Genomic DNA, 63,140 nt, shown 5'->3' on the forward strand with positions numbered 1-63,140 from the left:
AATTATTTTCTTAGGAAACATCGAATACAAAACAAGCATGCTTTCTAATTCAGTACCATGTAGGAACTCATCATAGTAAAAATTCAGGCAGGAAAAATGCAGAGTAGATGCTGTAGGCTACGCCCTTCAGAGCACTGTGGTTCTGACAAGCCAGTGTTAAAACAAATGCCTCTTTTTGGGTACTTGTAAAGTTTTATTTTGGTGGATCTATTCATATACACAGAGTTAAACTGAGAATTGACTGAGGTCATGCTGCTTGTCACTCTGAAGGATGAAAAGCTGAAGACACCAGAGCAAATATGTATATATGGATTTGTGGCTTATCATCATTTTTGTTTCAGTTGTATAGTTGTCAAATCACTGCATTTTTTATTGTATGATGTTAAATAGGAGAGAGAGGAAAAAACCTTAAATTGCTGGTGCTGAAACATTTCTGGAACTGTGCAGGAATTTACATACACACAGATATGCTGTGTGGCTTTTTTAATTATTTAGAAAGTGACTTGATTTCTCTTTGTATGTGAGTATTAACATGCGTGGTTCTGATAACAGCAATAATGGTTTATTAGAAATTGTAGGCTTTGATTTGAAAGATAGAACAGCAGTAAGGGCAGGTTTTTTGTTTGTTTTTTTTCCCCTATCGGAGTGTTTTAAGATCTAGAAGACTAAGTGCTGCATTGCAAGACTATAACATGTTAAAAAGTATTTATAGATGAGTATTTTTATTTATGTAAATGTAAGGCAATGAGATTGGCTGAAATGCAGACTTGGGTGAATTTTAAAGTTCTTGAGCAAAGTACCTGAGGACGGACAGGTATCATCTGGATACTTGCTGATCCAGAGTGAAGACATTGGTGACTGGTTTGCTGGAGCAGTTTCCCCTATTTCCCAGTTTTCCAGCATCGTTTTTTATTAACTGGTGAGTAGAAATCCATGAGCTTACACTGCAGGACACAATTATTTTTGCACCCACTACTTTCATCTCCAGGTTTTCATCATCTTAAAGATTAAATTGTGTTCTTAAAAGTATCTGTGGAATGGACAAGTAATGTAATATTTCATGGGAATGTATCCCCATGAGTGAATCTGTATGTATCAAATGCATACATCTTGTGACCTTATGTTATGAATAAAATTTTGGCATTATTCATATAAATAAAGAGCGTGGCATTTCCTTACTGTGATGATTTATAATCAATATACATTTTAATAACTTTTTATACTTTTGGTTGGTTTTATGAGAATATGAATGTATTCAACAGATAAGTTTTAAAGATGCATTTTAAGTCTTCTACTTTCATCTTTAATTTTATAACTTGTCATAAGATACAATATGAAGAATTTTAACTAAACATTGATTCCAATGTATTTGAATATTTAATTCATAAAATGTTATTTCAATTTCCTATAAATATGCTACCCTCAGCAAAACGCAGTGTTACTAATTAGAAAGCTGAGTTTTATAGGCTGTGTGGTTCATATGTGAGGTAACTTATATTGCTACTTAGGCTTACATTTAATAAACCTCAGCTAGGAAAATTGTTTAAGTATCAAAGAAAAGATAATAAATAAAATAGAGGCATAGAATATTAATGTGAACTCTGCCTTTATTTTTTTAAAGCATTCAAAGTTAAATAGTGGTGGTCTGTTAACAATCTTGGGCTATTTGGCAAGTCTTTAAACTTACTCAATAATCAAAACATAAAAGGACAGTGGAAACTTTTTACAATAAAAGAAAAAAAGGAGTTGAGTACAGAAACCAAACAAATTATTCTCTGCTTTTTCTTGGTAAGGAGGTGAACTTTATAGGAAGGGCAGCAAGCTCTGAGTTAGGGTTGCTTTTTCCTGTCTTTGTTATAAATTACATCTGTCTGTGTAGAATCCTCTCCAGTTACTTCGTACTTTGTGGCTACGGGGGAGGCATGCGGGTGCATGGGGGATGGAGCCGAGAAAGATAGATTAGGGGGAGCCTTCTTTTTTAGTTTTTTTTCCTTCTTATAAACTGGCACTTTACATTAATCTGCCTTGCTTTACTGAACATACAGATAGATAAAATTCCCGAGATCCCAGCTGTGTAAAAGAACATTAACAAAACAGCTGTTTTCTTCAACATATGTATTTATTTGTTATTTGTAACATATGAGGCTTTTGGAAGACTTCTGGCACCACTTAGATTCAGAGTAATCAATCAGAATGTTTTCATTTGGGTTCAAATGGGGGAAGACATTTGGCAAAGAGACAGACTTTATCCAAAGCAATGCCTGATTTTTTCACAAAGGGCAAATACACTGCAACATCATCAGAGGGCACCAGAAATATGAAAAGAAACTGCCAAATGGTTCAGGAGAGAGAGCCATATGCCTTGGCTAAGAGTTCTCCTCCTGTCCTTTCCTTGTACCTGCTGAGCACCTGAAGAGAAAATGTAAACCTGAGCATAGTCATGAGTCTGAGCAGAGGTAACCCATGTGCAGCTATGCAGAGAAGAGTCAGAGGGGCCACAAGCAGTGAAAGGGACCATGACCAAGTTCCTCTATTGTCATTTGAAACTGAAACAGGACTCACAAATAGGTTGCTAATGACAGGGGAGAGAGAGATGTTTTGACATTCTGTTCTTCTTCTGCAATAGGGGCTGATGACCAGCTCCAGCCCACCGAGTTTCACTGTCTCTTGTTCCACTGTTTTAGAAAACAGGTTCTTAATGATAACTGTAATCAGCATTAACTTAACCTCATGTTTTGGAGGTCTCCCACCAATCCACTGTTTTCTTATAGAAGCTAAGACATTACTATGTACCTCCAGCTACTGCACTCAGTAAAACAGCATTGGACAGGTAGACTACTGTATGTCCTCAGGGTGTCTTGGAAAGACAGCAGCTGGAGTCTTTAAGAGTGTTTTACGATTAAGAGTATGATCGGGAGCATTTTATGCTTTGGCTTCCCATTGCATTGTTGGAAATTCAGTAGCCAAGTAACCTTGAGTATCCTCTTGACTAACCTAAAACAGCTGAGGAGGAATGCTTAACTGTTTATACCTGGTTTTTGCATTCCCTTACTTATAGAAATGGGCAGCATCTGTAGCTGATATTAATCACAGAATGTCCCGGGTTGGAAGGGATCTCAAGGATCATGAATTTCCAACCCCTCTGCCACATGTAGGGCCACCAACCTCCCCATTTAATTCTAGACCAGGTTTCTCAAGTCCCCATCCAACCTGGCCTTGAACACCTCCAGGGACGGGGCATCCACAACCTCTCTGGGCAGCCTGTTCCAGCACCTCACCAGTCTCTCTGTAAAGAACTTCCCCATGACATCCAACCTAAATCTTCCCTCCCTCAACTTCAAACCATTTCCCCTTGTCCTGCTGTTATCTACCCTTTCAAAGAGTTGATTCCCCTCCTGTTTGTAGGCTCCCTTTAGGTACTGAAAGGCTGCAATGAGGTCACCCCGCAGCCTTCTTTTCTCCAGGCTGAACAAGCCCAGCTCCCTCAGCCTGTCTTCATAAGGCAGGTGCTCCAGTCCCCTGATCATGGCTTTCCTCTGGACCCGCTCCAACAGCTGTCTGTCTTTCTTGTACTGGGGGGTCTAGGCCTGGACACAGTACTCCAGATGGGGCCTCACAAGAGCAGAGTAGAGAGGAACGATCACCTCTCTGTCCCTGTTGGCCACCCCTCTTCTGATGGAGACATCAGAAGAAGCTAAGGTGGTATCTCTATTAATTTACTTTTCTTTAATTATTTATTTTTCACACTGATTTAACCCTCAAAATCCGTCTTAGATTACAGAGCCTATGCAAGATCTTGCAGAGGTTCTTCAGAGCTATGCTACATGTGATGCTGAATCCAGGGTAAAATCCCCCAAAAAAATGGATGATGTTTTCAGCTGAAATGTTAACATTTTTGTTCTCTTTTTTTATTTATTTATTTTTTATTTTTTCCTGATAAATGGTCCTTCTGATCTTTTTGATTTCTTCTATGGGAAGGTCTAGCCATATTATAAAAACATCTTTCAGAAAATATTGTTACTACTTTCAAAACAGAGGGCATCTTGCAAGTATTGCATGCTAATGCTCTATTTTCTTCAAGTTAGAATCTGCGTACTTGATAAAACTTTTATTGTCGGTCTGTTCTATTAAGCTAACACTACACAAGTAACAATATCTTCTTTGCAATTGCTCAGTAGTTTATTTTGACATTATATATCAGATTTGGCTTGTGAAAACAGTCTAAGGCAATGGCATAGATTCTAAGTGATAAAGATGAATGTTGCATGCTTCATTTACAGCAGGGCTTTCCAAATATGGTCTCAGAGTTGTGAAAACATCCTGCGCTTGAGAAGGCTTGAATTTTGACATTATCAAGGCTGTGGAGGAAGTTTCAGACACTAACAGTCAGGAATTCGGGTCTATATCCTTTAGATTCACTGAATGTTGTGTGATGTGAATAAAGATACCTTGCAACCAATTGCAATGTCTGTAAACTCTATGTATTGCTCTTGTTTTAATAAAATTGAGGAATGATAGGAGTGTTCCGTAGAATTTATTATGGTTTGAATATCTGCCTAACATTCTCTCAGAGTTTTTCTTTGTGTTCATTTTGTATTCATGGCATCCATTTATCATTTTCATCGCTATCTGTTGTACATTTAGGACTCGTAATGATTTTCTTTTGTTCTAAGGAAGATACTTTGCCAGCTTTTTGTGCTCTCCAGGAGTTAGGACGAAGCTGAAGATTTACATTTGGAGAAATGTTAAATTACCTGTAACGATCATATTTCAAATGAGTACTTAAAGATTTTACCCTCACTTAAGCTTGTTGCTGGAGACTTTTATCAATTTTAGCATTACTGTTATCCCTCTAGGCATAGGTTAAAAGCAACTAATAGCTAGAGGCTAGGTTGCTGACTTGTCTTTTCCTTTCTTTGTTCTTTGTTCTTTTTTCTTTTCTTTAATTCCTACCAGTTTTGCATTGTGGTGAGCCCCATGGGATTTCTAAAAACATCTTTATGTTTCTGTCTATTTTGAGAATGACTCTTTGGGTCTATTGATGAAGTGCAGTCATATTTGTTTCTGTTTAATCAGATGTTGTTTGAGAAATCAAGAAATTGTCGGGATAGAAGTAGAGGGGCAAATGTGGCTCGCTTTGCCAGTGCAAAGGTTTTATCTTTTGTCCCTCCCTGCTGTGCTTGCAAATATAGCTCTCTGAATTACAGAATGTTAGAGTAATATCCTTCTGTTTGGAACCCTGGCAAAGCAAAGCACAAGAAAATAAGAGAATTTAAAGACAAGATTTCAGCCTTATCTCCATGCTTCCTATCTGCAGCTGGTTTGACTTCAGTTCCTGCTGTTGTTATTCATACTGGGTTTATTGCAGTATATTTAATTGAGTCTCTTTCTTCTGATCAATCCTCAGTTAAATGGGTAAATAATAATAAAAAAAGAGGGTACATAATCAAATTACTATAAGTAATTGGTCAGTCCAAGCATTACCGGAACTTTGCAATGAGCGGAAAAAACAGGGCTTTGGTATCAGTCAGTAAAGGCCAAGCCTTTAAAACTGACAAGGAAAACACATTGCTACATAGGCACGTTTTCTGTGAATTTAAATTACAAATTATTATATATAATCAAAATCAGAGCAACTGAAAAACCAAAAAACCATACAGCGTGGATAGACTTTGTTAATTTTGGGTACAAATGACAGACATTAGACAAGCTTACAAGTCTGACAGAGTAGGAGAATCTTAATATGTGACAAGTTCAAGATAAAATGAGAACTTGTCTTGTGGATTATTGCTTTCTCTCACAGTGGAGAGAACATTACACAAACTAGTAAGGAGGAAACCATATGCATTACAATAAAATGTAGAAGTCTGTGTTAAAGAAGCTTACTTAAGAATTAGGAAAGTTTAAAGACTGTACATTGAACAGCCAGGAAGATATGGTGTATTAAATAGGGAACTGTAGGTCGCTCTGGGAATGGGGAATTAGATGCTAGAATTTTTCTGTGCTGGATTGCCAGTACAGTTACCACTTCGCAGACTAACACAAATTGGTCTTGTTGCACTGTCTCAAGGGTAAACAATTGCAAAGAAAACCTGCTTTTCTCCTTCGCACTTATCTGTTAGAGTACAACTGAATTTAGATGCAAAAGTAATTGCTTAATCAGGTGCCAATAACTGCAATATATACAGAAACATAGAAATTGGCTTTTAAAATTGTTGTTTTCCTCTTTCTCTTCCTGCCAAATCTAACTGGGGAAGAATGGGTGAAGAGAAAAAGAGATAGCATGAATGTTAACTAAACTTTGCTCTATGATATTTAGTTGTATAAAAGGCCCTCTTTGTAGAATGTTAGAGTATTCCATGCATCAAGTCCAAGAGGATCAATATAGCTGGAGAAATAAAGAAAGGTTCTCACGAAGAGTACCCAAATTTTGCCCAATGCTGTAATAAGCAGTAGTGGTGCTGCGAGTACATTGCAGCTTCATTTTTAGTTGGGGGTTTGATTAACTTTTTCAAATCAGCTCCCAGTTAAGACCCAATTTATGTCATTGCATTAAAGATCGCATAGAGACTCCAGTGCGATTATAACATTGACTTGAACTCTGTCTTCAAGTAACAGTAACTTCTGCTCAGCAGACATTTTGAATGTGAAAAGTAAAGGAATTGTTGAGAGGAGAATTTTGGATAAATTCATCATGTGACACATATGAGAAGGTTTTTAATGCCTATGCTTCTTTAACTGCTCTCTGGTATAAATTCTGAGTATACTATTATGATTTACAATCCAATTTGTATATCTTAAATTCACAGCGCCCCGAGTGATTTCAGGGCCCCCAATGCGATTGTATCCAAAAAGGGCACTACGTCAACCTAGTGTATTGATAGCAAAATTGGTCCTCAAGCTGTAGGTGATTAAATGGGAAAGCATCCTTGCAAATTTGCAAACATCCCATGTTTACAGTTGTATAAAATTCTGCTATAGCTTTGTGGTATGTGTATGTGTGAATAAAGCAAAAAGTGCTGCATTTAGTTCATCTTTATGGCTTATTCCTTAGTAAAGAGTTCATATTCAAAATGTTTTAACTGAATTTGGTTAGTATTTCAGTAGTAAATTAAGGAATTGCTTAGTTTTCAACATAAGGGAGGACTGCTACAGTATTTCTGCAACATAACAGGAATTATATTTGTTAATATACTTCAGAAGCATTTAAATTCTAATCACACAGACAAAAGGAAATTTCAAGTAATGGAAGTAAATTTAAATTGCACAACAGTAAAGACTTCCATACCTTTGAAAATATTTTAATGCTGGCTTTTTTCCTCCTTGCTTTGATTATCCGTGATCACAACAGCAGAATTCTATTGCTGTTGCCATAATTTTGAAAGCATAACTGTGTTAACATGAAATTTGCATATATAAGTATATTTGCCAACTTCTTTTCATTTTTTTCATTTCCTTTCTACTTCTGTTCTGGGAGATGCTGTTGATCAGTGCACTGGCTGAAATAAAATGCAGCATCATTGTAGGAGCGAATGGAGTCATGCAGGCAACTTTTGCAGAAAAAAAATGTAAGCTTTTTTTTTTTACCAGAGTGAAGAAAATTAGATTTCCATCTCCTAAAGCCTATCTCCTGGACTTCTGAGATCCTTTCATATGCTAGCCAGCATTCATTAGCCATGTGCTGTCAAGCATCTCACACACACTGTGTAAGAGAGAGATTTTTATGCAGTGTAAACTTTACCAGCTTTGCAAACATTGAACATTATTCTGGATTGGGCCTTACAAGCTAAGCTTTATTTAGTCTGATACATATAGCTCGGCACCTCCTGCAAGCTGGTCTTGGCTGATTGAAAACTATAATATATGACATGAAGTGAGCATGGAAGGGAAGAAGATTCTGTCCATGGAAGCATTTTCCTACCATTCTCCAGCTTGATGCCCTCCAGCCATGAGCTTTCCACCTCTTTAGCATCACCTGCTTATGGTAAAACTGAGAATGGGGAACATACTGCCACTGTGACCAAAAATACAATTCCCAGATTTTATCTATTGCTGCATTTAACCTCTGTACTTTTAGCCATATGCACAGCAGGAGAAAAGGGGATATGCTTTAACAGTTTGTCAAATAGTAAGCGGTGCAAGAAATCATGCTATCAGTTGGAGGTAAACAAAAAGGCCACATATATTTAATTTTTAATAAATTTTGAGTTATGCTGTTCCTTTAATTACATTAATCAGGCAGGCTCCAACACTGCAAGCCTTAGGGCTTGAAGTGCAATTTCAGTACTTTGTAATAAATTTGCCTAAGTTTGGAAATAGATGAAATGGCTTAATATTAAACATTTGCTTGATTTAAATTTTACTAACCCATGCACTGTATAATTCATATTTTTTCCAGAGCAATGTACTGCCACAGCAGAATGATCATAATAGAAATTATAAGTGTTCCTTTTGAACACAGGTTTGGCTTATAAACTGGACAAATAAAGGAGCCGGGAGCGTCAAGGGAATGCTAAAGACCTACAGAGCCTTTCACTTCAAGGTCGTTGGTTCAAGTACACATCACTAAAGACAGAAAGTTAGCCTCTGATTTGTCCTTCATAATAGACATGAATTTAGTTTGTCACTTGAGACAAGGAAAGGGTACAATGACTTTAATAACATGAAAAGAGGTAATGCAGAGGTCCAAAAAAGAGGAGGAAATAGGAGAAACAAAAATTACCAGGCAGCCATCTTCCCTGATGTGAGATCCTAAGGGCCATATTCATACTTTGATCTGGAAAGTTTAAAAAAGCTGTAGGCACCTTATATAGTCTCATAAAATCATAGATTGGCTTAGGGTGGAAGGGATCTTGAAGGTCACCGTGTTGCAACCCCTGCCACCCAGCTGGGCTGGTTGCCACCCAGCAGAACAGGCTGCCCAGGGCCCCATCCAACCCGGCCTTGAATGCCTCCAGGGATGGAGCATCCACAGCTTCTCTGCGCAGCTTGTGCCAGTGCAAGTCTCATTTGATTTCATAAGCTTGATTGAATTGACCTAGGTTAATACTGGGTCAGGAGCGATCCTAGGAAAATTCAGGTAGAAAACTGTTTGATAATGAAGTAACTAATTAACCTGGTTTGATGATGCTAGGGCACTACTCTACCAGCTCTTTGAAAGAATATCCAAAACTGATATCCTGACCACTTATCTTTATCTCCAGCATATAAATCACAAAACAGAAAACTGTGAGCAATGGTGTCCTCCCAAGTGCCTTCCAAATTAGTAATTGCAGCCTGTCAGTGTTAATTCCTCAGCAGATTTAATCAAATGAGGTACTCATTTGATCAGTTGTGTGGAGATACTACTCTTTGAGACTTCTTTAAAGAAGTGATTGCTTTTCAGTGATGTGTTTCCTTTATGTGAGACTCTAAGATTAGATGTGTCAAGAGGAAGGAGTGTATTTTACATGGTGGTGATTTTTATTAGCCATTTCATATTTAGTTGTCAAAATGAAGTCAATTACTTCTGTATTGTAAAAAGTGCATCATTTTTCACTTTCATTTTGAGAACAATTGAAAGTTAAAGCTATTCCACAGCTGCCTTTTCTCTTCCTTTTGTCCTAGTTGTTGCTGTTACAGTTTGTTTTGCCATCAGGGCTGAGATTGGACCTAGAATGCCCAAAAAAATAAACAAAATTTGAAAGTGTTACATAAGTGTTTTTATTAATAAGCACTCTTTAAAAACAGTTTACCAATAAGAAAGGAGAAAGTGAGAGAACAGAGAGAGAGAAAGAAACTCTGCTTCTAAATAATTGGAGATACAAAGGAGTTTATGGATAAAATATAGGTATAAGCAACCTGGCTTAGATTTTTTTTTCTTTTGCCCTTTAGCCCTGTTGTTTGTATACTTAAAACTTTTATATCTTTGAAAGAGATTTAAGTCACAGTTTTTGTTTTTGTTTTTTTTATAAATATATGTGTTCACTAAGAATATTTAGTCATTTTATTTTTAATGTAGGCTTTACTTTTTATTCTCAACACCTGTCTGAACCAGAAAGCATTTTTTGAAGAACTCTTCTCTGAGCTATTGAATTAATCTACAAGTAATACAGCAGTTGTTAATTTGTAGGTGGTTTCAATGAACTGTAATGGGGAAATGCGACAAGAAGATTTGGTAATAAAATTTTATGAATTATATTATGCTGTAAATAAGTACATGATGCTTAATAAAAGGAGCTCTGGAACTTTCCTCAATTTTCAATGCAATTACCTTAGCCTGTGTTTGTTTTTATGACAAAAATGTAGTTCAAAGTATTTCGTTGAATAAGCGAGTTGCCTTTTTGAGTTAATATGGCAAGAGCTTATTTATAAGAAATAATACATTTCAGGCTCTACTTATTCACACATTTCAAAAACCTACTATTTCTTTTCATGAAAGATGACATCTAAATTCACATCATAACTTCATATTTGGCAGTGACAATTTAAGAGATACTTGGGGTCAAAAAAATGAAGGAGTTGAAGGTCAAAAATAATATATTTTTGCTGTAGTCCATAGGAAAATGTGTATAGTAAATGCTCTTCCTGAAAGAAATCATTGTATTTAATTATTTTGCATCTTGCGTTTTTCTTCTCCAAATTCAAATACAAAACTCTCTTGATATAAAAACCAAATAGGTTTTCAAACTTGTTTTCATTTCTGTAGAAAAAATGACACATGGCTTCAAGCAGTTTTGAAAGTATTCTTCTGTCACAAGTTATGGCAATCTGCAATATTTGGTTGCAGGGTTTTTAGAGTTTGGGGGGGGAAAAAAAAGGATCCAACAAAACTTTTACATTTCAAAATATTATTGCATCAGCTTTATTGGTAAGAACTGAAATTGTTCAAATGACCTCAGTAAAACAATTTGGACTACAATTCCCGGAATGCTCATGAAGCTGACATGCCTGCATGTTCCTAAAAAGTCATAATCCATCATTCTGATGCTAGATCGATGGATTATGACTTTGTGATGTCAAGATCTGTGAATTAAGGCTTTTTTGAGTACAGCCTGCTATCCAATTATTGCCTCTATTCGTATATTATAAATCATTATTCCTTCACCAGGTAGTCAGCAGTTTCTATTTCCTAACATTTCAGAGCCTTCTTTTTTTAGCCATTGTTGCACCCTCATTGAGCAATCAAAAATGGAGAGTGCTGACCTGAAAAATAAAGCTTCTATCACAGCAAATTGTGGAGAGAACAACATTCATTTCTAATTCTTGTAGTTTCTATTGAAATAAAGGGAATTAGAATAGATTGAAACAAATCCCATCTTCTTCCAGCACAAATGAGCAACGTGATAAATTGGCACAAATGTTGTTGGCATGTATTGACTTCATTTTTAAGCGCTTATGCCTGAGTTTCGCACAAATGATGTTTGTTTTTCTGATAAGTTGCAGGATTTTTTTAATATGAAGATAGATCAGCTTCTGATTTAAAGCTGAAATTTGCCAGCATGCTACCTTAAACGATCGTGTCTATTAGGCACTGTTAAACTTCAGTTCCTTTGAATGAATTATTTATAGAATAATAAACTTGCTTCTAATGCAACGAAGTATATGATAAAAGCAGAATATGCTTTACTGTAACCAGTTTAGGTGTGTCAAATCAAAACGCTCTTTAAAAACAACTTTATTAAAAGATATTCAGAAAAAGAAGAGCTATTTTAGGACCTCTCATGAACCCAAGAGAAGTCATTAAATGAAATGTAATCATGCCGTGTTGGAGAGTTATTTCAAAAGATTTCTCCAGCTAAGGGAATTTAGGTTTAAGTCTGTATGGGGATGGAAAAAAATCAATAGTATGATCTTGTTGTTTTTTACTTCATTTTGCTCTACTGATGGTTCTTCATTAGGATGCAGTTTTCACACTAGGTGGCTGTGCATAAAGTGCGTCCAGTCAGTACATTGCTAGCTGAATTGTTGTCAAAAAAGATGGTAATCGATGGAAGGGAGGTTGGTATAATGACTGTGGTAGAATTAGTCTTTTAATAACTACTTGTTCTAGTCCTCTGTCTGTCAGATAAGAGCTGTCACAGCACTGTCTTGTGCCTCAGTTTCACCTTTATTTAAACAATCACACGGATTCTAAAATCTGTCTCCCAAGGACGATTTCAATGTCACTTTTCTGAAAAACAGATTTGCCTATCTTTTGTTGCCTGTTGCTATTCACTCTGTTTTGCAAGTCAAGGGTGATATCTGAAACTACATGAGAAAGTTAATGCAGTATTTTGCCTGTCTTGCTATCCAGGAGCTGAGGTAGTGCTTTAATATGATGTAGTTCAGTTCTTCTTAAAGAAAGATGTTGTCTTGGCATTTTTATCTCATTCCTTGTTATTTATTTATGGAGCTCTGGGTGTTAATGGCATCCTTGCTCTCGTGTACTTTTTCCTTTTCTCTCTTTTACACTTCCAGATTTGTTTGGTAAGTCTTCCAGGCTGCTGAGGAGTGTAAAAGAGATTTGTTAGCCTGCTGGGAGAATCAAAAGGCTTTGGTTTTGTTTTAGATGATATCCAACAGGACACAGCCTTAGAGCCCAGTTCTACTGGTGGGAAGTCCACCAAACCTCCTTCTGTCTTCCATGAAAGTAGACTCCAACCCATTTTCAAATTTCCTGTTAAGTGCAGTTGCCCACTAGGTGGAGACATAATATGTTGTACATCAGTGGATATGCAGATGGTAATCAAATCCACCAGCTGCTGCCTGCTCTTCCTGGGCACCTTGCCAATTCACTGGCAGTATGTTGACTGGGAAGCAGACAGTGACACACTTTGATCGAAAAGCTTGTATGATGATTTTTTTGTTGTAATATTATTGTTTTTTAAAAAATGATAAAAGAGATCAAGATGTGTATCTTGATCAAAGGGTATTGCTGTCTGCTTCCCCATCAGCAGCTTCTAATTTATAGAAATCAGATTGTGTGGAAAGCAATCAGCAAAGATTTGAGGTCTTTCTTCTTCTCACTGCCAGGAGATGCTGACAAGTGAGAAAATTAAAATCGGAGGTGGGGAGAGAACTAGTAAAACACTGGTTGAAATATAATTATTTTAAATCAACAATTTTAATAATTTTAAGGCTTAAAAAATCCACTTGAAGTGCTTCAATTGGCTGTTGGCTATCACTTGTGTTACAAGCGCACTGTGGAGTCTTTCAATGATGGAGGATGTTGCTTTGAGACTAATTTACCATTTAGACAGATATTTCTGCAAAGCTAGTTGTTATCAAGTAAAAAGAACCTGTCTGTATTTTGGGGGCCAAGTTTTTAAGAAGTATCTCCTATCAGCTTTATTTCTTCCACATGGAGCTGTGCATCCAGCAAGATTTATTAGGGTGTCTGAATGATTTAATGAATACCTGCAAAGAACACTTAAACCAGTCAGTGCTTTAAATATGGAGTCAGATTTTGCAGAATCAGAGGACTTATTCTGAAATTTGTCTATTATGTTGGGCAAGTAGGGTGTCGGGTTTTTTTTTTCTTTTTTTAAAGTCATGTTAATGATTCCTGCTTTAAAGGCCATTTTGTTGTGATTATGTTCTTTGCTTTACCTTCCCCCCGCCCACCCCAGCCCTTCTAAACTTAAACGACAATTAGCAATTACAGATATATAAGCATATATGCACACAAAGATGGATTGTGTCAGTTGTTGAAAGTATGCACAGGTAAATATTTCTGGCCAACATAAAACCACAAACCTGGGAGCAGTGGTGAGAGTTGCATTACATTATGCCAAATATAAGAATCAAAATAATCATATAGCAGGAGGAGATAGATAGGATACGTGACATTTTGTATAGATGGAACAAGTGATTGTCAAAGGGAAGCAGTCCGACATTGATAAGGAAGTGATCAGGGACCATGTCCAGGAGTCTCCAAGAGTGCTATCTTTGTTGTGATCTTTGGGTTATGAATTCTTTTGGAAAAGTTAGTTAAAATCTTGGTTCAGTAGAAATAAGCACTGATGGAGGACGTGCTGGACCTTCTGCTGCTTCACGGCAGTTGTGCGGAGAATAAATTTGAGACTAGAATAATGAATGTTCAGCATTGCACTCTGCTCCCAGAGTGGTAACAATGAATCCATTTGGCCAATCTGCCCTGTGCACTGAACAAGTCTCTGCACATTGAATAGGTCTCTCCTACACAGGACCGGTTTAGATCCATGTCTCTATATACCCCCTTGTCTCTACTGCCAGCTGAGTTTTGCCAGCTCTTAGTGATTTTTCCACCCTCTCTTCAACTTTTCTGCATGGCACTCCAGACACGTGGTGTCCCTGATGTTCCTCCAGAGGTTAGACCAAAAGAGGGCACTTCCAGAGTGGGCAGTGTCAATTTTCTGGATAGTGCTGGATGTTCTTAGGAGAAGGTGCTGCTGTTTGGCACTGGCTACCTTTGAGTTCTTACAATGCTGCTGTGATACTTAGGGAAGCTGCCAGGGAAAAGGTGTGGCTAAAATGAATAGATAAATAAAGCCTTTGACATCATTGCATCATTTCCTTTTCCATATTAAAATCTGACCATCACAGCTGTATCATTCTTGTCTCGGGCATACGGTATTCAGACTTTGTGATCACAGCTTCTGCACCTGTTCTTGTAGAATAGTTTGAAAGGACTAAATACAAGGGAGGAGAGAAAAACACATAGAGTGCAGTTGAACTCAGTACCCTTCATATTCATGTATGGGGCCATTTGGAAATTCTTGCACTGTTTTTTGAATATCGTGATAATGCTGACAAAAAAAAAGTTCAAGCTCCTTTACTATATTAAACATGGTGTAATTAAATATATTACTAAAGCAAAGTGTAATTGGTGTAAATGAACGTTTTTCCCCTTATATAACTGTAGGCAGCACTCCTACTCAGGTGAGCCTTAAACTTTGCAGAGTGTTTGACATATAACTGATACAGAAATGTTGGTATTTGGTAACTGGAATGATATGAATGTTAGGTAGCATGTAAGTATGCCAGTAACAAATTCTTTGACTGATATTTGCTTAGAAATCCATGTAGGTCAACAAATAGTGCTGAAAAACATTTAAATGCCACATTCTCTGTAAGTGACTCAAGAATTTCTGTTCAGTGCTAATTCAAAGTTCTAAATGTTTCCATGCAATCCGGGCTTGTGTTAAAATTCTGTATGCTTGTGGAAATCCCCTTTGAGCAAATCTCAGATTTATATTGGGTTTGTTACCTTTGTTTGTGCTAATTTTCTAGAATATGAAGTTAAATCAGAGTTTATAAGGAATAAGGAGTTAAGTGAGTGGTATACATTTTGTTCTTCAGAGAGAAATTATTTTGCTTAAACAAATGTTGATATGTCTACATTTGATTATATGATTTGCTATGAGCTTCCTAACAAGTCAAAGCAGAACGAGATTTATATGCTTTTTCACCAGAAACTATTTCATGCCCCAACAGAAATGACTCCTTTTCTCAGAAACCTTCCAAGTTGAAGTGGGAGGAGATAGATTGTAAGGAGATGCTACCTACTCAAAAACAACCTCACATTATCCAAGGTGTGGTTGGCTTTGGCAGCTAACCAAGGGGAAACGTAATAGTTTTCATATCACCCACCAAGCCAAGCTATGCTGAAATAATGCTTTGTTTAACTCTTGTGTTGACCGGACTAACCCTGCCTGTATTCACAGCTGCATTTTCAGTGAATATGAATGACAATATTATGTATAAGATAGAGTTAAAACTAACCCCAACTTTCAAGTTGAGATCCAGTATAAACAGCGTTATGAGAATGTACTGCAGTAAGGAGAGCCTGTTTACAATGGAGTATGAAATTTAAGTATGGTATAAGGAAGTAATGATATGTTTTGACTAAAAGACTGGCTAGAATACTTCAGATTCAAGTTATGTAGAAATGCAGTTGTAATACTGATAGCTTTGATGTGTTTTTGTCTGCATACTGATGAAATATTCTAGTGTTACAATAGGCTACTTTCACATAGAGGTAACCAAAAGCTGCCTAACTCTGAAATTCAAAAGAAAAATTGGCTTACTTCTGCACTCCCAAATTGGAAAACGTATGTTAATAACTTAATTTGGATGATAAAAACATGAAAAATAAGTGCTTAAAATACTGTCTAGTCAATTTTCTGATAAAGTAAATTTGTTTTCCCATTTGTGATTAAAATGACCTACAGTAAGATTTTTTTTTTAACTAGGTGTTAATTAAAAATATGGAAATGGATTTGAAAAACATTGCAGTTCACAGTGGAAGAATTACCATAACTGATTTGTTCTCACAGTTGTGCCTGTTTTGAGATGTTTTTAAGATGTCTGAGTTACCGGTTCTTTCTCTGCATGGTTGTTTCCAAAGCAAAATGTGATTCCAATAAAAACAGTAATTGAATTTACAGTCCACAGGAAAAATTGTTGTTTTAACAGAAACTTACACATTCAGGCAAAGACTTCATGGTTTAGATCTGATAATAAACAATACAAGCTCACCATTTTATGTGGCTGTCTTAAAAAGTTTTCTAATGTAGCATATTTTTTAAAAAATCTATATTCTAGTTTTTAAATTATATAAGCAATTTTTTTTACTGTTAGCTTGGAATCAATATTGTTTAGGTAAAAATTTTTTAATGCAACCTTTTAGATGTTAGAGCAGCTTTTTCTGTACAATCAGCTCAGAGTCAATCAATACAATGGAGCCTATTCACACAATGCACCTGATGTCTGGGAGGAGGGTAAGGAGAGCTGGCCTTGTCCTTCGGTGTGAGGGTGCAGAGCATGGGGCACTTGTGTGGGAGGCCTGTCCCCAACATGTCTTGTATGGAGCCAGTGCCGTTTGCGGAGCAATGGCTAGGAAGAGAGGGCTGTTCAAGAGCAGCTGTGGAGAAAGGCAGGAGGTGGGACCTCTGTCCAACTTGAGGCAGTGAGTACACTTTGCAGAAAAATATTCTTAGGGCTGACAGAAAGCACTGTGGAGCTGTAAGAGTTGGTGGTACTGTTGCTGCATGTGGTAATAGCGCTGCATGTAGGAAGTAACACCCCACAAAAACAGCACAGGATATGGCCAAGAGCTGCCTGACTTTTGCCATAGGCACTTAGGACTGAAGAGGTAGTGCTGTTGGTTCCTACTGAGTTCCTACAGCACTCCATTCAGCAGGAAAAGGAACACCTCCCAGCTATGGGCAAATAGGGGTGCCCTAGTGAAGAGCCTGGTGTTGCCATATTATCAGTGGGAAATGTAACAGGCTCCCCTTGCTGTGGTTCAAGGCAGGTGTATTAAGCAATTATTAGGCTTTTAATCTATCTTAGTGTCTCTGATTTTCCTTCAGGAGATGCTCAGTGCTGACGATGGGAGTTGATAAAGCACCTAGAGAGGGTGTGAGGAATACCATTTCTCTAAACATTTTAATTCCTTTAACCCACTTTGTTGCCAAAGGCAAATACTCTGTCACAAATAGGTTTTCTTTGAGCATGAGACTGCAGCAAGTCTTCATCTCCCAGAAGGAGATACCAAAATGCACCTGGTCGAATATGCTTTCGCTTTTTTATTATTATATTTTCAGTATTCATGTCAGATCTTTCCTGATTAAATGATTTGGAAAAAGGGATGCGCAACAAGGAAATGTGAATCTCTGGCCTAATCAGTTGTGTGCCACCATACACCCTCTGTATGCTAGTTGTGCATTAAGTTCAAAAGAATGTACTTTTACTTTTTTTCTCAAGTGATCACGTGACTAATTACAAAGCAAACAAATGAACAACAAAAGAACAAAACAACAAGAACCTCCCCCCCCAGATTTGTTTTTCTGATATTTGTACTGTGGCTACTGTGGAAAAGGCTCTTGATATACATACATGTAAATATATATTTTTTATTTCTCATTTTTTTTTAAATTAAGGCTTTAGGTCTCCACTGAATAAAGCAATACAGCCACAGTGGGAGCTGGCTGCAATTTCCTTGTTGGGTGCTCTTGAAGTGGAAAGGTGGGGCTGGCACTTTAAAGAGTCCTGATGTACTTTTAGGGACTAAAAAAAATCCTTCATACTTTCTCAAAATCTGTATGCACTGCTTTCAAAGGATTTTGTTAACCTCGGGCATTTAAAATGGTGAGCAAGATTCCCAAAAATCAGGAGACTTGCTTAAAAATAATTTTTGTTTGGTTCCTTTTGCTTACAGTCTAGTTTTTGAGCTTTCAAGATTTATGTTTTTCATCTTTCCTCTGCAACCGTAAAAGCTAGACATGAACTTTATTTTTAAATGAAAGTTGAGATTCTCTTGTAATCCCTTGACTCTAGGAGATTTGGCAATGCTAAATGCAATCTGAATTTAGAGTGACCATTCCAAGGTGAATCATTTAGTGATGTGCCCTCAGTGTGAAAGCCAAGTGGGGTATTTTTTTTTTTTTGTCTCTTATTTTGTCTTTCTAAATAATCTGCAAATTGGCAGTAATAATTGGAAGCTTAGAAGCATATGACTCCAGCTCAGTAACATCAGGATTTTTGTGTTTTTTTTTTCCTGGGACATGAGGATATTCTTACAGAATGTAGGTATTAAGGGCATTCTGCATTAAGGTGTCTCTAGAGAGAGGGGGGCTTTGGTTGCTATTGTAGAAGAACCCTTTTCTACTCCATCAAGCATTAGTTGGCAGCAGTTCTTGGAGCAGCAAGAATATCCTGGTTGTTGCCCTTATACAGTTACTGAAAAGAGCAAGAGGATATGTAAAAGCTTCAACTCTGAGGAAAAATATTTATAACTATGACAATGTGCTTCCTTACAATTATTTATGGGCAAAATGTAGAAAAGGAGGAACACAAACTATAAATAATATTCCGTATGTAAACATAATGGCAGCAGCAAATTCTTTTTATTTAAAAATTAATATTGATGTTCATTAATATAAATTACCACATTTCAGATGACTCTGATGTCCTTGAGGCCAGATGTCACTGACTGATTTACAGCTTCCTGGGGGGAGGCGTAGATCCTGTTTTGTCAGTGTAGGCACCGAATTGCTTCACATAGCTATTTTGAACTAGATTAATTGCTGATGTATTGTCAGCAGAGTTGATTCACATCTCAGCTCAGAAATATGGAAAACTGTCTTTAAAATGTATTAACTTGAATTCTGAAATACAGGAAAAAGAGCATAAAAAATACCTTTGACTTACTGAACTTTTGTCTCATTTAAGGAACAGTGGTTAGAATACTCCTGCCTAGGAACATGCACATGGACTTTCCATGTACATCATTGGCAACTGAGGAACATTATTCAGAGGCCAAGTTTAGTCCCTCCTTAATCTTAACTCAGATTTAAATATTAATACAAATGTGTGTAGTGAAGGCATTCAGAAGCTAGTTCTGCCATCTTAGTCACACTGCACGGGTCATGTATCTGGATTAAGTTTCTGCGTACCTCATAACATCCCTCAGTCCTTTGGATCTTGTAGACAGTATTGTTACAAAACAGGGCAGCAAATGTATTTGAAGAGCTGTCAGCAGCTCCCCAGAAACCTCGCTGGTGAGAACACAGTTGGGTGATACGTTAGGAGGCTGGTAGAGTGGATTCAGTGTGTTTGCATCTGTTGGGAGGCTAAAGAGAGAGAAAAGCTTGGTTTGAATAAGGATGCAGCAGTGCTTCTCTGACCATTAGTTATTCATTCAAATTTAACCACGTGAAATACAGGCACCTAACAAACCATATCTTGTAAATGCCTTTTATTCCAGCAACTGAAATTCAGAAGATCGGTGGGTAAACAGCTGGGCATGCTTAGCGTGAATGGCAAAGTAATATCAACTCTATATTAAATATTTTGTTTCATAACAAATATCACATATGAGAAATCTGTGCAGGTCTCTGAAAGCGTGAGGCCCTATGACATCCAGTCAGAAACTACACAGATGATAGGAATATGGAGAATAACACACAAACACATTTTTAAATGCATCTGTCATCCATATAAAATCAAATCCGTATCCCACTGAAGGACATTGAAAAGCTTTGAAAGATGTTGCAAGGCTTTAGAAATGGTCCATGCTGAACTTGGGATATTTTTTCCAATCCTTATAAATAATTATTTTCTTATGTTTGGTAAGATTAGCTACAGAGAATTTGTGTTAATTCTCTGTGGACAGGGGTACGGAATTTCAGATTATACCGAGCTGAAAAGGTGGTTTAAAAATGTCTCTGTGATACAAAAGCCTTGTATCAAAAAGCAAATACACCACCACCCCAGTCTCTTTTCTCATTTAAGAAATAAATAAGCATACACTGTAAATTCTAATTTTCAGCAAGTATGTTAGCAAATCCATACTGACCTTGACCTCAGCTTTGCTAATTTTCAAACCCTGACATTTATTCCCTGAGTAGATTGGTTCCCTTCGTGCCACATGCATAAATACTGCAAACCTTTCCAATGTCTCGAATTAGAGTGTAAGTAAATAGCTGGTTTTAATCTACATAATATTTTGAGAGCAGACGTTCTGTGCTATGACTATTAAGATATACCCAGCAGCCATTTGTATAATACTAAAACCTCTTACATATATTATTAAAAGTAATGCTATCAGCCAGGGCTTGTTTTATGCCACAGAAACTTAAATAATAAAATACAGTGTGGATAAAATCTGCAATAATAGTAACTTAAGCAAAATTAATTCAAGTAACAGATAACATCTGGGGAAAAATGTAATGGTATATTGGTAAGTTATGCAAAGCTAATTTTATAATAACTACCACATCTGTGGAACTCATTTATTAGAATGCTTTACCAATCTTCTTTCCTGCCATTACCCTGTTTTAGAAATGTTCCTGTATGCTATTTTACTCATTGCTCTGCCTACATTTGTAACAAGGTAATTTGCTAGCTCTCAGCAAAGAGGAAAGTCTGCAGGCTTCTGTATTGCACAGCGTGACACTTTGCTGCTTTGGCCTTTCTAATGCAAACTTTTCCTAGAAAGAATTCTGGGAAAAAATGGTGGCATGTGGGCGTAAAGTGCAGAGCGGTGTTTGAACAGGGGCTGCAGCCCTCAGCTGGGATTGTGCTGGGACTGGGTGGAAAGTAAGGGCGGCACTGAGCGATGCTTCCCACGTGAACCTTTCTGAGGCCGGAGCAGCCTCCAGCCTGTGCTAGACGGCATGGTTTGAGGGGCCTTTTGGCACCCAGGAGTTAGTGCTGTGCGCATTTAACTCCTGCTCCTCTGATCCCTTTCAGAGCATCCCTTTCTCTGCAGCTGACACCAATGTGTCCTCTCCGTTTGTGCTCTGCCTCACCGTTTCTTTCTGCCTGAATTCTCTTGGACCGCTGGACTGCAATGTGCCTGACAATATTGCCAATTAATCTGAAGGCGTTATCATCTTGCCAAACTGTTTCTCACTTTTCAATAGTTACATTGATTCAAAAGGACGCTCTGAGTAATACATCTTTGTCATAGTGAATAATGCTCAGATAATGACAAATCTTCAGGAATTAAAAAAAATGGAGTATGAATTATTTAATGTAGGTCAGTGGAAGTAATTTGCCACAGATTTACCTAGACTTCAAAAATTAGCAACATTTTTTTAAAAGCTGGCTTTAACTGTGTAAAACTTACCGTGTCTCCTTCCCAGTTTTTAGATGGATTTCACTACAGCGCCATTAGTGCTATTAAACATGAGGTTTTGTTCAAAGGAAATACAAAGACTTAATTGTATTTTTTAAAGGAAAGTATTGCATCAGAAGGATTCATTTAAATACGTTGCTTGGCTTCGGGCTCTCACCGCAATTCATTTGTTCAGATTTTCCCCTGGACTTGTTAAGGACACAATGTATAGGAGGAACAATGAGGAATGGCATTTTTAGGTCACTATATTTTGGCTGTAAAATGTAGTACTGCTCATAAACTTACTACTAAACAGAATATTTCATATTCTGCATTGCAGTTTCAGAGACTTTTGAAAAACTTTTGGCTGACTATTGAGACTATTATGGCTCATTAAAGAGCCTAGTTCTGCTGTAATTTAGTTATTTCTTAATGATCCAAGGGTTATTATTAGACACAGAACAGATGAGTAAAGAATGACTCTCTTTAAAGGGATGCACTGAAGTAAGAATATTGTTCTAAAACTGTATGTCTGAAAATCCTGTCCATACTAAAGAAATGTATTCGAATAGCTAGGAATTGGTTTTAAAAACCTCACCTATTAATTTTTATTTATTTTTATTTACTTATTGGAGACCAAAGTGAGTAAGTTGAAAATGTTTGGATCTAAATAAAGACAATAGTAGAAGTGAATAGTTAGCTAAATGACCAAAGGAAGTAGTTATAAGGAAGCAGAAACTACTTGTGAATTCTCATACAATTTAGCAAATATTTTTCAGTGAGAAAATACAGGTTGAGAAATCAGAGAATGTTGAAATGCTTGCTAAACCAAAAGAGCTCTGGTTTTAAAAAACACTGGAATTTGAAAACAAAGCTTCTGGTTCAGTTTAGAAAGAACAGCATTTAGTTCAGCAAAGGGTTTTTCCATTTTGATGAAAAAACCTAAACTTTCTATTTCCTTTGTCAGTATTTAGACACTAGCAGAGTGCTGTAAAATTTTGGGTCACAGGTGTTGCTGGAAAGGATTTTGGTCTCTATAAAATCTATCTTTTTCCTCACTTAAGTTCTTCCTTCCTTTTGGGTTCTTAGAAACCTGGGATAGCAGTGTCTTTTTTGGGCTAGCTGATACATGGCAGAGAATCTTGAAGATAATGGCAGTGTCCAAACATCACCTCTGAAATGCTTTTCGGACTACGAAATAAGCTTTTAATGCAATAAATTAAACTGACAAGGTCATCACTGTTTCTTTTTTCTTTCTTTCTTTCTTTTTTTTTTTTAACCATAAAAATTACGGAATCTTTCATATTTTTTTAGCATATTTAACTGTAGCAGGTAACTGTAAATGAGCCAAACACCAATCTAGCTGTGATTTCCGAGGTATGAGGAAATTTAATTTATGGGAGCTGCAATTACCCTGATGTGAATTAATGCAGCTGACTTGCACCATGCAAGCAAAATCCTGTTTTGTAATAGCTGACTCAGAACTGGAACATCTGCCTCGTATTCTCAGTGGGCATTTCCCTTTGCAGAGGCCCAAAACATACCATTAGTATACCATTTCTTAGTCATTCAAAAGTGCCTTCTGTCACCCTGATTGACATGTCGCACACACACACACACAAAAAAAAAACAGAAACACAAAACCTTGGCCCCCTAGAGGACTCGAGGCAACATTCTGCATCACTTGAGAGAGACCAAATGAGGATGAAGGACAAGTGCTACATCCAGGTACTCCAGGAGAGAAAATGTCCTTTCCTTACCTGAGCGTTCCTGGAGCAGCAGTTCAAACACCAGCATAATTCCAGCGAGGTGTTCCCATGAGCATAGGAATGAGAAATGGGAGCAAGTTGATCTAGCAACGAAAATTGGACCGTCAGTGATTCTTAAATTACAGTCACATATTAAAATGTTTGATGCAGTGTCACTGTAACTTTACTGCAGCATACTCTTGCCATTGAATGTCTGGATGGTCTTTTCTGAAGGTCAGAAGGGTCTTTGATTCCAAAAAGCGACAAGATCCCTGTTCAGGAATGAAATTTGCATTGTGAAGACTGCACATTATCTAGGCACTGTGTTTTCTAAATGTAATTATCCATATGAGTAAGAAGCTGTAGTGTTATGAAATTATGAAAATCATATGTTCTTTCCAAGTGTTTTAAACAGGTTCTCTTGAGATGCAGCTAGAAATTAAAGTTGATTTATAATCATTTTTGGTATGCTTTCCAGTTCTTAGCACCTGGAAAGTAACACACACACAAAAAGATATTATTTTTTGTAATTTTGTAATTAAACCTGAATTACTTTTTTTTTTAATTTTATTTTATTTTATATGTATATTGGCAGTATATGGTTGAACTTGCCCCACCTGCAGTTACCCCCTTCCCTGCTCCATCTGAGGAAGGTACATCTTCTGATATCTATGCATCACTCTCTGCATCACCAATAGCTGCAGATATGGAACCTAAGGTATGGAGTTTTGTTCCCTTTTTTTTTCCCCCAGCTATTATTCTGTGAATCTTCCACCATGTTTATTCCCTTTGGTGCCCAGTACTATTTTCTCCAGAATGCATTCACTTCTAAAATAAGTGCTTGAATGAAATTGCTTTTATTGCATTAACCAATCAGCAGAGGAGGACTTTTATTTGAGTCAGCACCTCTGGGCTGTCATCCCATGCAGCTTCATGACCTCAGCATCTGCCTGGCCTGGGCAGTGAAGGAGTGATGCTGGCTGTGTCAGTAAAGTTCTCAAAAGCAGGCTTTGAGTATCGTTGCATGTCTTTGAGCTGACACTGGTCCTATAGAAAATGTGAGGATGTTCTTACTCACATATTTCTTATCGTTGATTACTGCTAGGGGTCTGATCAAGAAAGTCTCCTGGGGGAGCCCAGCCCAGAGGCAGAGTCCTTCGAGGCAGGTGCTGTGGCTGGTTTGACTGGTGAAGATCAGAAGCTCACAGTCTTTCCGAATCCCAAATGAAATTATTGGCAACCTTGAGGTACTATTGCTAAAAAAGCTTTTCACTAATTCTATGGTAATTAGCTAGCTCAGCTTTAATGAATATAAACTGTATTCATGCTAAAGCTGGCAAAAAGCACATCCATATGCCATAAGAATGTGAATTAGCCTCTATAAATAGCTCCTAGTTTAGTCAGCTTACATGTGATAAGATAAAAAATATTCAGTAATATAACAACATATATCTTCAGCATCACCATGTGTTAAAGAAACATGGGCCAAATCCTGCTTTGGGAGATGTCAATGATAAAATTCCTTTTCCAGAGTTCAAGATCAGCTGCTGGGATGGAGCATATGCAATGTGTGCTTAATAAATAAGTGGTTAGATGCACCTATGTTACACATCCTGCAATCCATATAAGCAGTAATACACTGATGACAGTTCTAGACCTCAGTTGGTTGATCGTAAGTGTTCAAGAGCTGTCTTAATGGAATGGATCAGGTTCCAGTATGTGGTTTGCAGACTGTGAGGAGTCTGTGAGTTTCTTCTTTAGGGTTCATGAAATGCAAGTAAGCTATTGTCAGTGGGCTTAAATTGTGGTACGGTAACCTGCTTTTCTGTAGAGAGATCTGTAAATTGAAACTTCTGGAAAGCCAGAAGAGTAGACCATTGTTAATTTTGTAATTTTGATGTACCTCCCTCCAGCATGTGAAATTATTGAAAGGAAGCCAACTAGAATGTGGCTAGATCATGGAAATGTTATGTATGTTTATTTCAGCTACCAGGTGGCTTCATACATTGTTACAGTTTTAGATAGAGCACAATGAACACTGTAGGCTGAGCAGAAATGTATTAAATATATAATATTATCTGGAAATAGTGTTTACATGGATTTATATGGATTATATATGAACTGGGAATATCAGTTGGAACAATGATACCATCATTAGATCTACCTACTTGATTTCACATTCACTTTCAGCGTGTGTTTATAAATGAGAGAGAACCTAGCCAGTGTTGTATTTTTCCTGTCCTACAGAACAAACGAAATGAATGATTTTCACTTGACCATGATTTCATTAACATCACTGCTAAGAGCTTTTCTTCTTTACAAAAGCTGCGGAAATTAGAGAAATGCATTAATAAGTAATAGCAGAGATTTCCAGGATGCGCAAGCCAAAACATTCCTAAAGTGGCAAGTTACTGCAGGCTTTTCTGGGACAAATCCATTTACTGTATCAAAATTATATGAAACATATTGACAGTGTGTCTCTAGACTCAGGATCAGATTTTGTGGAGCCTTTGAAGGACCTTTCAGCCATTTCCAGTTGTGTCACCAACTTTCACAATTCTTGGAAGGACTGTCTCATTTCACTCCTGTTTCTCTTGTCTCTTTGCAGTGATGTATGCTGATACTGAAAAATGCACATAAATTCCCATGAAGCTCCAATATTTGTGGTCTTTGTTCTAGTGATCCTGCATTTCTAAATGCTATCAAATCAAGGACAGCTACACTTTATCACTACTATAGATTTCCCTAAAATGTCTTAGAACCTTTGTGCCATCCCCCACAAATATTGCATTGCAAATTAAGTGCTCAGAATCTTCAGCAGTCTGGATTTCCAGAATATGATACACATTCATAATTGTGTTTGTAATTAAGAAAGACAAGCAACAACACAGGAATATGTTTTTTATTGTTTGTTTTCAGCAATGCTTTCTAATTCCAGCAGTTTCAATAAAGTGTATTACACTAGAGAACAAGCATCTGCAGCAAAGGAAAACAGTGAAAACAACCAAATCCCAAAGCAATTTTTCTGATTTGGTGTTTATTGGTAAAGGCTGTCTGAGAACACAGGCAAATTAGCCTATCTCTCAAGACAAGGGTATATGAGAAATGGCTGTCCCAGATCACTTCCTGTCCGTGGCACACATACCATACTTTGGGGTCGCACACAGTAGTACGATAAAGTGTTATCACAGAAGTACAGGCTGAAACACCGTTATGTCTGCAGAACACGAGAGTGGGTAGGATAATGTCTGTCTTACTGCACCGCACTGTGTCAAAACCACAAAGACAATGTGCAGCCAAAGATAGCTCCAGCATAATCACCTTTTTTTTTCTTCTGATTTTCTTTACAGGCGGACTTAAATGAAAAGCAGCAAATGCAAGAAGCTTAAACTTTGAGGACAGAAAAATTAAAAGGTCTTAACTACCCAAATGAGAAAGTTGATGTTGTATTTTTCAGAAACTGAGGTTTGGTAGGTGATGCACCAAACATCATTATTTTGGTGTACAGGAAAATGCTTCACTTAACTGTTAACTAGGAATAGTTAATTTCATTTCCCCAAATTTACTCTCTTCTGCCAGTGTTGTTGTTTAGCTTAGACGTAAGTGGGAGGCTGTAAACAGAAAGATATGTAATTCAAGCATGTTGAAGTTCAGTTTATTTCTGAAGGGAAGTCTAAATTAAAAAAAAAAAAATCTAGTTTCATTCTCTTTCTTTCTTCCAGTTGTGAAATATTTAACAGTTTCTGCTTTTTCAGGATACTTTGCTAGAAGGAGAATACAGACAGAGAAAACATCATTTGAGGTATTGCAGATGCAGTAAGGAGAGAATTTAATTGATGTGTAACTAAACACTTTCCACTATAGTTATTCATCAGCTATATTTTTCATTTCATTTTAAATTACTTCCTAAGCTTTCAAACTAATTTATTTCTTTTTTTTTTACTTCCACCAAAGTAAAATTGCGTAAAAAAAGAGTTGGCACTCCTACAGTTGTCCCACAAAGACTGCCTTTTGATTTCCTTGGAATGTTTTCTGGAATGCATGTAACCTTTCATCTGAGAATGCATTTCCCACCCCTCTGTATGCTAACATGCTTCCGTATTTTCTCAGACACAGAAATGCTTTAAACAAAAGAGGAATCTCACTGTAGCATAAATCACATAAGAAGAACTGCTTTAATGTCTATGTTTCTAAATAATAGACTCTACAAAATGTTACGTTACAAAACTCTGTGCCCTAGAAAGCATGTTGAATACAAACCATGCTTTCAAGTGGGAAGGCTGGCCCACATACCTAATGGAATATTCGAGAAATAGAATGTTACATTAATTACAATTTCATATTTTTTCCTCATTAAGTAAAACGTTAGGTTTTGTTTCACTTCACATCCATTTTTAGGATGACAATGAAAAAGGGTTGCAAGCCTGACCCATCCCAGGCAAAAAACCAAACCACCCCGAAATAGCATACCTGGAGGCCTTGTTTGCTGCTGCCTGCCCTGCACAGCCAGGAGGGGGCATTGCCTGCACGTTGTTCGCCAGAAGGAGCTCCAACGCTCAGGGCAGTACCTGCTTGCTGCATTTGGGTGCCAATAGCCTGGAAATAGTCTTCAGAGGACATGTTAGATGTGGGCGCTGAACTCTCGGAAGCAATTGTTTGAAACGTTCAGCGGGCAGAATATTGTGTTTGGTCTCATGAATTGAGGAAGATCCTTCTGTTGCTTTGTGATCAGGAGAAGTGGGCTCTGTAACAGGCTCTGTAACAATGCACTTCAAGTTTTCTTCATTTTTCTATCCGCTGCTGACCAACACGTTAATGAAGGCTTCCTTTCAGCTACAAAAGCTCACTTCCCATTGGAACACTGAAGTAATTCCTGAGGAATTACTGGTTTACCCTATAAAAATCTTCATAAATATCTAAGATTCGTTATTATGTTCTATGTTTCTTTAGTGTTTTGGAATATGATTCTTTTTTCCATGAAAATTTTCTGAAATCAAGATGTCCTTTATTTTGATATGTATATTAATTTCCCAGAGCATTACGCTTATATCATAGGTTTTTCTGGTTTTCAACTCAAAGGTAAGAACAGAGTTTCTGATAAGAGCCATCTGTATGGAGGGGGAATTATTTCTTAAAGTTTTTGCTGAGAATGTTATTGGCAATTTAGCACTTCGGTCAAATTTGCAGACTGCAAAATTCTTTCTATACGGTGAAGCATAAAGGGGACTAATGGTGGTTGTGTTAAGATCAATGCTAAAGAAAGGCTCTTGCCTGTATCTCTTCCTCCCTCTCCCAGATTTTGTAGAACTGGGAAATTTTGAAGTGCTTTGAAGATGAGATTTTGTATATAAACATCAAGTATTACTGCAGTGATTTGTTAGCATTCACTCTTAGTACATATGCATAACAGCTGATGTGCTGCAGAAATCCAAAGTGGAGTTCAAATCCCACAAACTGTATTTGTAGCTCTCTTCCTGCTGAGCTAATGATATTTGTAGCGCTCTTCCTGCTGAAATAGTGCTACCAATAAAAACAGCCCCAGGGTTTTTTTGGGGAATAGGAGGAGGGATGATTGGAAGGCGGAGGTGAAGGTAGGGACATGAGTAAAAAGTGGACATGACAGCTTTCTAAGCAGTCAGAGTACATGCTCTGACATGGCATATCAGCATCGGTTTGAAGAATCCTTTCATGTCTTCAGAATGCTAATATGAAATGCAAAACGTCATGCTTTGGATAGATTGGTAGGAACAAAATGTTCAGATGCAATATGGTGCATTAAGTACAGTCTCCAGTCTGTATTTCTGGATTTTCCATTGGTTTAAATCAGACTTGCTGTTTTTAAAGTCTCCCGTGTCATGTTGAGTTACTGCTATAGTCGTCTCTAAAAATAAGTATACCGTCATTTCTGAGACCCACCAAAAGCTGAGGCTTTGGCATAATAATCTTCAATTTTTGTTACACTGTTGATATGACAGAGTCCTTTACAATATACATACCTAGCATGGTTCTTAACAGGTTCCCACCCTGCAAAGCCTTTAAATTAAATCAGGCAGATGTTGTAGAAAAGGTGTATTACACTGTGCCATATCTTCCAAATAAGTGCAGTTTTTCTAGGGAAAAGTGGGTAGAAGAAACACTATAGTTTTTCCTATATAATATTGATGATTTTTAGCATCTACATGGTAAAATCCTGGTCTCTGCAAGGATTTTGTAATGAGATAGTAAACAACTAGTAATTATCTTATAGTACAAGCAAAGCTTTTCCAGCAGTACTTTCCTGCACCACACTGACAGAGGATGGAAGTTTTGAAAAGATAGAAAGCAGTTATTCAAATAAGAAGCTGGTGTGAAAAAAGATGAGAAAGGAGGCTAAAAGAGAAAACATGTTTTTTTCACCTGTTCCACAATATTTTGCCACAACTCAGCTCTCAAGCTTTTCTTCTCTTTCTCTGCACCAATACCTCATTTGAATTTTAAAATTACCACATTGTTTCCTTCCTAAAATTGTAACTGACATTCCTAGAAAATTTGCTTTCCCAGAAAAGCATTGTGCGTAGGCTGTAAATTTAGCTTTTCACAAGTGAGGAAAAGACATTTTCTTCAATAACCTACACTGCCAGCGTGACCACAAAATGTGCGCAGAGTCAGCATTTGTCCATTTAAATCAGACTTTTGAGCACGATTCACCACTAAAATTCATTTATGCAGGTGTGGGCATTGTACTTATTTGAAAGGATTTATTCAGTTGAGTAGATTATTATTTTCATTGAGGGATTTGGTTTCAATTCATACTGTGTAACACAAAACTTCTTTGTATTATACACTAACATTGTGGGATTTTGTTGGCTTTTGTTTGGTTGTTTTTTTGTCATTGTTGTTTGTTGGCTTTGTTTTGTTTCGTTTCCCCCAGTGATATATTTCAAACTTTCTCAGTTCCTATTTCTGCCTCTTAATCCTATAAGGTGCTTGGACTCTCCCGACGAGGAATTCATAGAATCATAGAATGGCTTGGGTTAGAAGGGACCTTAAAGCCCATTTAGATCCAACCCCCTACCATGGGCTGGTTGCCACCCAGCAGACGAGGCTGCCCAGGACCCCATCCAGCCTGGCCTTGAGCAGCTCCAGTGATGGGACATCCACATCTTCACTGGGCAGCCTGTGCCAGTGCCATTCTCATGATACCACTCTCATTCTAGAGAAATTTACACAAGCCACTGTGAAAGAGTGTGCTCTGATGCTACTTCTACTATGTAGACCCTCCATAGAGTAGGTTTGATCCCAGGCTGTCATCCAGAATGTTCAGAAGGGGCTGCTCAAAAGAAAGGATGTGAATGTGGACTATACCTTCTCCTCCTCAGCTAGCTGCTGTTTATAGCAGTGTGGATATGACAGGTAAGCTTCAGCATGGCTTCCATGCATACCAAAACTGTAAAGAATTCACAGCTAATGTATGTGGGTATAGTGGTGTTTGAAAGGGATGTTTATACTCTCATTAGCACTAATCAGTGTGATGTGCCATCCTGAAGGTGAAAGATACTGCAGGTGACTGGGCAGTTCACCCTCTCCTCTCTCACTTCCCCTCATTTTAGGATGGTGTTATAGCTGCCCCTGCCATGATTGCAACCACATCATTCTCTGCCCTGCTGGAGTAGGGAGGGGTTGTGCTGAAGGTGAGATCACCTCCACCTCTCTGCCACAATTTGCAAGCAAGTGAAGCAGTGACAAAACACTCAGGCAGCAGTGCTTGCCACGAGCAACTCAAAACTGTATGTAACATTTCAACCCACTTTGTCATGGCACTTCAAGTGTGCAGAGAAAGCTTCAAACTCCAGCAGTTATGGATTCAGATTACATGTTCGTGACAAGAAAAGAAAAAAAAAAAGAAAAAGAAATAATCAAAGGATAGTTGCAGTGACTCATATAATTGGGAGTCCCATTCAAATGCAGAACATTAAGCAGAAATTGGAATTAGTAATACTGCAGAAAGAACAGAATATAACATATTTACAGATTGGAAACAGCTTGGCTTTTTACACAGTAGAATTAGTAGCCTGCTGCCTTAAAGCTTGCACTGTCACTGACGCAGCAAAGATGGCTTTAAGTATGAGCTTTCTGGTTGCACGGAGTTCTGCGCTTGTAGTCCTGGCTAGGTGTGCTGGTACAAAAAGGGAAGGGTCAGCTGCTGCAAATGCCCTGGCAAAGTGGGATAGGGGAAGCAAGAGGGGAGGCCTGTGTTCTGGTAGAACACAGAGGCTACGAGGGAGAATGGTCCATTGAAGTCATTCTCCTTAAATGAGTGTAGTACTTCTCTGCTCATGGAAAAAATAGGCTATTGGGGTTGTGTCGATGTGGGATGCTGGTGTGGATGATGATTCAAGGCAAGAGGTTCTGGAAGTGCTTTGAAGAATCCTCTTGATGAGCCAGTACCTGCAGTGACTGCAAAGAAGGCCTCAGGATTTTGTGTCCCTCCACTGAGGTTGGTCTGTGAAAAAATCAGATTTGTAATTGAGCTCTATTTTGACCTTTTCTGAACATGTATCATACAACTTTTTCTTAAAATTAGAGCTTTTAAATTCCAGCCAAAGCAATTTTCATGTCTAAATAGTCTGTTTTTATGATTGCACTCATCATAGTGTAAGAATGGTCATGTTTAGAGAGAGCGGGATCCAAATCTCACAGGCTCCTTCCTTTGTCATTGTTTAGGAGAGATGCTTAGAGAAGGCTATGGGAATGGGGCACCCTCAGAGTGAGGGAGCCTGGCATGCCCTTCTGTTGATCAGTGCTTCAGAAACTTGTAGAACCGAAGCATGCACCCAGTCCAAACCGTGGTTTGAGTCAAGTGACATTTTCTTCATTAATTTGCCTAGTCTTTTTCTGAACCCAGTTGTACTTCTGGCCACCATACTATTCCATAGCAGCAGGTTCCACATTTTAATGTTTGTAATGATTAACATGAGCCTTAATGGATTCAAGAGGCTTGAGATTACTTGTCCCAGAGGCTGTCCAGTTCCTCAGTTTTATCAGTCACTTTTCTGTGTGCAGGTGGTCTGGGCAGTGAGCCGCAAAGTTGGTGATGCTTCGTGTACCCAAGGAGCAGCCAAGATCCAGGTAAGAGTAAGCGTGCATTGCTCTCTGCTAGGCTGAGCTTAAATTTCTGCCACTAGCCCTGGTACTTTTTACATTTCTTCTTGTGCCATACCTAACCCAGATTATAATCTTCCTGATCAGAGATGCATCATTCAATCTTTATCTGTGTGTTAATAGACATACATGGCCCTACCTGAACAGAGAAATACAGAGAGAGGAAAAACCACTGTGTTTGGTCTGTCAGGCGGACACTGGATATTTTGCTACCCTAATCATCGAAGTCACAAGTTCCTTTGGAGCATATAAGTCATGAACTACCATGCAGCTCCAAGGGGAAAATCTTGCCCTTTGATTGTTTTCCAAAGAAATGTTCTCAATTTCTTTTCTGCCAAATTCACATTACAGATCATACTAGCAAATTTTCCCAAGCCTTATTGACCTCCTCCCTCCTTCACAGTAGTAAAAGAAATTTCACTCATCACTGAGAGATATTGAAGATTGCTAAATTTTGCTGATTTAGGAACTGAGTGAATGAAACAAGCAGACAAAAATGTAGATCCTGCCTTGCAGAATGCTCTTAGCTCTGTTGGTAAGAATAGAGTTTGTGATGTTTCTGCTATTTCACAGTACGTTAGTAACTCGCCTGCTAAGGTGTTATTAAATAGGAGGTCTGGGACACTTTCTTATCTCAAGGCCAGAACTGTTCCTACTGCACTGAGATTTGAAAAGGTCTTTTTTTTTTTCCCCCCCCTCTCTCATCCCTTCTATCAGTAAACCTGGGCTTGGTTTTACCAAATCAATATGAAAGCGATGCTTACTGTGCTGCATTGAGCTGTGTCTTTCATTTTGATTGGAGTTGAGTTCTCGGTGTTCACTGCTCCTAAATCATTTGTAAGCAGCTGAGCATGTCTGCCAAGTCTTTAGTCTGAGTAAGGATTTGGGATTTGTTTTCTGAATGAGCAAGGTAAGGCAAAGCAAGCTGTACCATACTTCCTTACAATTCACATTCATAGTATGTATAATTGTCATGTGACAATTTTGCCACTAACACAGTTTTTCACATTTTGTATAAAAGCAGGGTTCAGATTTTGTGTTATTTTTGCTTTGAGATCATTCCACTTTTTTTTCTTTTTTGAGATGTCGCATTTCAATTTAACAAATTGCTGGTTCGGGCAGCTTCAGTGCCCCAGAAGTCATTTCCAATGATGTACTGTAAAAGCAGGACTGAAACAGATCTCTTGACTACATTTCAAAGACCTACCTTTGGATTACAGGATTGCAGATGAGACTTTAGTTCTGCAGAGAGATACTCATTTGCCACCAAATACATCTGCTTTTCTTTTTTTCTTCTACTCCAATTTTTTGTGAGTGATATGGATACAGAGGCTGATAGTCTATGGAAGCAGTTGAATTAATTATCCAATTGAATTCAGTTGCTGTCAGTACCAATACTTCTGTGAAATGATTGTATAGGGCAATATGAAGATATGTCTCAGTCGTATGTAACACCTTTTGGATATTGCCTCTCATAAAGAATGGGACTAATTTTTTAAGACCTTAATCTCCAGGCTTACTTCTAACTGTGGCAGAATACTTCTTGATCTCAATGGGCATATTAACCTTGGCACGACTCAAGTGTAATAGGGGCATGCTTGGGCTTGGGCAGCAGCAGCCTGCCATGGGCTGGGTGCAGGAAGGCATGGCCCAGCGCTCAGGAACTGGAGAACTGGTCTGAGCCCTTGCTCACCTCCACTGCATCGCTGCCTGCACCCTCACTGTGTGTGACAGGCAGGCGTACTTCCACATGGCGGTGGATCTCACATCCACAGAGGGATTTCTCTGTGTAAATACAGCACTTTGAGCATGAGGCCGTCGGTCTCAAAGCAGGAATGTGGATCTGTTTGCAAATCCTTGTGCCGTGCTCCTATCAGGTTAAGCATGTATGTATTTTACCTTATTGAGAAACATTGTGATTTAGATGGATGCACATTATTCCTCAGCTCTCTGTCAACAATCAAAAATAAGCTTTTGAATTTATTAGTTTGTTGTCTTACACATATCTTAAATCATTATCATATAATAAGAACTCTCTGTGGTGTATTGTCAATAAAACCTAATATTGAGAAGATTACTGATCATCTAGTGCAAATGGAGAGCACTGTAAATGATTTAGAGAATATGTGTCAAACGTTAAAGCTATCTAATACCTCCTAAAGTAGGTTGATACTCATAAATCTAAGATAAACGACCTGTAAAACCACTTAAGAAGAAATAATACGCATTTAATCAGGTCCCAAAGAAAAGGCTAGGTAGAAGAGAAATTCATAATTCAGTTCTAATTCGGTACGTTGTTGATAGGAAATGCAAACCCACGTTTGATAAGTAATTCTGGTTACCTAAAACTATAATTGTAATAGCACTAAATTATGATCTCACTGAAGAAAAAGAAAAGACCAAAGGGCATCTCTTTTATGGTTTAGTGAGCTCTCATTTTTCCAGATTCAGCACTGTGTGTATCAGATGGAGATAAAGGAGGTATTCATTAGAATTACCGTTTTGCTAGATCACAGACGGGGCAGTGTGCTGGATTGGTTTCTCTTGGTTTGGCTGTTCCTGCTCACAGGTAGCAGAATGGAAAGGCTCATTTAACACTTCTTCCTGGGAGGAGCAAGGCTTTTATTAGGGACAGGCTGCTTAAAATGATCATGGAACAAACTCCATGTTGTTGCATAGCTGAGTTTTCACTTACATAAACTTGGTCTAGTGATTTCAGTGTATTTTCTGTACTTAAATCCTGAAAAAAATTATTTCCCTTTCTACTTTTTCTCTTCAGATCCCTCTTAAAGGTGAATAAGTGTAGGTAATGGAAAAATTAGGTCATGATTTTCATTTCCAAACTTCTGATACTCCATTTCTCAGGCAGAAATCTTCTATTTTGTTCAGTAGGTTTTTAAGTCCACTTCTTAATTCTTGTTCATCCTCTTGGCTTTACAACTGCTCAGAGCTACGCATCACTGCCAGCATTTATTAGACTTTGACGCAAAGCTTTTCTTGAAGCAATTGCAATAGTATATTTAGCCATGGAGAAATCTTTTCAAAGAGAAGTGTGCTGTGACTCATGTGACTCTGCTGTTGCTCTGTTGACCTGAGCAGACTTACTCATCGTTTACATAGTGGCAGACAAGATTAGATTCTGGCTCGATGCCTTATTTTCTTTGATCCAATAAATGTGCAACTTGAAAATGCCTTTTACTCCAATTCTCCTTTTCTTTTTTTTTTTTCCTTCCTTTTTACCTCCCTTTTTTCTTATTGTTGGACAAAATAGATACGCAACTTCTTTTCCCTTTTAAAAAATAAGAACACACATACTGCTTGGATTGAAATTAGTGAATGAAATGCAAACGCGTTTAATCCATTTATAACTCATACTGCAAAAATAACCAGGGAATAACATAGTTGTGGCCAGGCTGTGTTACTACCTGCTTTATTCTTGGTTGCTCTCTCAGAGGGGTAAACATACTCATGAGCCATTGCTGTGCGGTGGCTGTAGTCACGTCGTGTTGTACAGTGGTGTTTGAAATGGTTGTTTTTGTAATAGGAATGCAACCTTGGTAGTAAATTTCTGTTAGCTCTGAATTTTTGAGATACTGAAGCCTGTCTGAAAGAAAGCTTGTTGATTTACTTTCTGCTTTCCTTTCAGCTGGTATAAAGCTACAGTCGTTTCACTAAAATACCAACTAAACTGAGCATACGTTCAAGATGGATCATTTCAGATCCATCTGAAATCTGTCAGTCTTGAGAACATTTCCCTTCCATTTCCTGAGAATACCAGGGAATAATTGATTTTGCTACTCCGAAGCAGAGCAGCTGTTGTGTGTATAAGTTGTGTGTGAGCTGTGTGTGCTATGTTAGTTATTAGCTGAAAAAAATCAGAAGCAGCACCTGGACTGACTGTACCTGGTGTTTGGTTGTTAGAGGATCATGGTGTCCGGCTGTCAGAAGAAAGCAGGGAGCATTCAGACATGAACAAGTCTTCCTTTGAGAACTGGAAGCTGAAGCCTTCATCAGATAAATGGTTTGTGAAGGGAACAGTTGCTTGGAGATGATCCAGTTTTATTTTGATGTCAGTGCTTTTTAAAGTCAATGTTTTGGGTTGTTTATTTTTTAAAACAAATATTGAGGGATGATAGAAGATGATGCCAGGTAACCATTATTTTGTGGTAGTTGTCGACAAGTCTGGGAGATGAGGATAGCTCATACCAACTGGAAATGGAAAGCCTCTGGAATTCAATTAGGTATCAAAAGTTTGCACTGTAGAAGCTCAGCGGGCAGCTAAACGAGCAAACAGGACTGGAGGGCACATCTGTGACTTATGTTGGCTGTAGAACCTCCATCAAGGGGGCACCAGAAGGGCTGGTGCTGGCTGAGAATCTGCCCTCCTCCTCACCCAGGTTAGAGATGGGAGAGACCCTCGTTATTCACTTTATAAGCACCCAAATCACTCACACAAGCACACATACCTCTGTTATAATTAAATTAAAATCTCACTAATTTGGAGGCATACCTATCATGTTCTCTTCTAGGAAGAAGCCATTATTTCTTCTTTTCTTCTCTTTTGCTTGAATCCCAAGCTATCAATGGCTTTCAAAGAAAAAGGAGTTTTTCCTTAGAAAAAAGTCTATTCAAATTATTCATGATTTATATCAAGAAGGGATCTTTCCTCTTTCAACTAGCAAAAAAGAGGGAGTTTGATCTTTCTCAAAATCATTTGAGAATCTTGTACATTTCTTTCCAAAGCTAAAACTTTCTTACAAAGCTTTGGATATTCACCAGAATAATGACTATTACATAATTGAAGCTCAATACAATACCATGGGGCTAATAAATGGTCTCCTGGTTCTATAGAAAATGTAACAAATCATAATAGCACTTATTGGGACTAGGCCAGGCACAAATGACAAAGCTGCTTTTGAAAGCGAGTTCTGGCCAGAAATACTCTTGGACCAAAATCATTCTCTTGACTGTCAGGGGTACATTTACTCCCTTTAATTTTCAGCCCAGATTTTATGTTGATCCTGCAACACTGAATAAAATCAAGCCCAATAGAGCTGCTACTGCAGCTGCTCCAGATGTATATGTGAAGAAGGGCATTTAGGACAAGTCTGTTTCCCTGAATGTGTTATTTTGAAATTATGCAGATTATATGAAAAATAGCTTGATATGTCCTTATTGTGCCTTTTTAAAGGAAGAAAAGGATGCTACACTATTAAGTAGTTTATTAATGTTTCTGATCACAGTTCTTCTACTTAGAAAATAATTGTTCTATTGTGTGCTGCGAAGCTGCCTGTAAATAACTGGCAGTGGAGTATACTGCTTTGTGTGCTCCATAGAGAAAATATCAAATTCTATTGATTAATCAAAAAGAACTTTCTTTGATGGAAGGAAACCTTTGCAAACTTGATTAAAAATATTGAATCAACCATGAGCAATCAAAGTTCATAATCTGAGCTTCTGCTCTATTTTCTTGCTTAAGCTGGCTGCTGTATATACCTTCAAAAACCTCATAGAACAGAACTGAGATGTCTTCTGTAACAAACAAACAACAGCAGAACAGTGTATTCCAAAACCTCCGCCTTGATTTGTCTCTTGCTGCAGCTCTGCTGTTTTCATTGGAGTCACTCAGTGTTTCCACTGGAGAGACTGGTAACAAGAATCAAACCTCAGACTTCTTTTCAGTGAGTAATCCAGAAGCATCCTCACATCCTCTGTCATTTGAGAGAGAGTTTTCCCTCTGTTCTGATCAGAGTTAAGAGGAAAACAGAACTCAAACAGATGGGACTACCAGATCTTTATCTTGTTATCAACACAGAAATCATGGGCCGTATTTGAAATATTATGTGTAAAGCCATCATTCCATTTGAAATGAGAATCTAGTGGAAGTTAGCAAAGAAAGTTTGTATTTAGCAGCAAGAAAAACGTAGTATTATGTTTCCAGATATTTTGATGGAAAGAAAAAAAAAAAAAGGAAAGAATAATGGAAAATATATAGGCAAAGGGTGAACAAGAGGAACTGAAAAAACTGATCATGGTGCAGTAACCTGATGTTACTTTTGGATAGATCACAATGTAGAGTAAGCTCAGACTAAGCATTCATCAAGCACAAAGTGAGAGAAGATGTCTTCTGCGGCCACAAGGGCTCAGATGTGCAAACTGAAGTCAGACCTTGGGCAGGCAGTTCTCCCAGGAAGCTACTGAGGGCAGCCACAGCAGAAAATGTGGGGACTCGCTAGGCACCCTCTGCACTCTTGTTTCGCGGTGCCTTTCTGTATTATCTCCTCCCTGTCCATGCTCCAAGCAGAGGTAGCAGCACAGAGATGATGGCCATGCATCTGTCAGCACACAGCCCAGTCTCACATGGGGATTCTCACAGCTGTGTTGGACAAGGAGATGGAGTGGGCAAGGTGATAGCTTCCAGCTGGATGGTGAGATGCAGAGCAGAGCAGGGACACAAGTGTGTGAGAACCCAGCTGAGGCTGTCAAAAGGGAGTAATTCATAAATTCTTTAGAATAGCACCCCTAACCCAATCGGAAGAGAAAAAACACTGAAAGGGGTGTGTGGGTGTCTGCCAGTAAAGCCTCTGTCTCCAGTCGAGTCCTCCTTTGTTCTGGAAATAAAACCTGTTCTTGGGAGCTGAGACATTTTCAGCGAAGACCCTGCTCAGTCCCCAGCCAGAGTAATGCAGAAGCTCCACAACCAATTCGTTGATTGGATTGGAAGAGAACATATTATTTAGAAAGCAGCCTTCGTACATGCTGTCCATCACGTCCTATATAACACTGCTTATCCTAAACACTCCATTTTGGTAAGTCAACACATTAAAAAGAAGAAAAGACGCTTTATTAAGAAACAAACAAAAAACAGTTCTGTAGAGTGACAGATGAATGTTGTGACAGATAAATACAAATTTTAAAGCCTTAACATTATTTTCTGATGGAGAAAGGCTTCTAAATACAAATTCAAAACAAAAAAATGGCAGAGGAGAATCTCTGACAATGCCTTACACAGAATCATTTATTAGGCCTCTGTAAGTGATCATTTACATGAAACTTGCATTTCATCTAGTACTCAGCTCTTTCCTTTTATCTTCTGGCTCCGTGTGTTTGTGGGGAGCTGTGGTCCCACGTGCTGTCTCATCTCCCTGCCTTTACTGAGAGAGCAGTAGGGCCTTTTGGGTTGAAACACAGGGAAACAGTCTGTAGGATACAGCATTGTCTGGGGTGCACAGAAATACTGGCTTCATTACACTGCATGGCTGTAACTTTTTCAGATGTTAGCAGTGGCATGTGGACTAAATACATACAATATTTACCTATGCTGCTATTACTAGAGCACCTAAACAAAGTAATGCTGAATTAGTCCCACGAATCTGTGGCATCACTGAAGTTATTGCACTGTAAATTCAGCTTCATATCCTGAATGTCTGCTGAGATGCTGCACACCTGAGATGTAAAGCCATCTCTTGCCCACTCCAAGGGGTGACCCGCTCAGAGAAGTTGGCCTGGCTTATAGTTCTGTCCTCTCTCATGAGAATGTGGCTTGCTGTTTCTCCAGGCTGTGTTGACACCTTCTGACACATAGGGGTTGCGAGCAGAGGTATAACCCTAGCTTTGGAGATCTCCAAAAATCTGAGTGCTTCTTTCTGTATGTATCCCCCTGTGGCATGTGCCCAGCTGCCCTGCCAGTCTGCACCTCTGATTTCAGTGAGTGACAAGCAAAGGCATTTCAAATTGAAAGGATGTATTTAAATACTGTCAAGAACAGCAGATAAAATGACCTCAAACAATCCCGCATAAAGTCCTTTGTGATTTTCAAAGCACTTTCCCAGCTTGACACCTTTGCTTTTTCATATCCAATATAAAATTCAAAATGTTTTATTCCAATGCAGTCCATGAATATATAATATAAATATATCAAACTTCACACTGCCTTTTTTGTGCTGCTGCTTTGAAAAAGGACCTGAAGTAAACTCAGCATAAAGATCAAGAAAATTATTGAGATAATCCTACTTCTCAAACTTTTGTTCCCCTTTGTCTTGCTCACGTTGAGAACAACTTCTGTCCAGCAGGCATGCATACAGGAGTGAGGAGCTGCCTGGACCCAGAGGGCTGAGAGGACTGCAGCACAGAGCTGTCTGTGGATACGTTTGCTGAGGCATTTCAGGTATCTCTAGCATTGGGTACACACACATACAGACTGGCTTTCCATTACCTCCCCGAAAATCTCATCCTGCTGTCACTGCATTGCTCCTTCCCATGATTACTTTTCTTTACATGCACAGCTGCTGCCATACAGCAATTCTTTCCAATGCCTTGCCAAGCCAGAGGTTGCCCTTACACAGCCTCCCAAGGAGCAGTACCTGCTCCACTTTCCTTTGGTCCTTCCAGGCTCTGTATTGCTCCACTGTTTTGACCCTCAAAACCACTTCATCCATTATTTTTGCTGTTGCTTATGTTGTTAATGCTACTGAAGAGCTTAGATCCACAGTACTGCTGCTCTCCTACCTGGTGAATGCTACTGCCACTCACTATTTTACAAAGTTTCTTCTCTGTACATGGAAACAGCGCAATGATTTCTGCACTGTGCACAACTTGGCAAAATCGATCCTGTTTGTCAGGGGAAGGGGGGGAAGAGCTGAACTGAATAAAAGTCTCTCAGAAGAACATCTGGGTTTGAACAGTTTGGAACAATGAGAGGTGCCAGTAAGGGAGGCAGTGGCTGGCAATGCCTAGTGGTTTCCTGACACCACTTCTCTGGGATACAGGTAAGTAGAAATGGCTGTTGTGGTTATAGGCCTGGAAGGCTGGTATCTAATTTCTGCTTTCTTTTCTGCTAATTGCAGTGATTAAATGACTTTGAAATTACCTCAGAGTAACTGAGTACAGGTTTGGGGCCTGTGTGTACACAGAAATTGAAGTAAATCAGTTTGGAGATGTTTGGAATAGGCATAGCTGGCAGCATGTGGCGGAGTACATAGTTGGATGAATTTGCATCTTATTGAGTGTGTAAGAAAAAGTCTTAAGTTATGACTGGGAGAAGCCAAGCCAGGAACAATAAGCTTGTCTGGAGAATTCTGGTATTAGAAACTAAAGTATACGGAACCCTGTCCAAGGTAAATATTGATGTGACTCAAGATGAACTAGTAAAACATCTAATGAAGCTGAAAATAAGGCATCTGGGATAGATGTTTATTGTTAAAAATGAAACGTTTGAGCAAAAGTTGCACAGTGATGGTGGAGGTTATTCATAGGGAAGTCAAGCTGGGGAAACAGCATCTTCTGAAAAAAACTGACTCCAGTTATTTGTGAAACATGGAAAAAATTAGAATTGTAACAGAGCTAAAAATGTCAGTGAACTGCAAACCGTCATTACGGACATTCAGAGTGGATTTTGGAGACTGAATCATACCAAGGGACAAATTATTCAGGTGTCCAGAATAACTCTATTGACTTTGACAGATTTCTCAGTATTTGCCTTTGTGTAATTGAGAGTTTACTCCCTTATGCCATGTGAGGACTGTATATTAAGAGAGTTTGAGAAAAAATACTGACTTTCATTCATTCCAGTGTCATTCTCTTGATGATAAAGAATAAGTCACATTAACTTCATGAGGCATTTCAGGAACATGTTAGGAGTTTTTCCCTTTTATGCAGCAGGAAAAAGCCTTGCACAGTGCTGTGAAAATAATCAGAAAAGCCCCATTAAACTGGAAATGGGAATAAATTGTGCTGCTGTATGAGAGGCCTTACTCACATGTAAGTCTATGGTGTTATCGGAATGCTCTATTGTAAAATGCACTGAGCCAGGTTGTGGTGAGCCAACATTACCTTCGTGTATTTACTCATGGTGGAGATACTGGGGAAGAGATACCAGAAATTGAAACTGTTTGCTTAGGAGTGTTCTGTAAACCAGCTTTATTCTACTTCAGTAATGCAAGGCTAATGCATCAGCACTGATAACATACAAAAGATACACTTGATCTGTTCACGTGCAGCATGCCTATAGTTGTACTGGTATTGCTACATTATATGTATATAGAAATTCAGTAAACTGTCCAGTGATTACATTACACACATGCAGCTGTTGTCTCTGAGGTGGCTTAGAACTGCAGTACAAAGACACCATATATCCTGCCCAAAGGCGCAGGATCGTGGGGCAGGAGGAACAGAGGCAGGACAGGAGAAGCAGCAGCAAGGGATGCCCAGGGAAGACAGTGATAAGGAGAGCCGCTGTACTAGGGTGGTGCGTCCACACTTGTTTCTTGGCAGTTTCTGATGAGTGCAGGAAATCAGCAATTGTAGCATGTGGCTCTGCTCCACCTCTCAACACCTTTATGCTAGGAAGAGGTGAGTGCTGAGTTCGCTTTTTCCTCCAAACCATCTTTTGGAAAGCTGAGGTCCAAAGCAAGTTAAGACTTCAGACCTCATTGTCAGCTTCTTGGACTGGATTTAGAAAATCCACAGACAACCCATCCACATCTTTCATCTCCTGTTTATTGATAAGGTTTCCTTTGGCTAGTCTTGCTTTTGTGGCTGTGATCAAATCACAATTACCGGTAGATTTTATTACTAACATAAACAAATAGCAGGTTATGTTGTTATTCTCCTGAGCTTCAAAGCTGAAGCTGGGCATGAGTAGAATCTACCAGTACTGAAGTGCAATTGAAATACAAAGGGGATGTTGGTAATATGAAACATATGTTGCTTTTGTAGAGCACCAGTTAAATGCTCTCTGCAGAGTACCTCAGTATGTTAAACAACCAGCAACCTCAGACAAAATTACACTAGAATCTCAAATGCTTTGAGATGCTACATGACAGAGCAGTGACATCCAAAGGGTGCTTCTTCCCAGCACTGCGTGCACCAGAGGGGGATGTTGAGACAAGTGGCAGATATATGCAGTACTGTTGGCTTTGCTCTCTGAAACTCATGTTCAGCAAAGGTCTACTCTGGGCATAGCAAGAAGGATTTTACTGACATAAACATAGTTTAAAAAAAAAATGAAAGCTTTTTTTGTTTGTTTGATTGTTATTTACCCCCCCATTATTTTATCAAGGTTTTTTTGCTTGTTGCTGATGAGCTCACTATCAGAAATGCAGAGCTGCTATCTAAAAGATGTGTAACAAACCAGATACATGCAATGCCTTAGGAGCGGTAGGATGAGATTTTTCACTCTGCTTCTTCCCCTTTAAAAGCCAGCCAATATAATTGTTTTGTCATTATAACATTTGGTGTTATTCCCATATGTACAGATTGCAACGTCTGCAAGTTTTAAAAATTAATATAAAGCTCCATAGTTGTATAAGCCTTCCTTAATTTAACGGTCCTAAACAAGTAAGTTTGCTTTGATGCAAACCAAGACGTAGCCAGGTGATACAGCGCCCTGCTTGGACCAAGCAGCCGCTGAGTGGGGCCGGTGTGCTCATGTCCATGTAGCTGCTACTGTCACTGCAGCACGTGCTCTGGAAGTAGAGAGGCTGTAGTGCAAAGTTCTGCTCGCCAGCACCTGAGCTGGCAGCTCTCATGCACAAGTTTCAGGTACTGAAGAGCATCAGCATAACTGGCATTAAGGCAAACAAGAACAAAAGGTCTGGGCCATACAAAGATACTTCACTAGTCACTGCTGATGTGTTCCAAGGAGGAAATCAGCAATCTTTTTTTCTTGAATTCCTGTATTTCTAAGCTTGGTTTCATTTTCTTTCATTTGAATGGTTTGAAAAGAACCCCATCCGTGGATGTGCACTTGACTTTGCAAGCATCTTACCGAAACCCACAGAAGGACCCAGTCACTGTAGATGCAGAGGTGTGGCAAACATGGCTCAGCATTTCCAGGCTTATTGAAACATAAACCTTGCTACCACCAAACGTCACCAAGCATCCGGCAAGCAGTTTGAGAAATGTTTCTGCTTTTCCTACTAGCTTATAAAGCTTTCTGACTGCAGCATACTTCAGCATAAGAGAAACAAGAAAATTCAGGCCCTACATGTCATGTGTTCAGTAATGGAGGACTGGAGCAGCAAGAGACAGGTGCTTTTCCAAGCAGAATGAAAGATCTGAGCAGCTGATTCATGGTGAAGCAGCATGCTTTCAGCTGGGAAGGTTTACTGTAGCTAAACCTCCTGCCATCCCTCTCACTGATAGCTCAGATGAATCAGCATCTTGCTATTTTTATCTTAGCTGTACCAATAGAGTAATATTGTTCTGTCAGTGCTATTTATACATCATCACATGCCTGACTACTCCAGGCTGTGCTTTTTTTTTCCAGTCTTAGATGATGTCATCATGAAGTAGGCATTTGTATTGAACAAAATCTTTCTTCAGAGTAGCAACAAATAAAGCTTATGGCAGAGTACCACACTAGGAGCCACTGAAATACTGGGATAAGCTCCCCAGTTTAAGGCAGCTCCGAGATGGGCCTTTGGTGCTTCCTGGGAAGTGGCTTGTGAGGAAGTCCTGCAGCTCTCAGTGCCCACCTGGCCTTTGAAACAGAGGCGTGTTAGGAGTGGAGTGCTCTGGAGCCTGGGAGTGCTCTGCAGGAGGACTTGCTAACGGTGTCATTATTCAGGGGAGGAAGAAAGGAAAGCGAGCTCCTCCAAAAAGATTTCCTACTGAAGCTATTCTTCATCTTTTTAGTTATCCACAAACAGAGAAAGAGTTCCTCATCTCTCTTTTCCTGCTTGAAGATGCACATCCACCTTAAACATTTTTGCCCTCTGGTGAGATTTTCACAATGGGTCTGTGCAGGCTTGGCCAGCTCTGAAGCTTACAGCCTTGCCCTGTGTGTCCTTCTGAAACCCATTGTAAGAAGCAGTGAAAGATCTACAAATGATTTGCAATGGAAGAATTTGACGTCCTCAGTTGATTGCCTTTTTGTTTGCAGTGTTTCAGAGAGCCAGGAACATCTCTGTTCCTATTCCCTAGTTCATCAAATGCATTTCCAGATGTTTGTCATCATTCCATAAGGCCAGCAACATGTCAACATCAACAGCTGTGTTCTTCTGATCTGCTACTTGTATCTGAGCTCTGAGCTGTAACTGCTGAATCAGTGCAGCTCAGGCAAATTGTACATAGCGTTTTCCTAGAAGTTGTTCCCCGGGAACTCTGTATGTCCTCCTGCCAAGCAATGACAAACATATCGCTGGGTCACAGTTGGAGGCAAAGGAAACAAAGTGTTACCCCCATGTTTGTGGTATGATGATGCTAACGAGGTTTATTTCAGAACTACTGAATGGTTGAGCACAATTGCCACTACTCCTGAGATGGAGCTGGAGCAATATTACACTGTGGTTATTGGCTTCCCTTGATTTGCAAACCTCATTGGAAAACAGAGGCTCAGACTCACGTGTGGAAAGCCAAGGCCTTCTGGCAGCAAGGCTGGGTTGTTCTCAGAGTGCCTTCACAGACTGTCCTGCTGTTCCGCAAGCACACAGGGAATGGCCTCTCCTAGGCAGGAGAGCTCTGGGGAAAAGCAACAAAGTGACCTCTGCACCACAAGCAGTGGACACTGCTAGGTTGGGAATGGCTCTTCCAACTGTTCTCATGTTTTAAGCTCCTTCAACGATTCCTTTCCACAGTCCTCTTCCAAAGTCTGGCTCTGCAGAAAACACATCAGCATCTGATAAAGGCTCAAAACAGAAACAGGATGGTATATATAGAAATTAAGTAAATTAGGAAGAGGTGCCAAAGCAGTGAAGCTCTAATGATAGCAGTGGCTGTGTGTACACGTGTGATGCAGCTTCCAGCACTCACCAGTGCCAGGCTGCCAGGCAGTATTCTTAGAAACGTATGCATCTGCTGTGTCACTGGCACTGCTCAGCCTTGGACAGGCTTCTGCACCTTCTTGCAGGCTCTTCAGGAAGCTTTGGTTCATGCAGATTTTGTGCCAAAGCTTGCACGATGCCCAACCAGGCCTGCAACAGCCTCACTGTGCCCAGATACAGCTGGTCAGTACAGCCAGCAATTCCCCTCCAGCCAGATCTTGTGGAAATTGAGGATCTACCTCTGTTGTCAGTTCAGCCAGGATACTGTATGTTTTGTTTCTCTCCTGAACCAAATGAAACCTAGGCCAAATTCCCAGCTGGTAAAAATCAACATGAGTAAGGTGAAGTAATTTGTACCACCTGATGGTCTTTGTTAGAGCCAAAGCTGGAGAGACAGAGCACGACATTTGCTGCTTATTCATTATTGATGCTGTTTTTCCATAAGGCCATTGATCACAAGTGAACAGGAGATAAATGGGTGAGAGCCATTCCCTGTAAGCAGCGTAGCAATGGTGGGCTTCAGGTTGAGATCCTTCCTGAAATGGGAGGTGGTTTTATGCTGTTTCTGCCCTGATAGCCCTGAGCCTCTTGCTCTGGCTCCAGCTCTCTCTTTACCTGGGAGGACAGCCTGCAGCCAGCGAGGGAGCATAGCCCTGGAGCTATGTGGAAGTCACCCATTCTGCCCTCTGTGAGCCTAGTTTTTCACTTCCAGTTCTCCTCATCCTGCAAATTAGGACCTGCATAGCTTTTAGAAGCATAGATTTTAGAAGATCTTAGACATGAGAAAAGGATAAGGTTCAGTAGGCATAGTGGTGATGGGTTGATGGTTGGACTCGATGATCTTAGAGGACTTTTCCAACCTTAATGATTCTATGATATGGAGTGAGGGGAAGAGGAATGAACCAATATGTTGCTACTGGACTGTTCAGCGTACACATCTGTTTTAGCACCTGCACCTTAGAGGGAGGAAATCTAGAAAGGGAGATTTAGTGGGTCTTTGTTTGATGCTGCCCTGCTTCCATCTGTGCTGATGCTGATCACAGAATCATAGAATGGTTTGGGTTGGAAGGGACCTTTAAGATCATCTCGTTCCAACCCCCCTGCTATAGGCAGGGACACCTCCCACTAGATCACCTCATCCTGAATGTTTGTTGCCTTCTGCTGTGTGCTGATGCCCCTCCTTGCCCTTGTGGGTACGTGATGGGGGAGCTCTGAGGCAAGGCAGAGATAATACCTGCTCTTCTCTGAAGAACAGTTGCTCTTCTCTGAAAAGCTGTTGGTCTCCTGAAATACAGGGCAACAGCCAAGTATGAGCACAGGGAAACCAAATATCTTATTTGATACCACAAAAAATAGTGACTCTGGAGCAGTGTTTTAGGGAAAGGTAGGTGTTTCTGGTTAAACCAACCAATGTACTCCAAACTAGTACTCCAAAAAAAAAAAAAAAAAAAGGGTGAGCTTTTAGGCACGTGGTTCTGTGTAATTAAATGGAGCACCCTGAATGAATGGACCTAGAGTAAGAGAAGCAAAAGTAAAAACAGCCTTCTGTCAGCACGCTAATTTGGAGCCTCAGGTCTCAACAACTAAATGTCCTGTTTTGTTTCTGTACAAAATAGAAATAACAGCAGAAATCCCTGGGAAGGGGCACAGCTCAGTGCAATGGGCCTGACTGCATACACTCCCTTAGTGTGCTTCTGTGGCAGGTGAGGTGCTCCTGTGTGCATCAGGAGGTGTTTCTGTCATAAGAACCACCATCTTCTTTAGTGCTGTAGTGCAGCAGCAGGAACTGTCCCCATGACAGGGAAGAGACTTGGGGCAGCTTCACATTGGCTGAGTCTGCTGCCTTTGCAGGAGAGCCTAGCTGCAAAGCCTGCAATAGGGATGAGGCAGCTGAACTGGAGCTATTGGAGTTGTGAAGATGGGGTGCTTACATTACTTGAGATGTTACCTCCACAAGTGGTACTTGAACATTATAAATATCTATGTAACATGCATAATGGTTGATTTCATTGTCACACCACACACTGGAAACATCATTAATGCAGTGCTGTAGACAGGAGTTAGTCCAAATTAAAGGCAGGAAATTCCAAGTTACTGTTCTTATGGAAACTGTGACAGCTGAATTATATGGGCTTGTTAAGGAACTAAAGATAACCCCATTCAGAATAGATAAAACTATTACGTATGCACGAGGAAACTGAATTACAATTGTAGTGAGAGCAAGAAGTCTGAATATCTTGACTGTTGTGTGCAGTAAATGGGAACTCCACCATGCTGTCTTATTAAGTTGGCACTTTTTATTTAGGGACAAATCTTGACATTCTTCACCTAAAAACTCCACTGACGCTCATGAAGAGTTTGCAATCCAGAAGGATCTAGACATGGAGCTGCATGCTTGGTTCATACAGGTAGGATGAACTTGATTTTTGTCACAGTCTTTTGGCAGATGTACCTACAGAATGCATTGTGAGTTTTCTTCAGATTGAACAGGAGCAGACTGTGCAACTGTACCAGTGTCAGCACTGGGATTCATTTATTGCTGATCATAGTTTCTTTTTCTGGGACAAAAACCATGGCAAGATTCTGGAATATAAGAGCAATCTGGCAATGTCCATGGCACAGCCTCAAGGGCCGAGTACCCTTCCCCACCACATCATGCCCATGCTCACAGCTAGGTGCTCATGGGCTGTGAACAGCTTCCCTGCAGCTCTTGGGATGCCCATTGGGATGAAGGCCCCCAGCATATCTAGCTGCCATCAGCCATGCTGCACCATTGCAGCTCTCAGGCCGTTGGCTTGGTGGAGAATCTAGGGGGAGCACTTTGGCCTGAGGAGAGCATCCCCAGATGACTTCGCTGTTACATTGCTTTGGAGACCACTGGAAGACCCAATGGTTTGGCATCTGCTGCTCTGCCCAATATCCATCTCAAATGAACGATCTGGCAGCCGCTAACCCTGTCTGATGGAAGCTTGAGGTAGGGATGCTATTTTCCAAATAGTGACTGAAGAATGATCAGCTGAAATGCTCACGTTTTTATCAGGTGTTTTTACTCTTAATCTGGAGGAGCAGTCACTCCGTTGGGCTTCTGCTCTGGGCTTGGCCTCAGCTCTGGCAGAAGATAGAGGCTGGATTTTCAATGGTGGCTACAGGAGAAGTTTTTCTGCGATTTTATTGCAACACCACTGCTTTACCACTAGTTCTGCTCTTCCAAGACAGTAATCGTTCCAAGTTTTGTTGCCATAACGTTACATGCGTGGAAGTTGAGACATTTTGCTTCTGCTTGGTTTTAATCAGGCTCGCTTGAAATGTCATATTTAAATGAGTAAGACTCGAGGAAATCTCATCCATAGACTGTCAGCAGTAGCTGCGCACAGAGCTTGGCACAAGGCACTCGGGACTACCTGAGATCCCTAATTGCCACCCATAAATATCAAAATATCAGCATGTGCATGGAAGGTGAATGCAAAGGATGGAAAGTAGTTTTACTCTGTGCTGTAGCATGATTCACGCTTTTAAGATCAAGATTAAAAGTCTCTGTTAGATTCCAAACTATGATTTTATTTTCATTTACATCAAAGGATTTAAAACCCTTCAAAAGGCAGCGTTTTAAAAATAACTTAAAACATACTGTCTGGCAACATGAGCTCAGCACAGAAGCAGCCAGGCTCTCCTCATATAAATCAAACAAGTGAAAAATCAGAATTAAAAAGATACCTTGTCCTGAATTTAACTCTGACAGCTTCTATCATATTGTTTCAGGAAAAAAGACTTCATGAAGCACGTGCCCTTGCAGCCAGGACACAGCCCTGGTGATAAGCCCTATGTATCAGTGAAACCGTGCTCCATGAACACCCGTGCAAAGGTTCAGAGCCCTGATTTGAATTTTTGGGCTTGTTTGTGTTTCAAAAGCAAAGCCACTGAACTGCATCTTGAAAAACATACTCCAGCGCAGGCTTCCTCCAAACACAGCCAAGGTTTGATCAAAAGGTTCTCAGGTCTGCGGCCCTTCTGACAAACCTGATGAATATTTGCACTTACAAAGTAAACCCCAAACCAAGGGAATTTGCATGGGCTCGCCATGGAGATTTCTTTTTTCCAGCTCTTGCGAAAATCCTATCTCTGCCCTGGGACTGGGCTTTGGCGGCCGGCGTTCTGCTATTTGTATTTATATACCTGCCAGCAGGCACAAAAAACAAATACCTACACCCAGACAAAAATACCTGACTGTGTTTGTAAAGCCCAAATAAGAAGCCATGTTGTATTTCAGTTTGATGGCAATGCCCGTCCGTATGGATCAGGTCACGCGGTGTTCACTTGTCCAAAACACTGAGATAATCCCTTCTGCACAGAGAAATACGTTTTAATTACGGAGCAATAAATACGGTGTCTCTTTTTGCTGGTTGCGTTTTCTATCAGCAGACAAAAGCTGACATTCGTTTCGCTGATAGCCTGATGTTCCCCCACCGCCGCTGCCGAATTTCCCTAGCCCAAGGAAATTGAAAGGATCAGAGCACATCTGATGTTCCATTAATTTAAAGCAGCTGCCAGGACTTGCATATTGTAGCAGCTTTAAAGTGATTGAATTTGGATTATTTCAAACTCTGCAAAGTCCTGCCTCGCCCGGCTGAGGCATATCGAGTGACAACATAAAATATGAGCCCGGCCGAGGGATATCTGCGAGCACACACGTTCTCCCCGCGCACGCAGCCCTGCAACAGGCGGATCGGAGGCGGTGGAACACGCAGCGCCGGGACAGTTGCGGTCGCTCTGCGGCAGCAGCGCAGCGAGGTGGGGACACCTGGCGTCCATCGCCGAGGGGACGCGGGCCGGGGCTGTGCCAGGTGCAGTGCCTTTGGGACTGGCGGCCACGCAGCATCGTGCGTACCTTGTGAAGGGAAGGTGGGAATTCAGCTCCAAAGGAAACGTCGGGGCTGCCAAGGCCCGTTTAGTCATAAACCCGCAGCATTATCGCCATCCATCACTGCCCTGCTTTCAGTGACCATGCAGAAGGAGAGGCTTCCAGCTGTTGGGGTGGCTGCGGCTGTCAGAGCGGTGGGGCTCCCAGATGCAGGACAGCGCTCGGTGCGCTTTGGTAGAGCCCTGCCTGAAAACCCAAAAATCATCTGAATGAATCACAAAACATATGTTATGTTTTGCTGTAAAAGCCGTGGAGTTTGTGCAGCGCTCCATTATGGGGACTGCTCGGCTTTTCATGCATTCCTAAATTACCATGTAATCTAAAACCTTGTTTTCAGCTGCTCTATATTGGAAAGTCCCTCGCAATAATCAAGATGATTACAGACTGGTGCGGAGAACAAAACGTGTTTGTGTTATTGCAAATACAAATGCAGTTTATCAGAAATTTTACCTTTTCAAGGGAAAAAATAAAAATAATAATAAACTCTTTTTCCCTTGCTGGAAATATTTTAAGCGTGGAATTAATTTTGGCTGCTCTGCAACTTAAAAGCACATGGATACTCGGTGTAAAAATATGCTCCTTTCCTGTAGGGACTTGACTCTAATTGGTGTGCCAAAACTATCTCACAGAGATTTCATTGTCTTATCTACTTACATCATCTTAATGCGATTTTATTTTACTTTGTCAAAGTCATATTAATGTAAATGTGTTCTTGATAGCAAACAGAGTTCTTTTTTATGCTAAACGGGATTCAGCTGCCTCCAATAAAACAGCTTGCAATCCATTAGGCTATAACTGTAATATAGTTATTTTGTTTCCCAAATAAAGACTGTGTCAGAAAGCTGTATGAGGATTTTTGTCTTGTTTTTCCACAATAATTGCTTGGGTGGGGTCACATTCTGATCTTTAAATGAATAGTATCGCTTGGAACAAACACTTCATATATCTTTTATCTTCCCCTCGCAATACAGTTCTGAGTTTTCTTTGAAAATGCAAAGCTACTTTTCTAGATAAGTCATCAAAATGTTTCCAAAGTATTTTAACTGCCAGATTAACTATATCTTGAATACAAAGATAGATGGCTTACATTCTTTATGCAGAAATCCTGCCAATGCATAGCAACTAGCTACAAATTAATTTCTTTTGCAACAGAGAAGGAAAAAAAAAAAAAACTAGCTTTGCTATGCAAAGCTCAAAAAGGTAAATAGATATTTAAAAAGAAAATAAGGTTACTCATTCTGAAAGGGTAATCTGTAAGCAAAGAACAGAGGATTAAACATATACTTGCTCTCTTTACAGAGTCTGTGTTCCAGCCTTCTCTTAATGTATTCAGCTAATTAAGGATTGCAGTGACCTTGTGGCAGATTTTGAAATCTAGGATATTTATTTTATTCTATTTTTTTAATGCCACCTCCCCCACAGAGCTTAATACAATCTGTTTCAGGTCAAAGTCTGTTTATGTCAGCAATGTTCGTACTACACAACTAAAATGTTTTAATGCATTTATCAACTGGAAAATATTGCAAACATTTCATTTCCTTTGATACAGACACAAAAAACCCTCTGCCTTCATTGCAAATTCTTGTTCGTATGAATCACTCTGAGTAATATTTGCTTTAACTTTCGTGTGGTTCTACAAACAGCCTTTATATGGCTGGACTTCAAAGCTGGTAGAAATAAAGGTTAGAAATGTGATAGGAGCAATCTATTATTAGGCATGAAACATTAAACCACTTTTAGTTATAAGCCTTAAAACCTGAATAATCTGGGTTTGTAACTTGCTGCATATTTATTGTGCTTGTAGTTACTTTGGTCGTGTAGTGTGGAGGGGCTGTTTTGAACAGAAATATTTTCCATAGGAATATGAACCACAATTGGGTTTAATTTTTCCTAATATTTAATTTAGAGAAACTGCAGTATTATAACAGACTTCTCAGATGTCAGAGCTGAAATAGCCTGCTCGCTGCTTCTTGCAGTGTAAAATTAATCTCTTGCAGCACGCTGACCCGAAAGGCAGGTTTTAGGAAAATAGGCACGGGGTGGGGGAAGGGGGATGGGAAGAAAGATAAAATCTCGTTCTTCAAATAGCAGGGAGGAAAAACATAACACAGAGGAATGTCACAGCCTGCCACTGACATCAAATGACAAAAAATGACTCAAATGCATGCGTGTGTGAGAAGTTTCTTTGGCCAAAAAAATAAAAAAAAAACCAAAACCCCAAAAAAAACAACCCCCGATGAGCTTTCTCTGTAGCTGCCTACCCAGCTGGAATGTTAATTGTTAAAATCCACGCTGTGGCGTTTCTTGTAAGCAAGAGTTGTGGCCAATACACATCATGTTTGCCTCTTCCCTCCCCTTTGTATATTTGCAGCACAAGGAACGTAGTGCTGCTCTGAAGGGAGTCAGATGGCGCAGGCAGATTTCTATAGGTTTGGGGAACTTAAAGTGCTCATCTCATAGGAGTGGGTAGGAACAAAACTTCACATTGGTAACATTTTGTTCTTGATTACATTTGTGTACTAATACTGTAGATTAAAAATAAGTCCAACAGTCAAAAACACGGAACAGTTCAAGCCAAACAGGTCAGCCAGAAATAAACTATCATTTGAAATTCAGAATGTAAAATCCTCATGAGCCTGGGAAAACACAAGGGCCTGGGCCTGGCCCTGCCAGAGCCAGTGGGAATTTTACCGTCAGTAACATGAGCATCATTCCTTTCCTCTGTTGGTTTCTCCAGGTCCTGCAGTGCTTGTTGCAGCACCCGCTGATACTGGAGGTGCCCTGTGCAGTAGTAGTGGGGCAGTCCCACAGCCTGGAAACAAGACGCAGCTCTCATCACCATCAACATCTCAGCCATGTGAGAAACAGGCCCAAGACATCATGCAAAGTGAGTGGTAGATATTAAGTGTGTGGAAGGCAGTGTACCCAGGCTCCCTCATTTTCCCATCAGGGCCACAGGTTTTTGAAGGATTTGGTGGCTTCCTTCACAACTGTTTGTGGGGTGGTCCATGGGGGAAGCAAGGGCAAGAGCCTGGGCATCACCTGTGCTGGGAGCAAAGGAGAGGTCCCTTGCACCTGTAGAGCGATGGACCACGGGCCCCCTTGGTAACAGCCTTTGGAGGGACCACAACAGTTACCTATTGTGTAGGGCTGGCAATGGTGCACTCAGAGGCCATTTGCTATTTATGTTTTGGTCAGTGACAGGACCGGGCCACACCTACGTATCTCATTCATGTAAAAAAAGCATCAAGAACACTGTAGTCTCCACCTTTCCTTCTCCCATGTTTCTCCAGCACTCCTGGTCCTGAGCCAGCCTGGTTTAATAGGTTACACTGCAAACACTGGGACCGTGGTACTTTGCAAGGTTGCACATTCACAGGAAGCATATGTGCACAAAGCCATAACGGTTGCAGAATAAGGAGCAACAGCCCTGGCAAGCAACTGTGAGAGATGTTGATATTGCTGGGGAAGGTGAAAACGTAATTGAAACCGTTTATTTTAGGGGCATGCAGGATTGAACGAGGAGACAGTTTCTGAGCAACAAATATCAGTAATTCGCTTGTCCTGGTCTTACAGACTTTTAATTTGCTCTACAAATTTGGTTAGTTGGAGAACATGTAAACACCAAGAACAGTACGTGGCAATCCATTAAACATTAACTTACTGTAGACTTAAAAAAAAACAACGCAAAAAACTCTCTTATGATATTAAAACCATAAGGGGAAGAGATGCCAGGCTGGTGAATGAAGCCAGCTGACTGCTGAGAAGAGGCTATGGTTTTGCACTATAGCTTTGCCGTTTTCCGTAATCTGAGTCACTGAGATATTTTTAGGCACAGTAACAACTTCCATGGTCAAGTAATTTTTCACTTGAATTTTCCTCAAATAATGCCGTCCTCCTGGCCTCCAAATTCCTTTATTCAGCAAGGCAACATGCTGCCCTCCACGCCCCGAGGAAGAAGGGGAGCCATGGAGGGCCCTGATGATTTGGAACACATGGTGGAATGAGATAGATCTCAGCATCAGATTGGCAGGATATTTCCCTTTCTTCAAAGGTCTGCAAAGCTAGCAAGCTTTTCTTTGATATCTTTCCAAATGGATTTATCAGCATTGGGGCATACATTTGTTTAGATTGTTCCTGTAGGGTGGGACTTTCAAAGGAGGAAAAGAGTGCCAAGTGCCAAATTCTCACCAAGTTCTCCATAAAGATTTCCTTAGTTTCCTTTGAAAATCCTAGCTGTGCTCCCCATCATTCTGTGCATCTCTGCTGGAAAGCTGCCCATGGTACCCTATGCAATGTGGGCATAATGGATACAGGAAAGATTGTGACATTTGAAAACACAGGAGGAAGAGCTGGCTCTAGGAAGAGGAAATGCATGAAAACGTGGAGGTTGGATAGGAAACAAGGAGGGAAGTGGAGACCAAATTCCCTGGGCCCATCTTTTTCTTTTTTTATCCTCCTTCTGTTTATTATTTTTCTCGTGTCTTCTGCTCTCAGTGCCTTCCTATCGCATTTTCTCTTCTGTCATTAAGCCTATGCTATCTTTTAGAATCACCGCTGTGGTACTCACGATGTCATAAAAACAACAAAAAAAGGAATAGAGGAAGAAGATAGCAGGAACTAATCCACTGGGACAGTTGGTTGTTTTTTTTAGTGACCTACAGTATGAGGCCAGAGCATCTAGCCACAAAGATGTCTGCTAGTTGACAGGCACTGCCTGATTCTGCTGTTGTTTTACTTTGATTTCAGTGTCCATACAGTGCAGCTGAGCATGGCTATACTCCTGGCACTTTTCAACGTGGTACTGCAGGTGTGCTTCTTCCCCCTTGAAGACACTACCTGAGAGCATGGGGTATTTCACAGATGCGTCTAAAGTAAGAGGTGAGTGTACATTGTGTATTGAGAGTACAGAGAGAATCTCAACTCCAAAGAAAACTTGAATCATGCATTGGACCAGGTAGAGGTGACATGATGGTGCCAGGCATAAGTCTAGTCCTCTTCTGGGCCCCTAGAGAGAAAATGATGACCACTGTGTTAGGGGAAGGCTGCAGGGAGGTTAGAGATTTGGCAACTGGCCATTTTGTGTACTTTTCATAAAACGGTAGCTAAGATCTCATTAAATTCAATGCACTACCTCAGAAGAAAGAAAGAGATGTATAGGGGTTTGTATGGAAACATCTGGACTAGTAGGTACCAAATAACACATACTGATAGCCAACCAAGGCTGCCAGAGCTACTTGTCCTCCTGCCTGGGGAAAGGGCCTGCTGCCTGGAATTTTTATTTTGTGGCTAAGGAGATACAGAGGTGACTTTGGATATGTTATAGGTGCGTTAATGATTTGTGAGCTAAAGCGGGATTCATGGGTCTTCCTGTTTGTTCATAGACTGAGAAGATCCATGTTCTTTAATAGCACATTTGCAGTCATGCATCTTGCTGCCTTTTAAAACAGTTGGTACCTAGAGATTGCTGAAAGCCTTTGTGTGTCTTAAAACTGCTTTGTCCTGACTGCCTTTTGGTTTCCAGAGAGAATGTAACATGTTGATTTTGTCCCCGCATCCCCATGGCAAATAAAAGCAGTTCCAGGTTGGCCTTATGTCATGCGCTGAGTAATCCTCAGCACATCCCTTCTCGTCTCACATGGATCCAAGGATTAGACATTGGCTCCCTGATTCAGAGGGGCTGGGCAGAGACCTGCCTGGTGCTTTTGAGAGGGAAGAGGAGGGGGAATGCTGGGGCAACAGCACAGGGGCCTTGTCCCTCATGGAGAACGAGGGGGCAAAAGGGGCACCATGGGGGGAGCTCTGAGAGAGTTCCCGGCTTTCCACCAGGGGTGCTGGGCAGGGCCACATGTGGCCTGGGAGGTCCTCAGAACTTGGCACAGGATTTGTGTTTTGGAAGGCACTTTGTTAGGCACCCCTCAGGTGTAAGATCTTGGAAATCAGTTTCCTTTTGATTTATTTCAAACATGCAGCTACCAAGAATAATAGACAGGGACCTTTCCTATGTGTTTTGGAGTTCTACTAAAACACGCAACTCTGAAAAGCCCTTTGCCACGCGCAATCAAATCAGCATTGCAAATCTCTCTGAACATGGCATGCTGGCACTGGTCTCCAGATTGCATGTAGCGCATTTGCGGTTTGGTAGTCTTCATTCAAAATGTTGGCTGAAGAATTTTTATCTTCAGATTTATTTTTACAGTTTATGGTCGAAAGATTTCAGCTCTGGGCAGTCCTTCCCATAGCTTTTAGCAGTGACACTTGCCGTTGTGTTTCACATAATTAAACAGTCAACAATACTTAATGAAGAAATAAATAACATCAATAAAGTAGTAAATAATTATATGCAGGCAAACACCAAAGACATTATCCATCAGGCAACAGCTGTGAGCATTAGTTTTGATTAATCAATAATGTTATACAATAGGAGGAGGAATGCTGGCCAGACCTCTGGGGGAATCACCTACGCTTTTCTGAACAGCAAGCTTTGTTATTTTAAGCAGAAATTTCATCAGAATCCTTAATTAAATGTAACAGCCAAGAGCTCCTCCATGAGCAATATACCCCACTTTTCAAAGCACACCGAGCAGTAGGAGTTTAACCAAGACCGAACTGGGGCCTTGCCTGGTAGTAGGGAGAGATCTCTTGATGGGCTTGTGTCAGGGGAGATGCTCATGGCACCGCTGTGATGAGGGAATGCGCCGCCTGGCAGAGTGCTGCATGGCTCCGGGTGAGCTGCCCAGCAGAGGAGCACCTCTACTGCCTGTGAGAATGAGTGGGTGCTGCTGCTGCTGCTTCCTAAAGGCAGGGCTGGTCACTACGAAGTCCTCATCCCTGGTTGGCTCATTCTGAGAGCAAGCATGCATTCAATATTTTCTTTCAAAATGTAAATAGGGGTGAAATTTTGCACCCAAGCTGCTGCTCCATTGGAACTAAGAATGGATGGGTTCCTTCTGAAGTCAGAAAATCATAGAAACATAAAAGCCTGGTTCATCTTTGGCCAGGCCTCCTGCACCACACTTGCAGGGGAAATGGATGTCCTTCTGGGCACGTTCCTCCTCCCAAGCCTCCAGCACCGAGCCCATCAGTTCTACAGCACCGCTGACTCAGCACACAGCACCAAGAGTTTTGCTTAGAGGTTCCAATCCCACCAGTCAGTATGACTGTGACTTTTTTCCCCCCTTTAAACAAATGAAAAGCTTAAAAAAATGCAAACCTTTCAGAAAGACTGATCAAGACATTAGATCTCAGCACAGATAACAGGCACAAGATTTTATAGCCCTTAACCCATAAAAAAGGAAAAGAAGAGAAGGGACAGGAAGGATTTCTGGCCTGTTGGGGCACATTTCCTGAGCCCATGCTCACATCTTGTTGGCTTTTTCCCTATGAAGCCGATCACTGATTTCTTCTTGGCATCTGAATAAACAACAGGACCGCATTGCTCCCACTGTAAATCAAGCAGTGGCAATACCTTCCACCAGCAGGAAGGTGAGTAGGAACAAAAGAGAGCAAAGCAAAGGGCTTTGGCTGCTTTGGAAGCAGTGAAAGAACCCGGTGTGCAAACCCACCTCTGAAGGGTTACTGTAATTCTGTGCAATGGCAGAAGCACCTACAGACTTCCCCAGCATGAGGCACCTGGAGCAGCTGAGCTAGGAGCGACACATTTATGAGAAGTGAGAAGAGGGGAAGCCCTCAGCACTTGTTTGAGAAATGGAGGTACACAGAAGACAACAGAGAAAGCGTGTGCTCCACTGATATACCAAAACACTTCACAAACTTAAATCTTGGAGCCTCATTTGCAAAACCAAATCAGAGGGAGGAGCAAGAAAATCTTTTTTTTTTTTTCATGATAATTGCTGATAGCGCAACAAAACCCAAAGGGCTTCCTTACCCACTTCTAGACGTGCAGGCACTAATAAACTTCTGTGATAACATTAATATTCCTGATAGTCTCTATGGGCTCATTCTCCCTACTAGAATCTCATTACAATCTCTGAACCTGAAGTAAATTTGTGGGCGTTTAAAAGGTGTAGCCTTTAAATGGTGGTGTTGCTGCCGTTCACAGCACATCTTACTGCTGCTCATGATGGCTTCTGAGGAGTCCAAGAGCAGGGGCTCAGGAGCCCGAACATAGGTCAGAGCTCACATTTCAGAGCTCTGTACTGCACGCTGCAAGGACAGCAGCTCTGGGCTCCTCAAGGTCCCCATGACCCAGCTGCGCCAAGCAGCCACAGGTCCCCTAAGAATGCACTGGATTTGCTGCAAGGGGACTAGTAAACTTGGTTGTTCTGGAAAAACTAGCAATGTTAGCATGGATACCCTACACGTCCCTTGTCAAAGCACCTGTGTTCGTGGTAGTGCTGGCTACAGTTCTGGATCTGTCCTTTTTAATAAACGTGAATCCAGTTTGATCCCACACAAATGATATAAGTGAAATGAAGGGAAAAGTGCTCGTGGTTCCCCTTAAAGACCAGAAAAGATAAGATATGATTAGGGATATCCTCCTTCACCAGTGAAATTTCTTGGGCTTACTTATCTCAGTGTTGTGCAAAGCCCGTTTAGTTGAACACCCCCCACAGTACCTCTTGCAAATCCAGAGGCAGAGGTCACACAGATACATTTCTCTGTGGACTGCAGGGCTGTTGGGGATGGATCTAATGTATTTCCTGCAAGATAAAACCTCAGGTCCATGGTTTTGAATAACGAATACAGTGTAGGTAGCCTACCAAATCCATGGTATTTCCTTTCCCTGTAAGGCAGGAAAGCATATCAATATGCCAAAGGTATTTTTTGTCTTTGTTTCTTTTTTTCCCAAGTTTTTGGTTAAATTCTTTCATAGTTCTCCCCCACTAGCTTCAGGGACAGTATTTATGGCAGGTATTAATTTGTACAAAGAGAGATACTTAAAAAACACGCAGAAAGAGAAAGCTGTAAGATATGGATCTCTCTCCAGAAATCAGTGCATTAATAACAATACTGACATGACTTCAAAACAAATTCTTTTTCCTATAGGTTGAACTATTAAGTACCTTTTTTTTTTTTCCTTAATTGGAAGAAAGCCTGTGCAGGCTTTTTTTACAAGCAGACAAAATTTGTGTCTCATGAATGGCATCAGATCAGAAGAGAAGGAGGTGGCACTCAAGGAACTCTCTGCAGTCCTGTGACAGCCCTCTGCAGCTGCCCCCAGGGCCATAACACCACTGCGCATCGCTGCCACCGACTGCACTTTCATTCTGGGCATAGAGGGCAGAAGTTTTTGGAGGAATGCAATTTTCAGAGCCCTTTCTATCGAAAAGCTAGATAAAGCACCTCTCAAAATCATCACTCAAATGTGGCGTACATTTTCCTGTGAATTTTCAGTAGAACTCTTTCCAGTGATTTCCAAAACAAGTTAGATTATGCATAGTACCTTTTTGGTATGTAGCATTGCCTTCTCGGTATTACAGCCAAGCTTCCTTTTAAAGGCATATGCATGAGATTATGCAATCGTAGTATTCCGGATACCCAGAGCAATTAAAATAAATCAGAGTAGGTATAATGAAGATGAGCCAAAGCATCTGTTTCTCAAGAGGATTTGAAAAAAAAAAAAGATCTCATCCGCAGAGGCCTGGATCCATCATGGTTAGACCTCGGGGATGCTCGTACTTCAACAATGCATGCAGGGCTCACTTGAGCAGAGAAGGGAGGAGCTGGAGGTGAGGTAAAGACCCTAGTATGGCAGATAGCTGCGCTCTTTGGAATAACCCAGCATGTTATCCGCGGGGCTGCTGGGCATTGGGCAAAGCAAAGATGTCCTGAAAGTAACTTCAATATCAAAGGAGGGCAGGAAGATGTGAGCCTGGGGTATCCCTCACCTGGATTGGGCTGTGGTCTCCCTGCCCAGCTCCCCCAGCACTGGCCTGTCCTCTGCAGAGTGACGATTCATTAAAACCAAAGGCAGAAGACACACCGTGCTGGCTGAGGCATGCTGAGTGGAAGGAGGTCAGCTCACGTATTGAGATCAATGTAGGTCTGGCACACTGAGAGCCACAACTTGCTTGGGCTGCCGTGGGCAAACACAGGCTGGCATTCTCTGGACAGTATTTACGACGGCAGCTCCCCCATGTGAGGATGTGTGTGTGTATAGGCTGTTTTCACTGAAAGCAGCTGAGGTAAATGATCTGACAGGAGATGGATGTGGGATGTGTGCGCATGACCCGTGCAGCATTATAAAGCACAGCACATCTGAAGCCCATTCCTTTCCGAGCTTTACGATTAAAAAATAAACAGTTGGGTTGCACGGAGGACTGTTTCCACTGGAGAGATGCTACTCAGGATAAAGGCAGCTTTGCATGCGGATGGACTGGCACCTTGCTGCAGGACCACAGTGAGGAGGGACAACCGGGATGGGCACTGAAGTGTCCAGCCATGGGGCTCTGCAGCCCAGCTCTTCCTCCATTACACGGGCAGAAGGCTGCCACAAGCCATGGTCCATCAGACCTGAAAGACTGCTCTGTCACCGCGCTCCTCAGGCTGCGAGCAGAGTGATGGCATCGTGGTGACGCAGCCCACTTGTGTGTGCATTACACACGTGTAATGTCATTAGGGTGATAACATGGCTGTTTCTGTTAGCTCGGTGGTATTAATAAGGTACAACAGAGTTATTTGACACCATTTGCAGTCCCACATGCATTTTCATATTGCCTTCAGATGTAATTCAGGGACTTGATTTGTATAAGTTATGGCTCTGATGTCACTTGTATTCTTGCTGTAATAGGTCCCTCCGGAGCCAAATTCATCAGACTCAATTAATGACATCTGAGAGGTGCATCTCGGCCAGCAGCCGGGCACGCACTGCCCCAGCCCCCCCAGCCCTGCTCTGCGCAGAGCCGGCCCTGAGCAGCCCCACTGCCCACGGTGCCCCAGCCACTGCAGAGCCTGGCAGGGAGAGCCCTGAGTGGCAAACACCGAGCTGGAATACAGCAAATGCTGCTGCCTGCCCCTGGCCCCTGTGCATGCAAACATGAGGTTTGAGATTGGATCACAGTTGGGTTCCGTTCCAAGTATGAAAATGGGTTTAGAAGACTTCAGTTCAAATTGCTTCACGTCTCCCAACATTCTTAGCCACAAGTATTTTTAATTGTAAGGCACGAAAATGAAGTTATTTAATGAACTGATGCTTTAAATGCTTTGGGGTTCAGCTTTGTTGATTAGGAGCAGTCTTATTTTGGTTTTTATGTATTCATTTCCAGCCTCTGCTCTGTCTGATCCCGATCCCGTTTTCTCTGTAACCCACGATGTGCTGCCATGGGTGCAGCATTACGGCTGCTCACTGACCCTGCGCACCGGCTGCCTTCTTCCCTCTCCCCACTGAAAACAGCCCTTATGAGAAGCTTCAGCACAAGGTATGTTCCAAGGCGAGTGCAGAAACATGACGGCATTTTACACATTTCTTTTGGCTGGAGAAAAGTTAGAAAATATGCATATGAAGTTACCCAGCGCCCACAGAACAAAATCCAACTTTTGATTATATGCGGAATTTCAATTTCTGCTATAAACAAGGCGAGGATTTACTTTATTTCGGCTCGGGGAGGGGCGAAACTCGCGTAGAGCCGATGGCAGAGCGGTGACGGAGGCGGTGCCGCCCCGCAGTGTCCGAGCGCCGCGGTAGCACCGCAACGTCCCGGCGCGTGGTTATCAGCCGCGGTCTGGGGCAGGAGCGGAGGGATTGGGGTGCGAGATGGAAATCGCCGCTGGCGTGCGTGCTGTGTGAAGGAGCGGCCCTACCCACAGAGATAGCGCAAATGAACAAACAGAAGCCCGCGCGTGCCCACCGCATCGGCGCACCGCGAGTCCCGCACCGCACACCCGTGTGGCCCCGCGGTGCCGCCCCGCCCCGCACTTGTTGCTGCCCCGCGCGGCGCTGACGTCACCGCTGCCGTCATTACGGGGCACTGGATTATTTATTTATTTACCCATTCATTTATTCACCCCAGTTATTTATTTATTTATTTATTTATGTATTACTC

The 63,140-nt window shown here is 40.5% G+C and overlaps 2 long non-coding RNA genes across 2 annotated transcripts; both read left to right on the forward strand.

The window, feature by feature from the left end:
- Positions 1-23,908: 23,908 nt before the first annotated feature.
- LOC116216876 lies at positions 23,909-26,746 on the forward strand. Its single transcript, XR_004160471.1, has 3 exons — positions 23,909-24,031; positions 24,419-24,560; positions 26,664-26,746. It is a non-coding gene; the product is annotated as an uncharacterized LOC116216876 (long non-coding RNA).
- Positions 26,747-31,049: 4,303 nt separating this feature from the next.
- LOC104911925 lies at positions 31,050-51,999 on the forward strand. Its single transcript, XR_004160472.1, has 4 exons — positions 31,050-32,421; positions 40,527-40,621; positions 48,523-48,625; positions 49,977-51,999. It is a non-coding gene; the product is annotated as an uncharacterized LOC104911925 (long non-coding RNA).
- Positions 52,000-63,140: the final 11,141 nt, after the last annotated feature.

This window comes from Meleagris gallopavo, chromosome 8 (assembly GCF_000146605.3).
Source record: "Meleagris gallopavo isolate NT-WF06-2002-E0010 breed Aviagen turkey brand Nicholas breeding stock chromosome 8, Turkey_5.1, whole genome shotgun sequence".
NCBI lineage: Eukaryota > Metazoa > Chordata > Aves > Galliformes > Phasianidae > Meleagris > Meleagris gallopavo.